At 38.1% G+C, this 72,089-nt stretch overlaps 1 protein-coding gene and 1 pseudogene across 1 annotated transcript; one reads left to right on the top strand and one right to left on the bottom strand.

Annotated features, from left to right (window-relative positions):
• Positions 1 to 5,272: 5,272 nt before the first annotated feature.
• On the bottom strand, positions 5,273 to 5,884 carry LOC113355790. Its single transcript, XM_026598742.1, has 2 exons — positions 5,788 to 5,884; positions 5,273 to 5,694 (listed from the first exon to the last, which is right to left on the bottom strand). The coding sequence occupies exons 1-2, from the start codon at positions 5,882 to 5,884 to the stop codon at positions 5,273 to 5,275; spliced, it is 519 nt and encodes a 172-aa protein (XP_026454527.1).
• Positions 5,885 to 42,172: 36,288 nt separating this feature from the next.
• On the top strand, positions 42,173 to 52,786 carry LOC113355766 (annotated as a pseudogene).
• The last annotated feature ends 19,303 nt before the right edge of the window (positions 52,787 to 72,089 follow it).

The raw sequence follows: 72,089 nt of genomic DNA, 5'->3' as shown, positions 1-72,089 counted from the left end.
TTGCATTGCAAAAAATTAATTTATTGCAATCAACTGAAGAGATGGCTTCTCTAAAAGAAGTAGGCTCATCTTCAATACTTGCAACATACATTAATATTCCCCCTTCAATCTCAAAGTGACGACGGGGTACTTTTCCACGCTCACTTCTGCGTGATTCAAAAACTCGTGTCTCTAGCTGTTCACTCCCACTAGGATGTAGACCGCTCCCACTATCTTCAACGATTATAGGTTGAGAAACTAATTCTCTACCTTCGCTCTAAGATGGTAAGATATCTTCACTCTCTTCTATTTCAAAGAGTTCCAAGTTTTTGTTAATGTCACTGATTCGAGGAAAATCATTTTCAATGAAAACAATATCTCTGGACTCTATCTCAGTAACCCCTCCACTTGGATGTTCACCATACATCACATATCCTTTTGAGCAATCAGAATATCTTATAAAGACAATCTTTCTTGATCTAGGACCTAGCTTTCCATACACATGAGAAACGTTGTGAACATAACCAGCTGAACCCCATGGGCGCAAATTACCTAAATTAGGTTTTTCGCCTTTCCAAAGTTCATATGGCATATAAGAAACCGATTGAGTTGGGATACGGTTCAAAATGTAGGCCGCAGTCATAATAGCATCCCCCAAGAAAGATATTGGGAGTTTGGCTTGCTCCATCATTGATCTAACCATATCTAATAATGTCTTATTCCTTCTCTCTGCAACACCATTTTGTTGCGGAGTATTTGGAATAGTAAGCTGTCTAGTTATTCCCTTAGTCTCAAAAAATTCCCTGAACATATCGGATAAATATTCGCGTCCACGATCAGTACGGAGAGTCTTCAAACTCTTCCCAGTTTGATTCTCAACTTCTGCAACAAAGCGCTTGAAACAATCCAAGGCTTCCTAGCGGTGAGAAATCAAATATACATAACCAAATCGCGTATAATCATCAATAAATGTGAGAAAATAAGAATAACCATGTCTAGCTTTAACATTCATAGGTCCAAAAATATCAGAATGTACTAGCTCAAGAGGTTGAGCAGCACGTTTGGCCTTACCAAAAGGTTTTCTACAAGCTTTTCCTTCTAGACAAGGTTCACACACGGGTAAGGAAACTTTAGCGAGTGAGCCTAGATGGCCTTCTCGAGCTAACCGAGTCATCCTATCTTTCCCGATATGTCCCAGTCTAGCATGCCAAGTCACACAGTCAATAACACTACTACTACTAGCATCAGACACTAAAGTCTCAGAAGAAATACAATTAAACAAGTCTAATTTAAAGAAATTATTACATAAATAACCATGTCCAAACAAAGTACCATAAAAGAAGATGTCCAACCTACCGTCTTCTATTTTAAAAGAGTACCCTAAACTAAGAAGACAAATAACTGAAAGTAGATTATGATGGATTCCTGGTACGTATAACACATCGTGAAGTGTTAAAATGCGTCCAGAGCGCATAGAGAGCTGATATGTGCCAATTCCCATAGAATCCTCACATGTGGCATTGCCCATATAAACTCTATATGTACCACGTGAAATACGTCGATAATCTACGAACCCCGCTCGATCTCGAGCTACATGTTTTATTGCTCTCGTATCTACAATCCATTCAGGGAGAGAGTGAGCAACCATTACATGTGAACACACAGATTTGTAAACAAAGTTAAATGAACAAAGTACCTTTTTCGGCCCAGTGCACTCACGGCCAAATTGTCCTTTGTTTCCACAGTTATAGCATTTCATCTTAGATTTGTCTCTTTTTCCAGCACGCTTTCCACGACGACGCTTAGCTGGTTTTTCTGCCTTTTCAGCATCCCTTTGGCTATTTTTCTTGCGCTTCCCTTGTGGTTTGCGCTCACCTTGAGCATACAAGGTAGCCACACGTGTCGCCTCTTGGCGCTCAGCTTCAAGCTCAACGTGTCGAGAGATGTCAGAGAAATTCTTGATGCTTTCATTATGAGTCAGAATTTGCTTCATATGCACCCAAGAATCAGGCAATGACCTTATCGCAGCTAAAACTTGTTGTTCATCACTTAGAACATTTCCAACATACTTCAACTCACGAATCATTGACGACATCCTTCTTAGATGTTCTGTCATTGAATGCTTGGGATCCTTTCGGTAGACTTCAAATTTCAGCACTAAGGTGCGAAGTCTAGTGGTGGACGTACCACCAAAGTCAAATTTTAGCTGGTCTCACATTTGCTTGGCAGTAGGAAAATCCCCATATTCTCCAATAAGATCATTGTGCATGCTACTCAACATAGTGTGGCGTGCACTACGATCTTTCTTAACCCAAGTTTCGTAGGCTTCAAGATCACGACGGTGTTGGGAAGTATGACCCTCTGCGAGTTGGACCATTTCATTTGTTAGGAGTTCCATTTTTCCTCCTTCATCCAACAAGTATCGGATTTTTCTATGCCACACATCATAGTTCTTCCCATCAAGTTTGTCACCCTTATTGAGATCAGCAATCACATTGTTGCTAGCCATTTCTACACGTTTGTTGCACAAAGTTGGACATTATTATTACGTGTACACTCACTATATTGTCTCAAAATCTAATTGATAAAATCATATCTACACACAAATTCGAGATTGAAAATTTCGCTAGGCTCATAATCATCAACCAAATATGCATTTTAATATAACCTCTATCAATTAATTTGGACTAATAAAAATTGGTAAAGCACATAACTTAAGCCAATAAAGCCACTTAGAATCAACCAACGTATGATGATGAGTTATCTATCAACGGAGATAAATAAGCTTCATATAAACAAAGTACACCATATGGAAAACAGACACGAAATCAGGAGTACCTTGCTCACGAATTATTTTCAACTAACGAAAATAAAGCAAAAATATACATTGTTTCGGGAACAATTATTATTGAAATTATTTTCAACTAATGAAAATAAAGCAAGTAAATTATTTTTCAACTAACGAAAAAAATAAATAAAAATATGCCCCGTTTCAGAAGAGAAAAAAAATCCACTTTTAGATTTTTCTAAAATTCTGAAAATACACAGAGTAATATATATTTTCGCAAACACATACACTAAGTATTTTTGTTGAGCAAGACACTAATGATATTAAATTAAACAACATGATTCAACAAATTAATCATATTTAAAAAAAAATTAATATCATGCATGTTGTATTTATACGAAATTAATTAAATCAACCACAAAGGTGATGATTCCACATAATTAATCTAAGGTCGTAGTCCTTTCGGGCAGAGGCCGTTTAGTCCATGATCCATTGGATGGTCGGTGTGAGGCCAGAAATTGGAACACACTGAACCACAAAGGTGATGGCTCCATATAATTAATTTTAGGTCATAATCCTTTCAGGGAATGGCCGTTTAGTCCATGGTTCAAAAAATAACGAAAACGCATGAAAGGCTCTGATGCCAATGTTAGTCATATATAACGAATATATATGTAAATTGAACAAATCAAATGCGGAAGCGGGTTATTAGTTCGTACCTTGTAATCGCTCCAAATGAGGATGATGTCTTCACTTGCGTTTCACGTTCTTGAACCTCCAAATTCGGCGGTGAGTAGGTGCCACAAAAATGAGCACAAACTATATTTCCACAAACTAAATACCGTATAGAACTTCTACTTCTTCTCCAAAGGACACAAAGGAATTTTAGTGATTCTACAACTAATGTTTGAATACTAGAAGACTTTGCTAGCTAACTTGAATGCTCACTAAGAACTATCTAGATAAATCTCCATACTTGGTTTATCTCTTGCTAAACTCACTACTACTTCTAATTGTTATTTCAATAAATGAAACTAGAAGCCTATTTATACTCAAACTTCAAGCATCCTCTCTTGGCAAGTGTCAAGGAAGAACCAAACACTTGGAGCAAGTACTAACACTTGTTAGCATGGAGATAAACACATGGAGTAAGTGATTAAACACTTGTTATCATCATGCAAACACATGGTGGCAAGAAACAAGACACATGTTTCACCATGGCTTGGTTAGTTGGAGAAGGATTTTTCCTTTTGGCAAAGTCAAGCACATGACTTTATATAACCACCCAAGGTGGACTTTGGGCATGCATAACACATGGGTGCCCATATTTCCAACAAGATTCAAAATGAAACATCTGGATCACTTAACACAAAACTCGAGGTTCTCAAAATTTAAACATGTCAGATGGCAGACAATAAATCCATTAAGCAAATAGTGTATGGTGTAATTCAAGCGATTGGTATAGAACTGAATCTACGGCCTAATACATCCCAATACTTTTTAGATCAAGTGAAATTCAACCGATATATACCTGATATGGGTGATGGCTTGTAACACAACAATGAGGGAAATTATATCCCACCAACCACTTTATTCGTGAACTTGTTGCAGCCAAGTAGTACCACACAGTGGAATCCTAACATCCAAGTTGCACTGGCTTTGATGATAATTCAATTGAATACCTGCAACCACTTTATTCGTCAACTTGTTGCAGGAAAATAGTACCAGACGGTGGAATCCTAGCATCCAAGTTGCACTGGCTTTGACGATATTTCGATTGAGTACCTGCACGTGACAATTGATTAACTATCTGTGATGAAAATAATTCATTTAGAGGTAGCAACATAAAGATATGCACATATCTAGATAGTTAGATATGTACTTGGTGAGTGAGATCCCATTTGGAATCCATTAGTTCAGAAATGGTATTTATATTATTGGGGATTAAAAGGTACGAGGCACCATGACCTGAGTGTACATGCAGGTTATCTTCATATTGGATGACTTATCCACACAATGAAAACATGGAAAGTTTTAAGAAAGATACTAAATTACTAATGTTGTAATTCATTTGTTGCATAGTCATGACAAATTACAATCGTGGTGTACATGCATGTTATCTTCACATTGGATGACTTAGTGAACCAATGAAAACAGAGTAAGTTTTTACAAAGAAACTAATACTGTAAAATTAGATGAAATAAAAAGGGCAATCATGGGTGCATAATGGACTCCTGATGTTTGAGAGTCATGATTTGTTATAAAATTTGTATTAGAGCTAGCATTTCATTTGTATTGAAAATGTTACTAATCAATGAAATACAAGAGTAAAGAATACAAGAGTAAAAATTAACCCACCACAAAGCATCCCACAACAGAAGGCCCAGAAAAGAAAATGGAAACAATAACCCAACAAAGCAGCCCACTAGAGCAGACCCAGAAAAAGAAATGGACAAATTGAACATTCAATTACATTATGAGATTTTGGAAAAGGAAAACTCCTCATCAGCAGAATCTGTAATATGCCATCTCTGGAAGTTCAATTCTAGTCAAGAATGAAGGTCTTTCCATGATGATCTGCCTTTCACCAGCTGCTAATGTGGATCCTCTTTTAGCAACAGAATCTGCAGAAAAATTAGTTTCTCTAAAACTGTGCATGTATATGATAGAAACAATTTTACTTGTTGCTTTCCTCCATATCATGTGAATAAACCAAGGAACTTTCCCTTGAGAAAAGTCCCCAATTACCGTTTTTGAATCTGAACATAACACAATGTTTTTCGTGCCCCATTCCACTGCTAATTCTGCTGCACAAACCACTCCATACACTTCTGCAATGTAATTTGTTCCAATGCCTATACCCCCAGATAAGACTCCAAGCACTTGACTTGTATGATCTCTCACAACAACTCCAAAACCAGTTGTACCTGGGTTACCAAAAGATGATCCATCACAACAGAACATGATATATCCAAGAGTAGGAGGATTCCATTAACAAGTTCTAATGCACTGGAATTTACTGTGTCTTGCACCAAGATTAAAAAAGTTAATTATTTGCAGATCATAATTCTGGTTCCATTTGTTGCTTTTCATCCTGTATCCACCCTCAAGAACCATCTTCTTTATTCTGGATTTGAACTACTTCTCATTTGGTTTTATGTCTTCAAAGAGTCTTTTATTTTTTTGAAACCACAACTCCTTAATAATTGAACAAGCTGCAGTTATCCAAGTCTCTCTAATTAGAGGACTACAATTCCTGGCCCTTGTCCAAATATCATCAAAAGTTTCAGGCAAACTGAAACCAAAAATAGAACAAATCCATATCCAAATTTTGACATTAAAACTACAGTGCCATAGAAGATGATTCATGTTGTCTTGCTCATTTTCACAGATACAACATCTTGATGCTAGACTGTAACCTCTATCAACCATAACTAAATCATCAATAAAGACTCCCTGTACTATTTTCCAAATGTTACTAGAGGTACTTGGATGCAAATAAGAATTCCATATTTTTGTGGAGCAATGCATTTTGGGTTCTTTATGTCTTATCATAGCAATGGCTGAAGAAGTAGAGAACTTACCATTCAAGGTGCCAGTCCAGAAGAGCTTATCTTGTCCCCCTCCTATTCAGGTAAGCTGAAATATTGAAATAATTGTTGCAGCTGTTGTGGAATGCTCCAGATGCCATCTTGTATAAGATCAGATACCTTCATGTGCATATTATTCCTCATATACTGAGTCATTTCTGGTTGATCACTTAGAGGAGTTTCATGAATCCAATTATCAAACCAAATATTTACATTTTGACCATTGCCAATACACCATTTGATGTTATCTTTTAACACACTCCAAGCCCACTTCAAACCTTGCCAAATAGAACATAGTTGCCAATTTTCATTCCATTGTCCATTTGAATTTTTGAATTTGGCTTTAATGAATAATGCCCATTCTTCTTCTGAATTAATGATTCTCCACATCATCTTCATTAGAAGAGTTCTATTAATGACTTCCAATCTCTGAATTCCAAGACCACCTTCACTAAGAGGGGTACACACTTTTTTCCATGCAAGAGTTTTATATTTTCTCACTTCTCCATTCCCAGACCAAAGAAAATTCCTTATGATCTTTTCACAAATTTTAATTGCAGAAGAAGGCCATTTATAAACACCCACATTATATATTGGAATGCTGCACAAAACAGACTTGACAAGCACCAGTCTATCTTGAAATGACAACAACTTCCCTTTCCAAAATGCTAACTTCTTCTGAAACATCTCAACCATAGGCCATATTGTAGATAATTTAACTTTTCCAGGAGAAAGAATTACTCCTAAGTATTTATCAAGGAACTCACTCAATTCCATTTGCATTAAATCTCTTATTTGAGTTTTTCTAAGTGCTGAAGTACCATCTATAAAGAGCTTGCTTTATTTTTGTTAATTATTTTCCCTCTCCAACAAATTTAGAAGATTTGTAACATTTTTCTTTGCTCCATTACAGAAAATGAGAACATCATCTGCAAAGAACAAGTGAGTAGGATGAATACCTCTTCTAAACACCATTGGAGCTAATGAGCCTTCCTCCACCATTTTGTGAATGCACCTACTAAGAACATCTTCCATTAAAACAAAGAGAGTTGGAGATAGAGGATCTCCTTGTCTGAGACCTCTACCTACAGAGAAAAAACCTTGTGGACCTCCATTGATCATCACTGATATTTTAGCAGATGCAAAAATAGTATGCAGCCATTGACACCATGAATTAGAAAAACCATATTTTTGAAGTACTTGAAAAAGAAAGCTCCAACTCACAGAATCATATGCTTGAGAAATGTCAAGCTTGAGAGCTACATTTCCTCCTCTTCTCTTCTTCTTCATCTTATTTACTAATTCTGATGCCAAAAGTATCTGTTCTTGTATGCTTCTACCCTTGATGTAAGACACTTGTTGAGGAGTTATAAGCTTATTCGTAAGGGAACACAATCTAGTATTGATGATTTTGGTAAATATCTTGAAACTTACATTGCTCAGGCCAATTGGTCTGAAGTGATTTGGAGTTTTTGCACCTTCAATCTTAGGAAGTAACACCAAAAAGTTTGAATTAAGGCCCTTAGGTATAAATCTTTTTTCCAGCAGAACTGCACAGCTTGTACTACATCCTGTTTTATAATGTGCCAACATGACCTGTAGAACCAACCTGAGAAGCCATCAGGACCAGGAGAGTTGTTTGGATCCATGTTAAAAATTGCACTTTTTATTTCTTCTTCATCAGGAATTGCATCAAGCATTTTTTGGTCTTCTTCATTTATCACTTTTGGAATAACTTCAAGAAGAGTATCATCTTTTTCTACATCTTTGAACTGAAACTTGTGTTGAAAATGTTGAATTAAGATATCTGCAATTTTAGTTTGATCTGTTGTAATATCACCATTATCATCTTGAAGCTCACTGATAAAGTTTCTTGATTGTCTGATCTTCAAGTTTGTATGAAAGAAACCTGTGTTTGCAGATCCTTCCTTGACCCATTTAACTCTTGCTTTCTGCTTGAGCATTGTACTTAGATGAACCTCTTTTGAATTGAAATTATTCTCAGCAGTAACTAATCTGTCTAGAGCTTCAGTGTCAAAAGGATTTGAATCAGATTCCAGCATTGCTTTCTGAACTTCTTCTTCAGCTTCTTTTAATTTCACATGCACATTACCAGAGACATTCCAGTTCCATTCTTTGAGAATAGTTTTTATTTATTGTTGGTAGATAAAAGCTGGATCACAAAGTATTACTTCACTCCAACTTTGAAAGACAACTTCCATGAAACTAGGATGAGATAGCCACATCTTTTGAAACTTCCAAGGAATATTTTTTGGCTTAGGAATTGCAACATTGCCTCCAAGTGATGGGGAATTATTTGAATCTATTCTCAAACCAACTTTATAACTCCAATCTTCATTTTTTTGGAACCACAATTGGTTGTATACAACTCTTTCAAGATTACACAGAATTCTTCTATTACCATGCTGACAATTAGACCATGAATGCTGCAAACCAGTTTTGGGAGCTTGTATCAATTCACAATTTGCTAAACAATTGTTAAATTCTTGCATTGCCTTCCTATTGACTGCTCTTCCACCAATTTTCTCTTCAGAAGAAGTAATGGAATTAAAATCACCAATTGGCATCCATGGCTGTTTTAAGTCACTATAAGCTCCATTTATGTCCATAGAAATCTCCTTTGAACAACACCTACATGAGCATGAACTCCAGAAACAAGAAAGACTGGTGATACGTTAATTGAGATAGCACCTCTGTCCATAGAGTCAGATCGCTACAAATACAGACTTGTGAGGTCTTGAACGTGTTTGCCTGCTCTGATACCAATTGAAAAAGTGGGGGTACAACAACCACACCCAATATTTCGCTTAGCAATCTGTATGGACAAACTCCAATATACTTTCGAGAGAATCAACTAGACAGTCAGACTCAATCTAGAAAAAAAGTATATCAAAGAGTTTATATCTCAATCTCTCGATTTGATATATACTCAAGCAAATATAAATCTGCGAGTCTTTATCAAATACTAGAGAGATAAATTGGATGGTACCAAAGACCAATATCCAAGTGTCAATCAATTTAAATCAACAACCAAAAGGTCGGATATTCTAATTGATTGAACAACTCACAACCTGTGATATTTCAATTATATAACAAAATATAATGCGGAAAAGAAATAACACAGACACCAGAATTTTGTTAACGAGGAAATCGCAAATGCGGAAAAACCCCCGGACCTAGTCCAGATTGAACACACACTGCATTAAGTCGCTACAAACACTAGCCTACTCCAAACTAACTTCGTCCTGGACTGTAGTTGAACCCCAATCAATCTCACACTGATCCAAGGTACAGTTATACTCCTACGTCTCTGATCCCAGCAGGATACTACGTACTTGATTCCTTTAGATGATCTCACCCACAACTAAGAGTTGCTACGATCCAAAGTCGAATACTTTAATAAACAAATATGTATCACACATAAAAGTCTACGGTAATAGATAAATACGTCTCCCACGAATATACCTACGAGTTTTGTTCCGTCTTTTGAAAAATCAAGGTGAACAGGAACCAATTAATGAACCGGACTTATATTCCCGAAGAACAACCTAGTATTATCAATCACCTCACAATAATCCTAATCGACGCAGCGAAAAAAGATATTGTGGAATCACAAACGATGAGACGAAGTGTTTGTGATTTCATTTATATCTTGCATATCGGAGATATCAATCTCAATCCAATTATTAAAATTGTACTCGTACGATAGAAACAACAAGATCAGATCACACAACTACAAGAAAAGTAGCATCGGTCTGGCTTCACAATCCCAATGAAGTCTTTAAGTCGTTAACCTGGTTTAGAAGAAGAAACCAAAGGTTAAAGGAGAATCGACTCTAGCTTAGCACAACTAGTATCACACACAAGGTGTGGGGATTAGGTTTCCCAGTTGCTAGAGTTCTCCCTTATATAGTCTTTCAAATCAGGGTTTGCAATCAATGTTAGCATGGTAACAAAGCATTCAATATTCACCATTAGATGAAAACCTGATTAGATTCAAGCTAATATTTCTCAGCCGTTGGATCGAAACATTAGCTTGTTACACACAAATGAAATGTCCAATTTTGGGTTTATGTAACCGTTCCCAAACATTAATATTTGTTGGTTCAACAATAGTTAACCAAATGGTTAGCCATATGATCACTTTCATATCCACCATATTCTTCTTCACCATAACTAGTCCAAATGACTCAAATGAACTAGTTAGAGAGTTGTTCAATTGCTTAGATCTAATGTAACTACACAAGATACAATCGAAGAAAAAACGTTTTGATTCACTCGAATCGGTTCATGAACTTTATAGCCACGGTTTGCAAAAGCATTCCTTAGTTTATATAAACATGAGTTCAAGAACAACCAATTTTAGATATAACCTACTCAAGTTCGCGGACTGGCTTCGCGGATTTAAGATCACGGAAGGATTTCACAAACTCCAGCAGAAATTCTCGGGTCGAGAACTTCCGCCAGTTCGCGGACTTGGCTCACGCCACATTCCGTTGCTCTTGATCAACAAAGTTCGCAAACTTTGGTTCAAGGAATAAGGACTTATACATATATGTGTTTCCACAACAATGCTTATATCCTACCAATGGTTATGTAATCTAAACTCTCATTTCAATCATTGAAACATTCTCAGAGGACGTTATATAGTCGTTATTCACATACCATTTTTCGTCAGAGCAATTTTCAAAGTGATTGAAACATAACATGACATTTGTCACTAGGTAAAGATGAATTTGGCTAAACTCGGCTCAAAATAGCAAATGTATATAACGAAAGTCTATATATCAAAACGACTTTTGTCTCAAGAATAGGAGATAGAGTAAATAGACTTTTGAGTGACAGATAAGTTCAAGTCTCCACATATCTTTTAATCGATGAAGTTCCACCATTTCCTTGAGTAGTCCTTCGTCTTGTATGATGATTTCCATGGAGTCTTGAGCTCAACTACACTTTCTATCCTAGTCCGAGACCTTTAGCTATATAGGCTAGAAATCAAGACTTATAGTTTTGATCACTAACATTGACAAACATGCTTGAGATAGCAAAGCATGTGAGTTCGACCGAGCAATGCTCTAACAGACTTTAAATCTGGGAATGTACCAAAAGATATGTTTTGTCCGATATTTGGTAGATCGGAATGTATGACGGAGGTCAATATCGAGCAGTGTGAACCTAAACATACATCGTCGCGTCTATGATTACTCATAATATCTATCTTGAGGCCCTGAATCTGGAATGTACGAAAAGATTTGTTTTGGCTCATATATGGTAGATCAGAACTGTGGTCAATACCTTGCAGTGTGAACCGAAGCATGCTTCGCCGCGTCTATGACTACTCACAATACCTATCACGGGACTCTAAATCTGGAAATCTAGGAAAAGAAACTAAACATGCATCAATCCATCACTGATTACTCATAATATCAACCTCGAGACTCTAAATCTGGGAATGCCAAAAGATATGTTTTGCTCAATATCTGGAAGATTGGAATGTATGTCAAATGTCAATACGGAGCAGTTTGAAACTGAACATGCATCTTTCCATCAATGATTACTCATAATATCTACCTCGAGACTCTAAATATAGCATTGCTCCTAAATATTTGCTTTGTTTCATATCTAGTATATCGCAATGTATGATGGAGGTCAATCCGAGCAGCGTGGACCGGAACATACCTCGTCTGGGAATGTACCAAAAGATTTAGGCTTTGTCCAAAATATGTAAACTTCAAAATATAGGATAGAGATCAATACCGAATATTGTGACCTAGACATGCTTCATCGCGTATATGATTACTCATAATATCTTCCAGATGACTCTAAATCTATTAACGTACCGAATGTCTGCTTTGTCCCATATCTGGTAGATCGGGATGTATGACGGAGTTTAATACCAAGCAGTATGAACCTAAACATGCATGGAAGTACTCACAATACATGTCTCGAGACTCTAATCTATCTAGAAATATAGGAAAAGATATGTTTTGTCCCATATATGGTAGAACAGAATGTATGACCGAGGTATCGGGCAGTGTGAACGTAAAAGTCAATAATATCGAGCAGTGTGAACCTAAACATGCATCATTCGGTATATGATTACTCATAATATCTACCTCGAGCCCCTAAATCTATGGAATGTACCAAAAGATATGTTTTGCTCAATTCTGGAAGATCAGAATGTATGTCGATACCGAGTAGTGTGAACTTAAACATGCATCGTTCGGTATATGATTACTCTTTATACCTTTCTCAATATTATATATTTAACAGGTCAAGAACAATCTGCTTTGGCCAACATCAAATAAAGACCGAGGAGTGTGAACCTGAAAATGCCTAGTTTGGTGTATGATTACTCATAATATCTATCAAGGGACTATATATTTAGCAATGTACCAAAAGATCTGCTTTGTGTCATGGGAAACTAAAACAAGATCGGATAACCATACATGATGATTTTTGCGATTGTACATATTTGGGTTACTAATATCGAGGTTGATTAATATTTTTGTGTTATATTTTTTCTTCTCTCCTACATTTTAATTTTTATGACAGATTTTATTATAAAAACATCCCACAAAATAGTATACAATCCCAAAAATTTAATAAAGACCCAGCAAACCTAAACAAATAGATTTTTTATTAATATGGGTCCCATAAAACATAATAAATATATTAGTTTATTAGAATTTGTCACTTTTACCATAGTGGGGAAACTAGTTTGCCATGCCACATGGAATGGAAAAACAACTTTTATACCACCCTCCACAGGGACAAACCTGATTGAAAGAAGTCGTATCGAATAATTTTGCCCAAGTATGCATATTTAGTTTTACTTTTATAAAGATGCCGAAATTTTACAATTATAACAAGGCGTAAGGAAAAAACAATCAACTTTTGATGCATTTTCTTAAGAATAAATGACTTTTTGTACAAGCATTATTGATTGGATAAAGGATTTTGGTTTATATATATATATTGTGGAAATTTCTAATGAACCCATGTATGGTTCCTCTCTCTTCTAGAAACTCGTCATTAAAATAATATATATCTGTAGCCCAAAAACATAAGATCTACGCTTAAGATTAATAGTTTAGATTGAATTTGAATTTTCACATTTTTTAACATGACTAAATTAACCTTATTTAATATATGAATATTGACAAAAATATTTTTAAAAGATTCTGTTGATAATTGATAAATTAAGCGTCTTTTTTGGGGGGCATTATCAGTGGTCAAAGATATCCACTGCTAAGTAGATACATTTTTCCCCTATATATATTTATATGAAATTTAGTGATTGTTCATTTATATTTTCATTGGGCCTTTAAAGTGTAAATTCCTTTTAATTCATTAATGCATTTAACGAAGTTATTCATTTAGCCCCTTTGCCCAATTATTTTGGTATTTAGCCCCTTTATCCAAGTACGAACAGAGAAAAATATTATTCATTTGACGAGGTTATTCATTTGTCGAACATTTGTTTATCGCGGTTAGACAATATCTCTTGTATGGAAATTTTATAAGAAAAAATCACTTATACGAAAATTTAATTAAGATAACGGTTAAATTGATGGACTTCATTGCAAGATTTTTTTTTTAAGGATTAACAGTTAAGGATTGCCGGAGATCCTTTTGTCATATGTGGATGAATCGTGCTAATAAGAGCCTGTACCTACAAAGAGGAAAACTTAACGTGCACGTCAATTATTACGAAAGTACGAAGTGATTAGCTAATATTGCATATGAAAATACAAAGTGACCGGCTTATTTTGCACATTAAACATCAAATACAAATGTAAAATTATAATGTAAGTGTGTATAGCATTTATATTTCTGCCCTTTCTTTTTTTAACCCTAAAATGATGAACGTGGATCTTCAACTCTACAAGTTCCAACTTCCCATCATCCCTTGCGGCATTTTAAGACAACGATGGAGGAGGCTTACATAATCATCTCTTATCAATGCAGATTGCAGAGGATAAGATGTTAAGGCCTTTGATTCTCTCTCTAAAAGTCCGTCAAATTCTAGACTTAGTAATTAGTTATTAGCCATGTCCCAGAATCAAATACTACCACCATTTACTGAGATTGACATCTCAGGGAACCACTCACTCGGAAGCTGCTCCTAGGAAGCTGAAATCGAAAAAAGCGAAATCACTTAAGGTAGACCAAAATTTCCAGTCCAAACGTAGGGAAGGACGTGGAATAAAGGGGTGGCGTTTTTATATTAAAAAAATATTAAAGCTGGAACCGACTTGGCGTTTTATCCTCGGACCGATTAATTGGTCACCTACTTACTCGACTAATTAAAGTTTTCATCAACTTATCTGGGGAAGTTATTATTAGTTGGAGAGAAGGATGAGGTCCCCCTGGATCTTAAACATGTATGTTCAAAATTGAATGTTGTGTTTTATTAAACATGTATGATCTTAAACATGTATGTTCAAAATTGAATGTTGTATTTTATTACGTCTACTTTTTAGCTGTCTAATTTTTTTTCTCCACTGCATAACTTGCTGGAGGTCAAAGTGCAAAGAAAATACACAACCAGAAGCATTCTGGTTCTGTTAGGGTAAGTTGTTGTTACTTTGACCGAAAAGCAAAGAAAAAGAATCAGCGAGAATACTTGGAGTTGGTTACATATTTTTTTTATTTTTTTATTTGCATTATTTTCTCTCTTTCCAGATAATTTTTTCTCTTTCTAGATAAAAAAGAAGATGCAAAAAATCTTCTCTAATCGGTAACAAAATTATTAGAAATTATTTTTCTCTCTCATAGCCACGTATCTGCCACATCAATCCCTACATTTGGACTACAATATTTGGTCTACCTCTAGTCGCTTCGGAAAAAAAGAGAGGGAGAAAAGCAAATGTCTTTTCTGATGATCATAGGGGGCAGACTACGACCTAGAAATCTAATAAGTACTATGCCTGGAAGGGTCATGTCGTGTCATCTAGAGAGAAGAGACCCCCAGTATAGACCGGGGGAAGAAGCAGACATCAATTTATGGGTCCAAATCCTTATCGTGTCATGATGGGTTTCTCACACCACATTGGTTGTTCTCGTTGTACATGATGGATCTTAACGTAATCAAAAGGGAGAATTTACGTTGAGGAAACCTAGAATTTACGGAAATTTCAATATAAAAAATCTATGTATCCGAACCAGCTCTTCTACTGTTCTACATGTACCGCCACTCTTGACAAGGTAAAAACTACCCTCTCACATGAGGGCCGGCCCCGCATCCTTGAGTTTAACAGAGGTCCCGCTTTTGGGGCCTACCATTTTTAGAATGCGAGAGGGGACGGTTTTTGAAGCGTTTTTAGGGCGGTATGTGAAGAATTTTTGTATTCGAAAGGCACTGTCTTATTTTTCCCGACCTTACTTGGATGTTGTTGAGGGTTCACCGTTTTTACTTGGATGTTGTTGAGGCATTGTTTTCAAAAACCCTTTCAAGCGGTAAAAGCCTAAAAGGGTTCACCGTTTGAAAGATGTAGGGATTAGATGTTGTTCAGCTGTGAGTAGAGTGGTGTTTTAGAGCTGTGAATATCACCACCGATATTTATATGTCACTTCTCAATTTACCTTGCCACCACCAAAAAAAACAATATGACTTCATTATAATGTCTTTTCGCCAAAATATGATTTCCCAACCACCTTATTTTTTTTATTTTTTTATTTTTTTTATCTTGAGTTATGAGGTGAAGAACTAATTAAAGAGCAATAAATTCATATTCATAATGGAAGGAGGTTACAAATGTCACATCCGTCGGATGTCTTTGGTTATGATGAGATTGGGTTGGTCGGATACAACGTTTGTATCTTAAAATGTTATCCGACCATCCAAAGCTCAAAAACCTCAAAAACCACTTCTGTTTTGTAATTTGTATTATAGATTTCTATGAGCAAATTGGGCATGCTTATTGTAGTTGCAGGAAATCCTACACTACACTCCTCATATGATTTCATTATTGATTAGCTCATTTTTAGGTTTACACTCTTAATTTTATTGATTAATTTCTGAATGTTCTTACAAGAAAGCTAAAGAAGTCAAGAATGATCTCTGCTCTGAACTTTCTCTCTCCTATTTACTTGTTTCTTGCTCAAAAAGATCCCCCTTTCTTTACAACTCGAATGACTATTTATAAGGAAATACATAATGGATGACATCTAATCTGTCCTTTATTTTCGGATATGATTTGCGACATTCTCGCAACCTTACAAATGTTAACTTCGCAAGCTCTCTAATTTTCGCAAGACTATCACATCTTTCTCATGTTCCTTGCTGACGTATTTTCTGAAATTATTCTGCGACGCTATTGTGTTGTACCATTGATAATTTCGCTGAGACATAATTGTTGCGAGATTCTGATCCTACATCTTTCCTCTTCTCATATATTCTCTGCAAAGTAGAGAATGATGTGAGAAATGCCGCAACTGCTTATATTCTCATATTCTGCATTTATCACACGTATTCTTTATTCCATTTATTTCTCGACACGTCTTTTGTAACCGTTACTTTTTAACCGCTTAAATCTTTCCGTATTAAACGTGTTTATTTTCTCGAGGAAAAATTCCCTCTATATATATTTCTTTTCACTCTCTTCTTCTTTCCTTTTATTCTCTCTGCAACTTCATCGTTCTTCTGTAAATTCCATTATTGCAACTTTTCTTCTTTCCTCTTCAATCTTTTTAAGTTCTTCTTCATCTTCAAACTAGATCTTCATAGTTCGTGATCTTCTTCGAGACAATCTCCCTGCTATCATTTTCCATGGATTCATCAAGGTTAGTCTTCTCTTTTCTTCCTTATGAGTTTTGCTGAAATTGATATATTTGAAATTAATCTTGTTTATTGACTTATTTGATGTTGTTTATGTGATTCCCATACTCTTGTTATTTCAGCAAAAGCGGCTCCAACACAAAATTTACAGTTCAGAACCCTAACAATCCCAAATCACAGCATAAGGTTGTCGCACATAAAAGAAAGTCTGCGAATGAGAAGGTAGTAAGAAACACTATCTTTTTCTAATAACAATATTGTTGCCTCTGTTTCTTATCTAGATTGTGATTCGCAGGGTGATAAAGATCTTCATAAACCTCACAAGAAATCTGGCCACCTCAAGACTGTTCCAACTTCTGTTCCCTTCCACCTACTCATTTCTTCCAAATCTCATGCGACATCTTCGCAAGATAAACCTTTATCTCCAATTCGTGAAGATGCTGCCTCTGATTTCATTTCTTCTAAATCTCCTGCGACATCTTCGCAAGATAAACCTTTATCTCCAACTCGCAAAAATGCTTCCTCTGATTTCATTTCTCTGGTTGATCTTTCTATGATTGAAATTCCCCTTGTGGATCCTTCTGCGAATGAAACCTCTTCTCTTCCCATTGAGAATGTTTCCCAACCTCCTATCTCTACTAGTTCTCTACCCAAGTTTCTTCCTCTGTTGAAAGAAACCGTGGAAGGGATAAATATTGCTTTCAAGGTTTTATCTGAGATTCTGGATGATGGCAAGAAGTCTTCTACTGATCCCATCAAGTCTAATGTTTGCGAAATTCTGAGCAAGCATTTGGGTTCTGACAAAGCTGCTTCGCGGACGGCTTTAGAAAAAGAATGTAATGCTCTTCGTCTTGAAAATCAGAAACTTCAGAATGTTTTGCTGGATCGTGACAATCTTCGCAAGAAGAATGATGAATTAAGAGGTATGATTTCCTTATCTATGTCTTTAATTTTCCTTTTCGATGGTTTTATCCTTCCCATGTTTAATTATCCTTTAAATCCCTCTTTCGCATGTTAAGCATTAAATCAGAAACGAATAATGGATAGATATCAATTTGAATCTGTTGTTGAAGAAGCCCGTGTTGATAAAGAAATCTTGATGGATCAATATAACCAATTAAATAACCTCTATTCATATTCACTTGATCAAATAAATAATCTTACCAATGAAAATACCCAATTAGTTCAAAGACAAGATCTATTAAGTAATGTAGTATCTCGTCTTTCTTATTATTTAACCAAAGCTAATTTAGGGATGGAAACTTTATCAGATGAGAATAAAACCTTATCTCAAGAGAAGCAAACTTATTTAAACAAGATGGCGATATCTTCGCAACAACTTAGTATTCTCCAAAAAGTATGTGCTGACCAAGAGAAATCTCTTCGCTCTTTGAGAAATAAACTTAAAGAAGTAACAAAATCATCTATCGTTGAAAGAGATACACTCATTCAAGGTAGAATAGCTTTAAGTGTGAAGGAAAATCAGCTTAAAGAACAATATTCCAAATTAGAAGAATCTTATTCTTCTCTTGTGAAGAAAAATGCCTTCCTTGTTTCTAAAGAGAAAAATCTTCAGTCTCGACTTTAAGGTTTAGTTGGAGATAAATTTGATGACGCAATGGACCATTGGGAGAATAGCTGTCTATCCTTGATTCAACACCTTATTTCGCAAAAGGAAGGTAGTCATAATAGTTTGACTGCCTTAATTATCTTTTCTTTTTCATATCTCTCTGAATTCCTTATCTTAACAAAATTTTGTATTCTATTTTTCGCAGAGTCTGATAAGAATCTTCATTCCTCTATTTCTGACTTGGAGGCTAAATATGCTAAAATTCGCAAAGAGAATTCCTTGCTCGTCTCTACCCTTACTGGTTCTCGCGATCGAGCAGAAAGAAGACTTGATTATCTTGCTTATTTTAAAGATATTCAAGATAGGAATCATCAAAGAGCACTTCTTCGCCAAGTTCATCTCCGGGCTGAAGTCCTTGTAAATGACATCTTACTGTCCAACTCTCTTCCTCCTACATCAATTGATCCTCTAGAAGTAGATGATGATGAAATTCCTCGTCCTGTTGATAGTGATTATCATTACGAAAGCGGTGTGGAGGATAATTTCCCGGAAGATGAAGAAGAGGTTCCTTCTAAAGAAGTATCTGCTGGTGTTAATCAGAATGAGAAAGAAATTTCTCCTGAAGAAGTAATTGCTGGCGATAATCAAAATGCTAGTCATAGCGAAGATCAAAGCCGAAATGAAGGAGAAGCTTGCGAGAATGTTGGCGAAGAATTTCTGTCATCTCCTGCTACTGATATTAATATTGAAGCTTGAGCTTCTTATCTAGCTTTGTTTTATTGAACTGACTTATTTTTATCACTTTTGAGAGTTACATTTTTCAATAACTTTGAAGTCAACTTTTCCTTTTAATATTTTGTTTATAAGAAAGATAATGCTTCTTGTATATCGATTCCCATACTTGCCTCTTATTATATTTCTTGTAAAAAATAATCTGTTATGAATGCTTATCATTAATTTGTTTTATCATATGGTCTTATTTTGCCTTCCTAATTAAAGGTCTTATTATGCCATCTCTTGTCATTGCGACAAAATCACAGGACGTCCTTGCACTTTCATACAAAAACCCATTGATCTTGTCTTAACCTTTTCTTTTGTATTATGGCCTCTTCAGGAATGTTGCGACAATATGACAGGCCTAAATATTCTTCCGAAAATAAAGCCCCATGACATTGTCGTCTTGCGACGAAATCGCAGGACGTCTTCGCACTTTCATGCGAAAACCCATTGATCTCGTCTTATCTTTTTCTTTTGTATTATTGCCTCTTCAGGATTGTTGCACAAATATGACAAGCCTTAACATCCTTGCGAATAAAAATCCTCATGACATTTGCGTCTTAAGACACTTATCAGCTCCCTAATGGAGGGTGCCGCCCTTATCTCCCCCCTGATTGCCCCTTCAAGGAGGCTTACTTCTACCATACAAGGTTAACTCCTCCAATCCAGTCTTAACAACAACCAGTTGTTTTCGCAGCCTCTTATCCCTTTTGCCTATAGGGCTTATGGTTACGAGACTGCACCCTAAGTGGGGTTTTCTTCAGGCCGAGTGCAGTATAAGCCAAGACTTGTCAAGAATGACAAGGACGCTTCAAACGCCCCCGGCACCCTTGACTCAACCGTGTACCTCGGCGCCTTGATCAGATTCTGCACTCCTTGAGAGAGTCATTTTTACCTTAGTCGCCCAATCTAAGTCATATGCTTAAGTTGATAATCCAAGGTGCCTCTCCCGGATGGGCTTTATTGACCCCAAATCTCCATGACTCAGGTTCCGGTGGCGGTGTAGCCTTTCCCTGATCCATGTAACAGGTACCCCCTAATATGACGTACTTTAGGTTACATTTGCCTCTTGCGAAATTTTATTCGCGACTAGGGTGTACGCCATAAAGGTTCGCCCATTTCTTTTATGTCATTGTTCTGTGGTTATCTCTGCGACAATTTCGCACATTAGGATCTTCTTTTGATATGAGTAATTCTGCAATTATTTTTTCAGAATTCATAACTTCTCAAAGCTTCTTACTGATAATATCTTTTCAATACAACCTGTTCCATGGTCTGTCTAATCTATGACCAACATCTCTCCTTCTGGATCCATTAATCTATAAGCTCCTGTTCCAACTATCTCCTTAATGATGTAAGGTCCATCCCATTTTTTCGCTAATTTTCCACCATTTTCTCGCTGATATATTGGTGTTTCTCGCAGAACTAAATCTCCTGGTTGAAATTCACGTATTTTGACACGTTTATTATATTCTCGAGCTAATCTTCGCTGATAATTCTCCATATGTTGTAAAGTTTTTTTCTTTTCTTCTAATTCATCAAGTTTGTTTAAAATTAAACCCGCACTAAGATTTTTCTCCCAAGCTTCTCTTTTGTTGTCGGAATAACAACTTCTGTTGGTAACACCGCTTCAACTCCGTATGTTAAAAAAAAGGTGACATTCCAGTAGCTTCTCTTCTAGTTGTATTATAAGCCCATACTGCATTATGTACTTGTTCGCACCATGATCTGTGATGTCCTTCCAATTTCTTCTTTAATATATCTGCAATTGTTTTATTTGTTGCTTCTACTTGCCCATTAGCTTGTGGATACAAAGGAGTGGACTTTCCACATTTTATCTTGAATGCATTAAGTAACATTTCTATATTCTGCCCCTCAAACTGTTTCCCATTATCAGATACCAACTGTGCAGGAATTCCAAATCTGCAAATGATATTTTCGAATATGAATGTAAAGATATCTTTGTCGCGAATATGTTGTACTGCCTTCACTTCTGTCCATTTTGTGAAATAATCTGTTGCGACTATTAAGTATCTTCTTTGTCCAGTTCCTGGTAAAAATGGCCCCACAATGTCTAAGCCCCATTTTCCAAAGGGCCATACACTGGTTGAAGATGACAATGGTGCTCCTGGTGCATGTATTTTCTTTCCATGTCGCTGACAATCTTCGCAACGTCTTGATATTTGTTTTGCATCTTCATGCATGTATGGCCATAATAACCTTGCATTTTTGCTCTATGTGCCAAAGATCTTCCTCCACTATGATTGCCAGCATCTCCACTATGTAACATTTTCAGCACCTTTTCTCCTTCCTCTCGTGTCAAACATCTGAGTGATGGTCCACTAAAGGATTTTCGGTATAGCAACCCATCTCTTAATTCATAATTCGTTGCTCGGTTTTTAACTTGTGTGTTTCCAATCTATTTCTTGGTGTTTCTCCTTTCGCCAAATATGCGTGAAGTTCCATTCTCCAGTCTGCGACATTGTTATTTGTTCTTCTTTTTCATTATCTCATATCACATCCACATCTTCCTCTTCTTTATTTATTGATGGTGACAGAAGTGTTTGTTTTTATGCATCTCGCAGTTGGATCTGTCATCATGCTTGAGATGAAAGCAAAAGCGTCTGCGAGTCTATTATCCTTTCTTGAAATGTGCCTCCATTTTATCTTTGGGATTTTCGCTGATAATTCTTCAACCAGCTTCTTGTATTTCTTCAAGGATGGTTCATTTGTAGTATACTCTCCTTTTATTTGGCGAATAACTAGCTGCGAATCACTAGTGATCCTGGCATTTTCTAGTTTCATTTCTATTGCGAATTTTAAGCATGTATCACAGCTTCATATTCTGTTTCATTATTAGTGGATGCAAATTCCAATCTGAATGAAAAAGCCATCTTTATTCCTTCTGGCGAAATTAAAACAATTCCAACTCCATTTCCTTCTCCATTTGATGATCCATCTACCAATATTTCCCATCTATTTGGTTCTGTTAATAAATCTTTTGGATCTCCATGTTCTTCTTCTACATCCATCATTTCTTCTACTGCTTCATCTTCTTCTAAAGGAAATTCTGCCAAGAAATCCGCAACAACTTGTGATTTTGGTGAAGACAAAATTTCATATTTAATATCAAAGTGGCCTACTTGTGCATTCCATCTCTTACCCTTCCTGATCTTTTAGAATTCTTCATCACTGATTCAATTGGTACTTTTGTTAATACCTTTATCTTGTGTGCTTGAAAGTATATGCGGAGCTTAAATGATGCATAACAATGCTAAGATTAACTTTTCAATCTTTGAGTAATTCTTCTCAGGTATTAAAAGTTTTGCTAATGTAATAAATGGGTTTCTCCACTCCTGCGTCTACTCGCAATAACACCACTTAATGCATGCGACGTTGTCGCAAGGTAAATCAATAATTCTTCTCCTGGTTCTGCCTTTTGTAAAATAGTTGTATTCATAAGATGTTCTTTGATTCCTTGAAAGCCTTTTCACATTCATCACTCCATTTAAATTTTGCACCCTTCTTGAGTATATCGAAAAAATATTTGCATTTGTCTGATGATCGCGAAATGAATCTCCCCAGCGAAGCTAGAAGCCCATTCAACTTCTGTACATCTTTTATTGTTGCTGGTGTTGGCATGTCACGAACTGCTTGCACTTTTTCTGGATCAACCTGTATTCCTTCCTTTGATACAATGTAGCCTAAAATTTTCCCGATGCAACTCCAATAGTACACTTCTCAGGATTCAATTTAATGTTATACTGCCGCATTTGTTCAAAAATCTCCCTCAAGTCTTGTACATGGTCTTTAGCTTCTTTACTCTTTACTAACATGTCGTCCACGTATACTTCTAATGTTTTATGTATCCATTTTGCGAACACCTTCTCTACCATTCTTTGATATGTCGCTCCCGCATTTCGCAAACCAAATGGCATTTTCGTGTAACAATATAAACCTCTAGGGGCAAAGAAAGCAGTATGTTCTTGATCTTCTTCAGCGAGAGGAATTTGGTTATACCCTTTGTACCCATCTAAAGATGATACCCTATCATTTCCCGCTAGATTCCACCATTTGAGGAATATCGGGTAACGGAAAACTATCTTTGGGGCAAGCTTTGTTCAAATCAGTGAAATCTATGCAAATCCTGATTCCCTTGTTTTTCTTTGGGACAATGACCATATTCGCTATCCATTCTGGGTATTTAGCTTCTCTTATAATTCCTGCCTCAAGCATTTTCTGTAATTCTTCTTCTATTTGGGAATGGTAAGTTGTTGCAATTTTTCTTATTCTCTGTTTAAATGGTCTCACATTTTGTTAATCTCCAATTTGTGGCAAGCAATTGATGGATCTATTCCTGGTATCTCATGTTTCCTGCGAAAATATCTTTATATTCTCGCAACAAGTTGACAGTTCTTTCTTCTTCTTCTATATCCATTTTGGTTCCAATTCTCAACATTAGAGGCTCCTCTACAGTCCCAACATTTATTTCTTTTGTTGGTTCTGCGGCAGTGTAACTGGGTTTAGGTTCTCCCATTGGTGTTGGTTCTTTTATTGCTTTTATGGGTCTTCCCCTTCTTCCGAAATTTCGCTGGGTATTCCTTTCCTTCTTTTGCCCTTATCATATATACTCTAAATTCTTCTTCCTTCTTTGCTTCCTTTGCCAATTTTCTGCGAAATTGTTTCTTTTTGCTTGTTCTTCATAATGTTTTACTTCAATTTGATGACATAATTTCGCATTGTCAACATCTCCTCTAATTTCACCTATTCCATTTGGAGTGGGGAATTTAATACATTGATGCAACGTTGATACCACACTTTTATCGCATGTATCCATGATCTTCCTAATAACATATTATATGGCGATTCCATATCCACCACGCACAATGTTACATATGTTTCGATTTCTCCAAGTGGAATTCACCACTATTTCTCCTTTAGGTTTTGTTGTGGATTTTCCAAAGCCGTGAACAAAATATGCTGAACTGGACATTTCTTCATCTTTAAATCCCATTCCCCGGAATGCATGATAAAATATTATATCAACTGAACTTCCTGTATCGATTAAAGTTCTGTTCAACATCCATTCTCCTGGATTTTATTGTTGTATCCTTCTCTTTTCGTGTAATAGGCACTGTGATGACCAACGGAGATGTATGGTTCAAATTTTCTTTTGGTATTTCTTCCGCCATGAATGCAATTTTTTGCTTTTCCCACTCTTTCAAGGGTGATTTTCTACCGCATAACTTTCTTTCCTTCAAAATTTCGTTTATGTATTCTTCCTTTGACGTTTTCATGAATTCATTGATCAAGCTTTTTGTTATCATATTACACTCCAATCTTTTGCCATTTTCATTAATTCTTCATCTTTTTTAACTGATTCACTGATTTATTTAATCACTTTCTTGATTTGAATATTCTCAATCAACAATCTTCAACTTTCGATCTTCAATTCCCTGTTTCTAGCGCCATTATGTAGTTGCAGGAAATCCTACACTACACCCCTCATATGATTTCATTGTTGATTAGCTCATTTTTAGGTTTACACTCTTAATTTTATTGATTAATTTCTGAATGTTCTTACAAGAAAGATAAAGAAGTCAAGAATGATCCCTGCTCTGAACTTTCTCTCTCCTATTTACTTGTTTCTTACTCAAAAAGATCCCCCTTTCTTTACAACTCGAATGACTATTTATAAGGAAATACATAATGGATGACAGCTAATCTGTCCTTTATTTTCGGATATGATTTGCGACATTCTCGCAACCTTACAAATGTTAACTTCGCAAGCTCTCTAATTTTCGCAAGACTATCACATCTTTCTCATGTTCCTTGCTGACGTCTTTTCTGAAATTATTCTGCGACGCTATTGTGTTGTACCATTGATAATTTCGCTGAAAAATAATTGTTGCGAGATTCTGATCCTACACTTATTATGATAAATAACGGGAAACTACATTTCTTGGGAGTGCCCTAAATTAATGTAAAGCAAAATCACCTATGACGATGAAGATTATTTTTTTTTTCTCACTAAAAGAGAGGTAAAAATGCCAAACCGGTTTACTACACCATAAATGAGGTTGTTTCAGATTATGTGTACAATAACCCAGTTCCAAATCTGGTGGCGAAATAAAGGTGCAAACCCAATATTTCACTCGACATACATACAAGAAAATAAATCTCCACTCCAAATGTTTTGCTAATTACTTGTGGGTTCATTACGGAAAAAGTGCTAGAGCAAACTTGATCTAGCAACACCGACCACAACCATCTATCCTTATATAATATATACTGGTTGATCAAAATAAAAGAGAACATAAAACTTGTTAGAGTATAGCTCGGTCAACCTCGCATGTGTTGTTATCTCAAGCATGTTTGTCAATGTTAGTGATCAAAACTATAAGTCTTGATTTCTAGCCTACATAGCTAAGTCTCGGACTAGGATAGAAAAGTGTAGTTGAGCTCAAGGACTTCATGGCGATTCATCATACAACGACGAAGATCTATACAAGGAACTGTGGAACTTCATCAACAAAAAAATATGTGGAGACTTGACTTATCTATCACTCAAAAGTCTATCTCTTCTATCTCCTACTTCTTATGAGACAAAATTCGTATGCTATATAGACTAGATCATACACATTTGACATTTCGAGCTGAGCATTCATTGCTTATCTTTTATCTCGAAACCGTGTGTTGGTAAAGCCTTTCGCTTTGATCAAGTTTATCTTCACCTAGTGACGAAAGTCATGAAAAGTTTCAATCACTTTGAGAATTGCTCTGACGTGAATCGTTCTGTGAATAACGGCTACATAGCGTCCTCTGAGAATGTCTCAATCATTGAAATGATAGTTTAGATTACATAACCATGTATTCCTTGAACCGCAGTTTTCGAACTTTGTTGATCAAGAGAAATCGGGAGATTTGTGGAATTGGCTTTCCAAGTCCACGAACCTAGTTCGCAGACTCAGTTCGCGAACTGTCAGAAGTTCTCGACCGAGAATTTCTGCTGGGATTTTCCAAATACTCGTTTGTGTGCTAAGTTCGCGAACTGGCGGAAGTTTTCTTTCCTAGAATTTCTGCTGAGTTTGGAAAACTCAACCGATTAACTTAAGTCCGCGAACTTGTTTGTGAACTTAAGAGGTTATGATCTAAAGATGTGCTCTGAACATGAAACATTAAATCACTAAGGAATGTTTTATGCAAACCGTGGCTATAATGTTCATGAGCCGATTCAATCGAATCGAATCATCTTTGCTTCAATTGTGTCTTGTGTAGTTACATAAGATCTCATGACAATTGAACATCTCTGTAACTAGTTTATTTGAGTCAATTGAACTAGTTATGGTTGTTGATGGTGAATTTTAGTTTAGGGCTAAAATTATAAAACCATATTTATGCGCTGACATCCTGCAAAGGATAAATCCACTGATAAGTGATGAATACTTCTTCGCTTTACTAGTTCACCTAGAGTAGAGCATGTGACAACAATCCCAGTATTCTGTGAATTAAATACACAAAATTCATCCAGGTTGGAGCATGTAGCAACAATCCCATATACCATGTGAATTTATAGCGTTATTAATTAATGCGCGATTAGCCTTGTATTTCCTGTGTTGTTCCCACAAAACTCTAATTATTGGTATGGCATGACGACTGACTGTTGCTCTCAGCAGAGTAACACGAATCTCCAAGTGTCAATAATGAGGAATGCACGAAATACCCGGCTACATCTCTCGGTGTGTTATACTAGCCCGATTGAGCATACATCTCTCGGTGTGTTATACTAGTCCGATTGAGCATATTCGAATCTGGACTGTCCATATCAGTCTCAGAAACAATCACGATCACGCAAATTGGCCACATGATTTAACCAGCCTAGACGATCCTCAGCAGGAGTAGTCTATCACCATAATGACCACCAGTGGGCCCGTTTATGCTCTGGTCGGTCAAACACATGATACTCCCAAAAGCCACCAAATACCAGCCTGGAAAAGGGTGGTCGAATTGGTATGGAGCAGCTTGGAAGACGCTCATACGAACAAGACCGCCAACGACAGTCTCAAAACCAGCCACCGCCGTCCAACTTCGCCGGCATGATTGGGCGGCGTGGATTATCCCATGACCGGTCAGACAAGATTGTCCAGCACATCGGAGGGCCCCCTCTCTACCTGCCTGGTCGACCATCTCCTGACCTAGCCATAGAGCAACGTGCGTTTTCCCAAAGTATGGACGGCGTGATGCTCAAAGGTCGCGGGAAATTCCACTAAGGTTTTAACTCGATCACGACCATCCAACTTCACCGGCATGTTTGGATGGCTTAGATCAGGCGTATAGTCGTCGAACAGGTATCACCATGTTCACCACCGACCCAACGTGGGCCCCACACGATCGGCCTCCCAAAGGAGGAGCATTGCATGCAAAACCGATTGGTTGAAGTTGCACGGGTGTGAACTGTGTAAAACCCTAATTAGGTTTTGCGGCATGTTACATGTGTCGCAAATTGATCACGAGCGTCCATCTTCGCAATCTTGGACGGAGAGTGTAGATGTAGATTTGAAAGGGCTCGAGCATGTCAACATGATCACAGTGGGCCCATCTACATGCATGACCGATCGTCCAAGACCGGCCATGGATGGACGCCTCGATTCGTGCACCCAAAGTGAGCATGACGCGCGGATTCTCATTCCTTTGCGGCCTGGGATTTCTGTTGCAAACCGATCTCGACCACTCAACTTTATCGGACAAATTGAGTGGCTTAGATTACATCTTCATGGGAAGTGAGGTACGGACGTGTGCATCAGCAAGCCGTCTACACGCATGCCCTGTCGGTCTTGTCAAAAAAGTCTCCCATGCTTGGATTCGACCAAGCTGAAGAGTGATGCTTGCGCACCTCTTCAAAACCCTAAAATTTCATCAACGATCGCAGATGAGCGTCATATATCATCTCGTCCGTCTAACTCTACCAGCTTGGTTAGGTAGCCAAGGCTAGGAGTTAAATGGCCAATAAAGTGTCGTGGTGATCACCATCCGTCACTCTACCACATCATGTGACCGGTCAAGGGAGGGCTTGCCTACGCATCCTCCAAATGATCACTTGAAGGTAGCTCTGCATGCAGCTGTTTTAAGACGCTTAATCCGCGGCTTACTCCGATAAGCTTTAAAACAGCGATGCTTCATGCATATTGAATATATTCGATGCTTCATGCATATTGAATATATTCGATGCATTACATGCATAGAATACACAAGATATTTCGTAAATATCGATTTCCCAAATAACTTAGTTATTTAACCTAGCACTGTATGCAACTTTCTGTGGGTCCCACAATCCACACAATCGAGACATCAAGCATGTCACAAACTGGGGGATACATAATGGGGTATGGGTCTGGTGGTTTACATCGTGCAGCGTGCAACGCCCCATCACAAGAACGTGTCAGGAAGACATGGACGGTTAGTGATGATGGGAGAAGTGGGAAAAGACTGATCGCGTGACACTAACATGACTCCACTACTCCATCACTCCACTTCCTCCACTTACCACGAGAGACGAGGGTTGTGCTTTATGACTTGTATAAATAGGTTCTCCTCTCTATTTCCACAAGAGACAAGAAAGAAATCAAGTGTTGATACCACGTAGTCAAACACCCAAAGCGGATTGCTAACATTATTGCAAGCCAGTTCGATATTCTGATACAAGTCATAAACAACCAACACCTCCACAATCTCAACACCTTCTTCGCTTCCCTCCCTAAGATCAACCCCATCTCCTTCACTTTGTGACCGAAGCAAGTCTGGAACAGCCATTTCTTGGTTTAGGCCAGAATTGTATAGATTGATCTCTCGAATCAGAAAGCACTCTCGTGCAGTGCATTTGTTTAGGGTTTATTTTCGTTTCTCATCCACACACCCAAATTTACCAAAAACCGCAGAAACAGTTTTCACCCATAAACAATTTGGCGACCACAATGGGAGATTAATATCTCGGTTGTGAAGTCAATTTCTTCAATACCAATTCAATTTTACTGATTTCGAAAATGGTGGATCTTAGGTATGGATCAGCAACAAATCCTGACGGGACTAGCGCTGACAACACTCTCGGTGTTGATATCCCAATCAGTGGTGTCACCGTGCAGCCAGTCAATACCATCAATGTATCTCGTGGAATTACTTCCTCTACTACCAGCACCAGCGGAGCAGGAGGAGATATTCCATTGGGCGTGACACCTCCTATCACCAGAGCCATAGTATCCGCAAACCCTGACATCTCTTCAAGTGTAACGCCTCCCACTCCTCCATCGGGACGAGGAGCTGGAGGAGCCGTAGGAGGACAACCCCCTATTACCATGGTGGATTTGATGGAGAGACAAGAAGTTCTCTCTAGGGCCCAAACGGACATGGCTACAACTCAGAAAGAGGTACTCACTTTTCTAAAGAAATTAACTGATCGATTTCCACAAGAGCCGCGGCAGCCCCTGGAGCCAACAAGGAACGCATTCAACGTACTCGGAGAAGGTACTTCAGCGGCGCGGGCCTACATGGACCTGATCAAAGAAGCGATAAACGACATACTCGATTTCCTCATCAAAATGACATCAGATATGAGCGGTCCTGTCATGGAGACTCCTACACTGGGGATTGATCCTCACAATGATCCTCCTCAAGTCAATAGTTTCACTATGAACCAGAGGCCGGTGGATCAGGAAGCGGCTTCAGTGGAAAGTTTATGCGAACTTTTACACTTCTCGAAGAATCAGCGGGCGGAGACGTTTGCTGCAATCAACTAGAGGAAGGTCACAACCGTGCCCTACATGTTACCGCACACATCAAGGATTCAAAGTTCAAGAGGGCCCTTATCGACACGGGAGCGTCTTCGAATGTGATTACTCTCAAAACTCTCAGGACAACCAAGGTTCACCCGGGCAAGATCGTACGAAAGTCTGCTACAATGACAAACTTCGAGGGAAACCAAACCAACATGTACGGGTATGTCAACCTGAATTTATCTGTAGGGCCCGTCCAGTCAAAGGTGAAATTCGAAGTCATATAAAAAGAGCCAGACTACCACATGATACTGGGGAGACCGTGGCTTCATGACAGTAGGATTGTCCCTTCGACATATCACCAGTGCCTGAAGACTATGCTGAATAAAGAAGTCGTTTGTATCCCTGCATCGCTGTCTCCATATGCACCAATATGTGGAGTGGAATTGTTTGAACCAAGAGAAGCTCCACAAGAAGGATCATACAAAGTTCATTGCATCCCACTCCCCACGTGGGCGTCAATTCAGGAGGAGGACCGAATCGCATCATTGAGGGCTAAGCCCCACGATGCATCTTTGCTGACAAGGCGTTCTTCTTCATCCGGTGAAGCCGCAACCCACGCTCAGGCTAAGAGGGAACGAACTTTTGTGGTAAGCCGTGACCAGAAAAGGAAAACCGTATATTGACGCCGCTTCTGTTAGCAATGAGCAGGAGAGACTGTTACCTAGTCTCCCCGCCCAACGGAATGCTACAACAACGACGATCCACGGGAAGAGGTGTTGGATGCTCCACCACAGCTGCAAGACGGCACCAACTCCACAACTGATGAGCTCGAAATCGTTAACATCGGGAATGAGGAATCTTCTAGGACTATCTCCACCATCTCAACCTAGTGTACGGATGAACGCACGAAGCTTGTACAACTTCTCAAAGAATACCAGGACATATTCGCTTGGACGTATGAAGAAATGCCCGGTCCAGATGAAAAATTGGTCACCCACCATCTACATGTCATACCTGGAGCCAAGCTGATCAAGCAATCTCCAAGGCAATTCAGACACGAGTCAGAAGAGCAAATCAAGACTGAGATTCAGAAGTTGCTTGCTGTTGGCTTAATTAAGCTCATCCATCATCCGACCTAGTTGGCTAATGTGGTCCCGGTGAAAAGAAAAACGGACAGATCGGGTGCTACGTGGATTTTGGAGACTTGAACAAATGCTACCCCAAAGACGATTTTCCTCTACCTACACTGCATGTTAGTAGACTGCATCAGCGGACACGACATGTTCTTCTTCATGGATGGATATAGCGGGTACAATCAGATAAGGATGTACGATCATGACGCAAGTAAGACAGCTTTTCGAACTCCTCTCGGAAATTTTTATTATACTGTAATGCCATTTGGTTTAAAGAATGCCGGTGCAACATATCGACGCTCTATGACGTCAATCTTCCACTGGAGCCGATACCTCAAGGGATCCGCCTCAAGAAGATAACGATGTTCGCGCGTCATGTCGAGAAAGATCCGGGAGAATCACTCTATCAGACGATGGTGCATGTCTATCGTGCTATGTTGGAGAATCTGCACTTTTGGCCATCCTCTGGACTTCGTGAAGCTGTTGAACGCTCATCTACAACAGCATCTACCCTGCTAGAAAGAACCAGTTTCGCTAAAGCGGTAAGAGGAAAGCCACCGAGATGCAACATCCTGCGCGTCCAAAATTGCCAACTTCAACTCTAGTACCACATGCAAGACTGCCACAATGATGAAACAACATCCAAGATATTCCATATCTGGATCGACGGTAACTACATCAATGAGAGACGCTTTCAGAATTTGTCTCCCGTGGAAGAAGTAGTTGCGTTACCAAAGGAGATTGCACCTGGGAATTAAGAGGTACATACAGATCCTCAATGTCAAGAGCTTCACCATATCAACGACCACTACGTACAAAAGACCCATCAGGCATACAAGATGGAGCCACGTAGACCACGCTTGGGGACTGAGGCTCAGCATGAAATTCCTTCGCAGTCAGTCAAGAACTTCTTCAACACACTCTCCATCAGAAGACGCTTCAACGCTCCCTCCACCAGAAGCTGCTTCAACGCTCTCCAGGACCTGCTCGCTCTAGAAGCTGCTTCAACGCTCTCCGGGACCTGCTCGCTCCAGAAGCTGCTTCAACGCTCTCCGGGACCTGCTCGCTCCAGAAACTGCTTCAACGCTCTCCAGGACCTGCTCGCTCCAGAAGCTTCTTCAACGCTCTTTACAGGACCCACATTCACATTTGAGCACACAAGGTTCATTCTTGAGCAAAGCAAGCACGCGGTGGGTCTCACGTTCGAGCGAAGCAGGCAGCAAGGCCGGTGTTTGGTCAAGGCAGCAAGGCCGGTGTTTGGTCAAGATAGCAGGGCCGGTGTTTGGTCGAAGTAGCAAGGATGACACTCGAGCAAGCAAATCAACCGTACGGGCAAAGCAGGCATAGGACAGGGCCAACGTTTGAAACATGTACACGGTGGACCTGTGTTTGATCGAAGCATGCACATATGCCCATGTTCGAAGCAAGCATGCTCAGGTCGGGTCCCACGTTCGACCGAAGCAGGCACGCAATGGACCCATGTTTAACCGAAGCAGGCACAACAAGCCCACGTTCGATCAAGCAGGCGCATGATGAGTCCCACGGTTGAGCGAAGTAGGCGGGCCCACATGCCTATCAAACATGTGCAACAGGGTGACGTTTGGTCGAAGCATATACATGGTGAGGTCCACATTCGTCCAGGGTTACATGCACGGTTTTCTATTGGAAGAGGAGCATACAAGTTCTATTCCCTTCTTGGCTCAAATACCCGAAGGAGGAAACCGGTCCCACCAAGGTCGTGGTCACACTTGGCGTACTCACACGGACGATTGCCAAACACGGCCGACCAGAGTCCCTCCAGGTAAACTTCCTTTGTCTTTTCTTTTTACGTTGTATACTTCACCATCTCATGCCTACCCCACAATGATGCAACCATTATGTGCTAGGCATGGGACTTAATGTTGATGGTGGATTTTAGTTTATGGCTAAAATTGTAAAACCAAATTTATGCGCTGACATCCTGCAAAGGATAAATCCACTGATAAGTGATGAATACTTCTTCCTTTACTAGTTCACCTAGAATGGAGCATGTGACAACAATCCCAGTATTCTGTGAATTAAATACACAAAATTCATCCAGGTTGGAGCATGTAGCAACAATCCCATATACCCTGTGAATTTATAGCGTTATTAATTAATGCATGATTAGCCTTGTATTTCCTGTGTTGTTCCCGCTGAACTCTCATTATTGGTGCGGCATGACGACTGAGTGTTGCTCTCAGCAGAGTAACACGAATCTCCAAGAGTAAATGAGGCATGCACGAAATATCCGGCTACATCTCTCGGTGTGTTATACTAGCCCGATTGAGCATACATCTCTCGGTGTGTTATACTAGCCCGATTGAAAATACATCTCTTGGTGTGTTATACTAGCCCGATTGAGCATATTCGAATCTGGACTGTTCATATCAGTTTCAGAAACAATCACGACCACGCAAATTGGCCGCATGATTTAACCAGCCTAGACGATCCTCAGCAGGAGCAGGCTATCACCACAATGACCACCAATGGGCCCGTTTATGCCCTGGTCGGTCGAACACATGCCATACTCCCAAAAGCCACCAAATACCATCCTGGAAAAGGGTGGTCAAATTGGTATGGAGCAGCTTGGAAGAATATCATACGAGCAAGACCGCCAACGACAGTCTCAAAACCAGCCACGACCGTCCAACTTCGCCGGCATGATTGGACGGCATGGATTATCCCATGACCGGTCAGACAAGCTTGTCCTGCACATCGGCGGGCCCCCTCTCTACCTGCCTGGTCGACCATCTCCTGACCTAGCCATAGAGCAACGTGCATTTTCCCAAAGTATGGCCGGCGTGATGCTCAAAGGTCGCGAGAAATTCCACTAAGGTCTTAAATCGATCACGACCATCCAACTTCACCGGCATGTTTGGATGGCTTAGATCAGGCCTATAGTCGTCGAACAGGTATCACCATGTTCACCACTGGCCCAACGTGGGCCCCACACGATCAGCCTCCCCAAAGGAGGAGCATTGCATGCAAAACCGATTGGTTTAAGTTGCACGGGTGTGAACTGTGTAAAACCCTAATTAGGGTTTGCGGCATGTTACATGCGTCCCAAATTGATCACGAGCGTCCATCTTCGCAAGCTTGGACGGAGGGTGTAGATGTAGATTTAAAAGGGCCCGAGCATGTCAACATGATCACCGTGGGTCCGTCTACATGCATGACCGATCGTCCAAGTGGGCATGACGCGCCGATTCCCATTCCTTTGCGTTATGGGATTTCTTTTGCAAACCGATCTCGACCACTCAACTTTATTGGACAAATTGAGTGGCTTAGATCATATCTTCATGGGAAGTGAGGTACGGACGTGTGCATCGGCAAGCCGTATACACGCATGTCCGGTCGGTCTTGTCAAAAACGTCTCACATGCTTGGATTCGACCAAGCTGAAGAGTGATGCTTGCGCACCTCTTCAAAACCCTAAAATTTCATCAACGGTCGCAGATGAGCGTCATATATCATCTCGTCCGTCTAACTCTACTAGCTTGGTTAGGTAACCCAGTATAGGAGTTAAATGGCCAATAAAGTGTCGTGGTGATCACCATACATCACTCTACCACATCATGTGATCGGTCAAGGGAGGGCTTGCCTACGCAGCCTCCAAACGACCACTTCAAGGTAGCTATGCATGCAGCTGTTTTAAGTCGCTTAATCCGCGGCTTACTCCGATAATCTTTAAAACAGCGATGCTTCATGCATATTGAATATATTCGATGCATTACATGCATAGAATACACACGATATTTCGTAAATATCGATTTCCCAAATAACTTAGTTATTTAACCTAGCGACGTATGCTACTTTCTGTGGGTCCCACGATCCACACAATCGAGACATCAAGCATGTCACAAACTGAGGGATACATACTGGGGTATTAGTCTATCGGTTTACAGCGTGCAGCGTGCAACGCGCCATCACAAGAACGTGTCAGGAAGACATGGACGGTTAGTGATGATGGGAGAAGTGGGCAAAGACTGATCGTGTGACACTAATATGACTCCACTACTCCATCACTCCACTTCCTACACTTCCCACGAGAGACGAGGGTTGTGCTTTATGACTTGTATAAATAGGTTCTCCTCCCTATTTCCACAAGAGACAAGACATAAATCAAGTGTTGATACCACGTATTCAAACACCCAGAGATGATTACTTACATTATTGCAAGCCAGATCGATATTCTGATACAAGTCATAAATAGCCAACACCTCCACAATCTCAACACCTTCTTCGCTTACCTCCCTAAGATCAACCCCATATCTTTCACTTTGTGACCGAAGCAAGTCTGGAACGACCATTTCTTGGTTTAGGCCAGAATTGTATAGATTTATCTCTCGAATCAGAAAGCACTCCCGTGCAGTGCATTTGTTTAGGGTTAAGATTCGTTTTTCATCCACACCCCCAAATTTACCAAAAACCGCAGAAACAATTTTCACCCATAAAAAATGGTGAAGAAGAACAAGGATAATATGAAATGCTCATATGGTTAACCTTTTGGGTTACTATGTTGAACCAACATACACGTACACGTTTGGGCATGGTTTTCACGAACCCAGTAAACGTCTACCCAAGTGTGTGTGACAAACTAAGTTTTCGATCTAACGGTTGAGAAATATTATCTTGAATCTAAATCAGGTTTTCATCTAACGGTGAATATGGATTGGTTTGTAACTAAGGAAAAACCCTGATTTGAAGGCTATATTATGGATACATCTAACATTGTGCAAAACTAATCCCCACACATCTGTGTGCTACTAGTGTGCCCGCTAGAGTCGATGTCCATTAACCTTTGATTTTCTTCTCTAAAATCAGGTTAACGACTTAAAGACTTCATTGGGATTGTGAGGCCAGACCGATACTACTTTATCGTAGTTGTGTGATATGATCTTGCATCTTCTATCGTACGATTACAATCGATTGATTGGCTTGAGATCGTGAGAGTTCTCCGATAGGCAAGATAAAGAAGTCACAAACATCTTTGTCTCACTTTTTGTGATTCCTCGACAATCCGCTTGTGTAGTCAGGAAGGATTGTAGAGAGGTGATTGATTAATCTAAACTGTTCTTCGGGAATATAAGACCGTATTATCAATTGGTTCATGTTACCTTGATTTTATATCTAAAGACGGAACAAAACCTAGGGTTTATCTGTGGGAGACAGAGTTATCCTTTTATAGACTTTTCTGTGTGAGACAGATCTGTTTATTATCAAGTCTGTGATTTTGGGTTACAACAACTCTTGGTTGTGGGTGAGATCAGCTAAGGGAATCAAGTGCGCAGTATCCTGTTGGGATCAAAGGCGTAGGAGTACAAATGTACCTTGTATCAGTGAGAGATTGATAGGGGTTCAACTATAGTCCAGTCCGAAGTTAGTTTGCAGTAGGCTAGTGTCTGTAACGGCTTAATACAGTGTGTATTCAATCTGGACTAGGTCCCGGGGTTTTTATGCATTTGGGGTTTCCTCGTTAACAAAACTTCTGGTGTCTGTGTTATTTCTTTTCCGCATTATATTTTATATAATTGAAATAATACAGGTTGTGCGTTCGTGATCATCAACTTCTCTAATCCAACCTTTCGTTGTAGATTGTAGTTGATTGATACTTGGACATTGGTCTTTGGTACCATCCAAGTTATCTCTCTTTGATAAAGACTCGCAGATTTGTATTTGCTTGAGTGAAGATCAAATCGAGAGATTGAGATAATAACTCATTGAGTACTTTCTATCTAGATTGAGTCTGACTGTCTAGTTGATTCTCTAGCAAAGTGTTTCGGAGTTAGTCCATACAGGTTGCTAATCGAAATATTGGGTGGTGTTGTTAGACTCCCGCTTTTTCAATTGGTATCAGAGCAGGCAAACACGTTTAAGACATCATAAGTCTGTGTTTGTAGCGATCTGACTCTATGGACAAGAGTATTATCTCTGATAATGCAACATCAGTTCAGAGTTATTCAGATAAGCTTCAGAGATCTGAAACCTTTGAGAAAAACTCCTCCTCGTCTCCTTCTGCCGAATATGCATTCAACTGGAAAAAATCCCTTGATAAACAGTTGGATGATCTTTCTGTATAACACACCGAGAGATGTATGCTCAATCGGGATAGTATACACACCGAGAGTTGTAGCCTGTACGGGTATTTCGTGCATGCCTCATTATTTACACTTGGAGATTCGTGTTACTCTGCTGAGAGCAACACTCAGTCGTCATGCCGCACCAATAATGAGAGTTCAGCGGGAACAACACAGGAAATACAAGGCTAATCATGCATTAATTAATAACGCTATAAATTCACAGGGTATATGGGATTGTTGCTACATGCTCCGTCCTGGATGAATTTGTATATTTAATTCACGGAATACTGGGATTGTTGCCACATGCTCCATTCTAGGTGAATTAGTAAAGTGAAGAAGTATTCATCACTTATCAGTGGCTTTATCCTTTGCAGGATGTCAGCGTATAAATTTGGTTTTAAAATTTTATCCCTGAACTAAAATCCACCATCAACATTAAGTCCTCTGCCTAGCGCATAATGGTTACACTATTGTGGGGTAGGCATGAGATGGTGACAAATTTTTATACTGAAATGACCAAGCTAAAGTAAATACATATTTACCGCATAGACATCGCCAGGTGTTGTCCTGGAGCTGGTCAAACCTGATTAGGGTTGCGGAGGAAGAAGGACTTGGTCAGGCGAGCCGCTCTGGTTCCCTTGGGTTTCCTCCATATATGTCTGGACAGAGCTTGGACCGTTTCTTGGACTGGGTGCGCTCCCTTCCATTATACGACGGCTTCTCTCAAATATATTCGATAAGCATTGTTGATTACTATCCCGAATTAACAGCTTTATAGGTGGCAAGTGAAGACTCCTTTTATCCCTGGGATTCTGTTAGCTCGTGAAATATAAAGAAAATTCTAAGGACGCCTCCTATAGAATACTCCTTTTCTTTTATATTCCAGGCACCGCTCCGCGCTTATCCGATCTTCTGATTGACTGATGATGATTATGATTTTTTTTTGTAACCATAACTTCTTCTCCTTCGCAGTTTATCATGGAAGCGGTTGGTGATGATCACTCTGTAACTTCTACAGAAAAACGTTTTGAAGTCAACAAGCCTGAGGAGGCTAGTGCACATGAGGAGGTAATGGCTAAGATCAATCTCCCACTCCGCGAAGTCGGTCGTGCTATACAGAGGATGTCCATTTTGCACCTGCGTATTTCCAGGGGACGTATCTGTGCCCTTTCAGCTGCGATCAACATGGAGGAGCAATGGAGGCGCGATGAAGCGTTGCGAGTACCAGCGAGCGCAAGAGCTGAGAGGTTTGCAGCACGGTTAAAGAGGCGGAGGGTTGAACACAAAATGCCTCTTGGTGAAGATAAGTGTGATTATCCAATCCACGATGGCGTGATAATCCTCGATTCTGACACAAACGAACCTGAGCGTCTGAAAGTGATCAACACAACTCCCAATGCTGTCGTGGCTTTTGAGGAAGATGTGGAAGCTGTTTCTGCTGATGATGTTGAGGCGGATAGCGTTGCTGTAGAAATATCCGAAGTGGAAGCTGAGGCAGATCCAGAGGAAGAAGCAGTAGCGGCTCACGATGGTGATGGTGTTGAGGCAGGCTCCAGTGGTGGTGGAGACACAACCAATCTTCTTGACGACTAAATCTTCCTGTTCTTTCTCTTTCCTTCTTTTCTGAGCTTTTTTCTCGTAATTTGTGAACATTTTCCTTGCACTCAGTGGCGGCTGAGTTTAAGGTCCTTTTTGCTTGCTTGATTGAATAAGAGTTTCACACTATTTTTTTATGTAAATCTTCCATATATCGGATGTGATCATATGATGTTCTTGCAATGAAAAAAATAATGCCATAATGAAACACTACAGACCTGTCTATGCTCCTGACTCGATATCTCCCTGGTCTTGCTGGGGTAAATGGACTGAAACATCTTCCTTCTTCCGCACATATTCTCTTTCCCAATATCTTCCAGGAAATACAAAAATGTTTGTTTAGGGTTTCCTTCCAGGCCTGCTCTAGTGGGTAATAATGATTTAGGTTGACTCAGGACTTTGTTTCTTTCTTTAGGGGTAAAGAAACTCCTAGATGGAAAATATTTCGATTAATTTGAAAATTGAAAATTGAAACCCTAATTATGAATGCTAGTATTGCAATCATTTTCTGGAGGAATTACAAATGCGGCATGAAAAGGAAATTGTGGAAGAAACGCTAAGGGGAACGCTGGAACAAATAGCACAGTCGTTTCAAGTATGGAGGACGCTGGAACGTGGTAGCACAACGTCTTAAGTACGGTAGGGTTTGAGCCATCGCGAGTGAACTGTTACGGCTTCCAGTTTTTCAGTGTTGATGAGCTTGCATTAGCCACCTAGGATAACATCTGCTACTAGGTATGGTTTACCCTCCCTTTCGGTGGGTGAGTCAGGTGGAGTGGTCACTTTTACCATCATGCTACCGACGTTGAATGCAGTCGTCTTCGTCACCAAATCTCCAATTTCAAATGGGTTTGGGTGTTGCACAGATACCTGGTCCTTGGCCTTGTCGTCTTTGATCGAGACAGCTTCTAAGATCCTGATAAAACGCTTGAAGGGACCGGCCTCCCATTCACATCTCCTAGCGGGGTTGGGTTGTTGGTTGGAGCGAGTCCCCAGGACTTATCATGGTGAGGAGTGATTGGTTGCAAAAAGAGTTGCGTGATGAGACTTACTTGAGCTCGGAACCTTTTAATGTACGCTGATGGGCTCTCTCCAGGAAGTTGTGTCACATTGGCAGGCTGAAGATGCGGTAACAGACAGTCTTCAGGTCCAGACGGTTTGTTGTAGATCCTTTTGGGTATCGTAACCGGTGGAGGACAAACTCCCAGTGTTGCCTTGTTGTCGTGTATCCAAGAGCATCCTAGGACCATGTCATAATTGGGATGTTCTTTGACTATGTAGAACTTTGCTTGCGTCAGGAAATCACCCAATTTAACTTCAAGATCGATGTATCCATAGGCATCTCCAAGCTCTCCTTCTGGATTCTTAATCACGGTTGGGCTGCGAGTAGCTTCCTGTTTCGAAACCCTTGTCGCCTTCAAGGTTTTGACAGTGATGATGTTGAATTCGGAGGCTGTATCAATCAATGTGTTGTCGAACTCGACATCCTTCAAACGAGTGACGGTTAAGAGTCCCCAGTTTCCCTTGTTCGCATCTTCCAGGAAAGATTGAGGTTTCGAGACTGCTTCCTTTTCTGGATACAAACGCCTGCCTGATACAATGCGGTTGAGGGCTGAAAATATTTCTTGACGCTGTGCCTTGGAGAAATATAAATTTCACACAAATGATCCATCATAGATTGTACAGTCTTGCGAACAGAGTCTCCGGAAATCATGCAGTTCCTGATAGGAAGAGGATCTCTATGAACACCTTCATTCCCCAACTGGAGCTCTCCTGCCTCTATCTTTTCTCTGAAGATTTGTTTCATCCTGTTGCAGTCCTTGGTCAGATGATGGACAAACCTATGGTAGCGGCAGTACTTGGGGTATGCCATGTCTTTCTCAGTCGGCGGGCGTCTGATAGGAGGCAGCTTGATAGCATCGTCTTGAATCCATGCTTCCAGGAGTTCCATTACTTCATTCATGGGGAATGGGAAGCATGTATCTTCAGCGTCTTGTGCAAGAGTCTTGCTCGTTCCCTTTCGAGATAAAGTCGTGTGTGTCGGAGCCGCACGCTTGGGTTGTTGTTCCGTTGCTGAAGTTTTCCTTTTTCCTCCTTCGCCCACCACGCTTACAGAAGGACCAGTGTTGTATTGCTTGTTGATGAGACGCATGCTTCCTCGACTCTCACGTGAATCTTCGTTTCGAACAACCCTGGTTCTTTCCAGCAACGCTGGGGCGGTTGTGGCTGAACGCTTGGCAACTTCATGGAGTTCGGAAAACGTATGGAAGCCAGATTCTCTAATAAAGCGCGGTATATGGGTACCATCCCGTTAATTCACAGCTCCACCAACTGACGTTCAGTGACGTTCGGATCATGACAATCTAGTGCTTGAGTTTTGAACCTCTTAACGAAGTCGTTCGGATGCTCGTTGTTCCACTGAGAGACTCTCCCTAGATCTGAAAAGGTGATCTGCTCGGATACGAAAAAATACTTTCTATAGAAAGCACTGACCATCTCGTCCCAATTGGATATGATGTTAGGTGCGATGTTTTTGTACCAGGTGTACGCCCTTCCCTAAGTGACTTCGAGAACTCTTTCAGGCGGAGAACATGATTGTATTCATGCTCCCCCAAGGATTCCAAAAATCGAGAGATGTGTTCACGAGCGTTACCAGTACCATCGTAGAGGGAGAACTGAGGAGAGATGTATCCTCTTGGAAGAGGAATCCGTTGCACATCTTGAGGGTACGGCGGCTGATGCTGGTGCACGTCCATCAGATTTCCTTTGCCTCGTTTTTGGAGGAGTCGTTCCAGGTCTTCACACGTGATGAAGTTGGATGGCTGGTCCCTTTCCATTGGGCGTTCAGGAGCAACACGAGTTTCTTCATTCATGTGGGCCCGAGTGGAAACGCCTATTCTGGGTGTATCGAAGGCATCCCTTGTTGGCTCCATGGGTTGCCGTGGATCTTGTGGTAATCGTTCAGTTAAATTTTTGAGGAAAGTGAGTACCTCTTTCTGAGTTGCTGCCATATCCGTTTGAGTCTTATCAAGAACTTCCTACCTCTACATCAAATCTGTGATGGTAATGGGAGATGGTCCTCCTCTTGCTCCTCGTCCTGATGAAGGAGTGGAAGTTGTTGCTTTGGTGACCACCAGAGGCATCGTACTTGAGGATATGCCGTGATTCGCGGCTGCTTTGGCTCTGGTGATAGGAGGCGTTACACTTACTGGAATATCTCCTGCTCTGCTGACGTTGGTGGTAGAAGAGACGACTCCACGGGATGTATTGATCACAGTAGCTCCACTGACAGGTACAACAATACCGAGAGTGTTATCCATACTAGGTCCCTCAGAATTGATTGCTGATCCAGACCTAAGTTCTACCATCTTGAAATGGATTGATGATTGAATTGGACCTTAGATCTATCCTTTTTGAAATTGACAAAATTGAATCAGATTTTGAAGCAATTGACTTCACAACTGAGAGATTAATCTCCCACTGTGGTCGCCAATTGTTTATGGGTGAAAACTATTTCTGCCGGTTTTGGTAATTTGGGGTGTGTGGATGAGAAATGAATCTAAACCCTTAACAAATGCACTGCACGGGAGTGCTTTTGATTCGAGAAATCAATATGTACAATTCTGGCCTAAACCAAGAAATGGCAGTTCCAGACTTGTTTCGGTCACAAAGTGAAGGAGATGGGGTTGATCTTAGGGAGGGAAGCGAATAAGGTGTTGAGATTGTGAAGGTGTTGGCTATGTATGACTTGTATCAGAAAGCTGAAATGGCTTGCAGAATGTAAGCTATCATTTCTGGTGTTGGAATACGTTGTATCCACACTTGATTTCTGTTTCGTCTCTTGTCTTGTGGAAATAGGGAGGAGAACCTATTTATACAAGTCATTGAGCCTAACCCTCGTCTCTCGTGGGAAGTGGAGGAAGTGGAGTGATGGAGTAGTGGAGTCGTGCGTTAATGCCACACGACCAGTCTTTCCCACTTCTCCCATCATCACTAACCGTCCATGTCTTCCTGACACGTTCTTGTGATGGCGCGTTGCACGCTGCACGCTGTAAACCGCCAGAAAAATACCCCAGTATGTATCCCCCATTTTGTGACATGCTTGATGTATCGAATGTGCGGATCGTGGGACCCACAGAAAGTAGCATGTGATGCTAGATTAAATAACTAAGTTATTCAGGAAGTCGATATTTATGAAATATCGTGTGTATTCTATGCATGTAATGTATCGAATATATTCAGCATGTACAAAGCATCGCTGTTTTAAGCTTAACAGAGTAAGTCGCGGATTAAGCGTCTTGAAATAGCATCACGTCCAGCCATCTTCGAGTGATCGTTTGGAGGTTGCATGGGCAAGCTATTTTGACCGGTCACTCTATATGGAAGAGTGGCGGACGGTGATCATGGTGATGCTTCATTGGTCGCCTAACTCTTGTCTTAGGCTGTCCGTCCAAGCTGGCGAAGTTGGACGTACGAGATGACTTGCGACCCACATCTGCGACCGTCGGATTAGGGTTTAGGAGGTGCAAGCACCTACTTTCAGCTTGGTCGAATCCATGCATGGGAGATGTTTTTGGCAAGACTGACCGGGCATGCGTGTAGACGGCTTTCCGGTGTACACGTTCGTACCTCACTGTCCTATAGAGATGTGATCTAAGCCACTCAATTTGTCCGATAAAGTTGAGTGGTCGAGATCGGTTTGCAATCGGAAACCGCGTGACCATGCCTACTTTGGGCGCACGAATCGAGGCGTCTAGCCATGGTCGGCCTTGGCCGATTGGTCACGCAGTAGACGGGCCCACGGTGATTGTATTGACATGCTTGGGACCCTTTGAATCTACATCTACACCCTCCATCTATGCCTGCGAAGATGGATGGTCGTGACTGATTTGCGACACATGTGATATGCCACAAACCCTAATTAGGGTTTCTTGTGCACGCTATTGTGGCTGGAAGAATTTGCAAGCTATGCTCCTTGTATAGGGTGGCCGACCATGTGGGGCCCACATTGGGCCGGTGGTGAACATGCCAATACCTGTCTGATGGCTATGGGTCTGATCTAAGCCATCCAAACATGCCGGTGAAGTTAGATGGCCGTGATCGATTTAAGACCCTTAGTGGAATTTCCTGTGACCTTTAAAGCATCACGCCGACCGAACTTTGAGAAAGCGTTCGCTCCTCCCTGGCTAGGTCGTGAGAAAGTCGGTCAGGTAAGGAAAGAGTGGGCCCCCTGGTGTGCAGGACAACGCTTGTCCAACCGGTCATGGGTTGATCCACGCCGTCCAAACATGCCGGTGAAGTTGGACGGTCGTGACTATTTTGAGATCGATATTGGCGGCCTTTGTTCGTGCGAACCTTCTCCAAAACGGTTTCACCAGCTCGACCATCCTTTTCCAGGCTGGCGTTTGGTGACTGTTTTGGAGGCATGACATGCGTTCGACCGACCAGAGCATAAACGGGCCCGCTGGTGGTCATTAAGGTGGTATCCTGCTCCTGCTGAGGATCGTCTAGACTGGATAAATCATGCGGCCAACTTGCGTGGTCGTGATTATGTCTGAGACTGGCATGGATAGTCCAGATGCTCGATCGGGCTAGTATAGCACACCGAGAGATGTATGCTCAATCGGGCTAGTATAACACACTGAGAGTTGTAGCATGTACGCGTATTTCGTGCATGCTTCATTATTGACACTTGGAGATTCGTGTTACTCTGCTGAGAGCAACACTCAGTCGTCATGTTGCACCAATAATGAGAGTTCAGCGGGAACAACACAGGAAATACAAGGCTAATCATGCATTAATAAATTATGCTATAAATTCACGGGGTATATGGGATTGTTGCTACATGCTCCATACTGGATGAATTTGTATATTTAATTCACAGAATACTGGGATTGTTGCCACATGCTCCATTCTAGGTGAATTAGTAAAGTGAAGAAGTATTCATCACTTATCAGTGGCTTTATCCTTTGCAGGATGTCAGCATATAAATTTGGTTTTACAATTTTATCCCTGAACTAAATCCACCATCAACAATTCTTTAATTTATATTATTGTTGCATTTCTTAAACTAACTAGGTCATCTAATTTTGGACGGAGGGAGTATGGATTAAAGCAACCAGTCATAAGATACTCGTCAGATTCTTCTTGTATACAAGTGTTTTTATGGGAGATTCTTCACATAATTGATCAGTGTTTCAACTTTAAGTCAAAGTTTAAGACTCCTTTTACGCAGACTGCAAGTGTCTTTCACCTCTACGGCTCTACCCAGAGCCTAGTTAGCAATTCATGGTACGAGGAGTAGTTCGGGTGGCGTACATACGGGAATTATACGGATCCGGATAGGTTAAATTCAGTTAGAAAGTCGGTTGATGGTTCTTTGTTCGGAACTGATACATATGTATAATTCGTTTTAGAAATGTGAGTTCGGTACTCAAAATTCGCCTTTATTAAATAATAAAATTTTAGAATTTTAGGGTGGGGTAATGTAGTTTGTGCTAGGTCCCAGGGTTTTTTTGCATTTGTGGTTTTCCCGTTAATAAAAGTTCTGCATTATATTTGTTTATACAATAGAAATATCACACGTTGTGCATAGTTCAATCAATTAGATAATCTAGAGTCCAGAGAGAGTTGGGTGAAGAACTCGAGTGAAACTTCTTTTATGCGAAAAGAAACTTCTCTCTCGCATGTATTTTGAGTGAAACATCTTGTTGTCCCCTTCACTTTTGACTGAAATATATACCCAAGAAGCAGAAACAATTTTATTTTATGAGTGATTTTACTTTTACCAAAGAATAAAACATCTTCTATTTCAACGTAAAAATGCAAAATCAGTCCGAGAAATAGCATTTAGCATGCAATTTACATATAAATTTGATATGTATGAAAATTATTTTTTATTTTCTAATCGAGTTATTATTTTATATAGTTGTTGGGACATAATAATGTGTAAGATAAATTTTTGGAATATATTATTTTATAATATTAATATTACGGAATTTATTATTTAAGCACTAAGGACCCGAGTCGGGAGTCGGAAGCAGAAAATTCTATTATTTTAACGAGAGCATTATATTAAAATAGAAAATTCTGGTCCGACACTCCAACTTATATGGGCGGAGAAGGAAAGTATCTTATTAAGAAAATACCTCTTTTCCTATGTTACCCCCTTACTTATTGAGAAAAACTACTGTATAAATTTTAATGAAAAAAACTACTGTATAAATTTTAATAATTATCTAAACCTGTGGATTAATATGAAAATGTTGTGCTAACTAGGTGTTGGACTTGCGAATTTCATTCATACCCGGTGCAAACAAGATATTGCATCAACACAGACAGTGCAAAAAGTGCATTTCACCATAAAGGAGAAAATAATCACTAGTATATGTACCCACTATGGGTATGCCAAACTTCCAAACTCATGGGTGCAGATCCTCTGTATCCAAAAACCCATGTACCCTCTGTACCCACTAATCAGCTCTTGACACTTGTATAAGCATAACTAATCATATTCTTACCTTATTCATCTCCCTTAATTACAGAAAGAGATTTTTGGGAATTGGATTTAATGAGGAAAGTAAATGATTTATTATTCTCTCTTAAAATGTATCTGCATTTCATTTGCTTGAGTTTCTATGGGAACCGTTTGATTGATTCGGTGATGATATTTTATTGATCAGCTGATTCGTGGTGATGAAGATAAACCCCATTAAATTTGTTATCGAGTTTATCGTGATGATTAAATTAAATCCTCATTAAATTTGATATCAAGTTTATTAAAACTTTTTAGGTATATAATTTCTTTTAGATGATTTAACAATTTGTTAGGAGTATTTCCTATTGTTTATCAACAATACTCACTGCGTATTAGTAAGTTAGATGTATACCAGTTATATACTGTCATCTTATATGATATGGTGTTTGCTTTTGATCATGCATGATTTAAAGACGAAGTATAACTAGTTTATCTTATTTTTGTTTTTAATTTTTCTCCATAAATAGTAAAGATGGAGACATAAAGATGAAAACGCGACATATATGGAAGGAATATATGAATTTCGTTTTGGTAAAATAGGTAAAAAAACGTGTCATTATTTGAATGGCCGGCACAAAGGGCACAGGGGTTTTTGGGTACAGAGGATCTGTATCCCAAATTCATATGCCTATATGTCAGAAATAACAGATAGGCATATGTGATGAAGTGTTTATCTAGTGATAGAGATTCCATCGCTCGATGGTCTTTCCATCCAGCGATGGTCAGACCATCTCCAACAATGGTCAGACTATCTCCGAGTAATTATATATATATATATCTCCTTTTCTCCTACTTTTTCACTTTTCTAATACTATATTTTTACACATTTTTATGGAACTTGCTAGACACACCAAAGTATTGTACTTCGTTTTGTCCCGAAGGGAATCACACGGACCTACCCTTGCATGCTTAGCATAGAGATTTGGAAAGGGTAGCTGTGGGCCCCATCATCCTCTCACACGGTACAGACGCTCGGTACTTTGTTTCGGTGTGTGTCAATCATTTCCGTATTTTTATACCTAAAGGGTCCAACTTAATATATTATAATACTCCACACAAATACAAATATATATTCGAGACTAGAGAGTAAAAACTTTTATTAGCGAAGAAGTAGAAACACTTTTATTATCACATAACACAGGTCGAAATTCGAGACTAGACAGTAAAAACTAGGAGAAGGCAAACATCTTTTCTTAATTATGGACCAGTATAAGCATGTGGTAGAGTGAGACAGGATGGAAAAGTATATGTCTCGTTTGGTCTTGTCCCGTTATCGTCTTGTCTAGAGAGTATAGAGTTTATAGACCAGCTAAACTCTAGATACCTAACGAGAGGTAATGAGACGTAACCACTAAACTCAGCAGCTACGACTGAAATCACTGACCCTACTAGGTTACTATTTATTACAAAAGAAGTTAGCTCTTCGGGAAATGTTTTCCTTTTATTTTACTCTCTCCGTCTCTCGTTACTATCTAACCTACTTTAGCTCCATGCCTACGGCCACACTCACTAGCAATTATTATTTCTTTCTCGGTCATTACTAGCCAGTTTAAATTATTAGTATTATTAAAAATTATTTCAGAGTTGGTGTAAACTCTAGATTTTCTGAAACTCTATAGGACATAGAGGTTCAATTTTCCACAGCATGTGAGCAACAAAGTAAAACCCCATCTGAACTCTACTCCTGAAGTAGATAGGTTTGAGACTCGAGATTAGTTATTAAAAAAGGTATAAGTGATAAGAAAACATCTTTCCAGATGGATTTGTAAGCAGGAGTGGAGGGAGACTGGAAAGAAAAGCAGAAGTCTCTTCTTGTCTCGATAGTATACACCATACACCAACTAAAGTCTAGAGTTAGAATGAGTTAATGAGATGTAACTAGCGCCAGGCGGACATCAGATATTTACGATCTACGATTATACATTTTTCCTGTCTAATTCTATAGGTCTGATTCCCAGTCCAGCCAGTGTTTTACCTAAAATACATGTGAGAAATAGAATTCTTCCCTCGCTAGAAGTGCAAGATACAAGCTAAGAGTGATGAAAGTGAAAGATAGGTGAAAACGCAAATTTTTGAGTGAGCACTGACGTGAAAAGAATAACTTCCACTTATCCCAAGTGTATTTTCCCATCACATAATATAATATAAGGTATGATAATAATAATAAAAATCTCAGCCCGGAGCCCCCCCATCCACTTCTGCTCCCTTGGCTAGGTTACCCATGAGCCTCGCTGGTAGGCTAGCACAACAACCTGTTCAATTAATGTAGTGGTATGTCGTTGGAGAGCTTAGATTGTTAGGCTTCCAACTAGTTAATGTAATACTCTTTATCCAATAATTATAAAAATATATAATAATAATAATAATGATAAATTAATAAAACAGTTATTATACTTCCCTGGGTATCATCGAAAGTAGTTTAATTAATTAATTAATGTAGCTTATTACTGGGAGTAGGTTAAGGCCCTTAAGGGTAATTAGTGGAGGTGAAAACATAACGTTTCACTCCAAATACATGTTAGAAAAGTAACTCTACACTCAAAATTTATTCAATATAAAGTTGGTGAAAATATAGTTTTGCAACTGAAACACCGGTGTGTGTGATAGAAACCATGCATAGGGCACATGGCAAAAGCTTAAAAGGGGTTGTTTCCCTCGTGGTACATATATATAGTACACAATGTCTAAAACTGGCGTGCCAAACAGACCCTTACAGTTTGCATCATGCAAAAAAGGTGTTTTCCAAAAAATTGAGGAGGAAGGTGGAGAAAAAGGAAAAACCTATAATATGTTTGTTATTATATTTTGTTTCAAGCTTCTTCTCAACTTTCATTCTCGTTATTGTTGCGATATTGGATGTTATCATACTCGGGTTTCTTTGCCTTCTTCCTTTTAGTAGCGGCAATGATATACTAGGATTTTTTTCTTAACCTTGTTTTGTCATTTGCTCCTAAGTCCTACCTTTATAAGAATAAAAAAAGAAGAGAGAGAATGGGAAAAAGAGGTAGAGTACAGCTGAAGAGGATAGCTCACGAGGAGATTTTATTAATAAAAAGGCAAAGAAAACAGAAATAGTGGGGGCAAGGCCAAACCTCAGGAGAAGGAGAGAAAGAGAAAAAGAACAAAAGATAACATGTTACAGATTATTTGAAACGATAAGAAGACAGACTCGGTCTGTCACTAGCCAAAGATGCTCGTATAAAATATGGTGGCTCATTCCACCATTGAGACCCTGTAGTAGCTCCGCGTTTAGTCAACAAATCAACCATTGTGTTACCTTCTCTATAAATATGAGAATATCTGAATTTTATCGATGATAAAATCTCAAACAATTTTCCCAAAAGAAGAACAATGAAGGAAGATATTCTCCAACAAAAGTTTAGTTGTTAAAAAAAATACTACTATTTTGGTTTACTAAAAGAATCACCTCTATTTCTTGATTAATAGACATTTTTTTTGGGCTGTTTTTGATAAGAGTTGTTGTAGTTGTACCTCATGCAATAAACCTGATGTGTTACAGTGGGTTCAACATACTATCGCTTCAGTTTAGTCTTTAGTGTAACCCCAAAGAGGTAGCCAATGTCACTGGAGCTCGAATAGGTTATTTCTATATATTTATTATGTTAATTCCAAAATTACTATCGGCAAGTTATATTATAGTATTAGTTTAGCATTCATAAAACTTGGCACCGTGTGGGTGCATGCACTGATGCATCACTTACATAGCAAATATTGAACTTTATGAGATACATACCTATAAATTTATAATGAAATTGAAATTTAGAATCGTATCAATGTCTTCAACTAAATGGCATGTTTTGGTTAATCTTGTAATTTCTCATATGTAAACTTCATTAAGGCCATGAAAGCATCGAAAGGTTTAGCGAACATTAATTACTATCATGACTATTATTATTTTTAGTGAGAAAATGATTTATTTTCATAAAAAATGCACAGTAAAATTTATGATGTTTAGTAGGGAGCGCCAGAGCGAAACTAACAGAAATTGTTTTTCCTTGTTTATAACCGGATTAGTTATAACAAACTTTTAACAAAATTGTGGTACATATTCATGTAAACTAAGGTTCAATATTATTTCGCTCCACCATCTAAGCTTCAGTGTTCATGTACGACTGTTTCTTTTCTTTTAACCTCTTAAATTTTGGTGCACTAACGCAGCATGGACGCCATCCTTGAACGATATGAAAGACAATGTTGTGTTGCGGAAGAGCTTGTTGCAACTGATCAAGAATTACTGGTACGTGAGTACTGCATATATACACATTGATAACCTCTAGTTTGAAGCTCATGACAAGATATGTCCACATACACATAGTTATAGATGAAGCTCAGTTCAAGCTAAGATCAATAAGCCATTCCTTCAAAAGAAAAAGATCTAATCGATAATCCTTATTAGAGGCCTACTGATCAGCTTGAACTGATTAGCTCGGCATATCTCAATTTTGTATAAGGTAAAAATAAATTCACCCATATACATTGGTACCCACAACATGTCAGGAAAAATCACCTAGAATAAATGATGCGGAAGGAAGGAGAAGTTCAAGTTAGTTAAACATCTTTGATTGAGTTGGAAATTCCCTGATTTCATATATATTTTTCCTCTCATTTGTATGTTTTAGTATACGAGTTTTTTAAGAAAAAATAACAACAACATGGAAAATTATTTCTTTGATAGCCTTAATGGTGGATTAATACGAAATTATCATACCGGATGCATGTCTAACTATTTTAAGCATGTCCTCCATGCATCTCTTTTGATCCTTTATAATCTAATTTTCTTTAGCGGTGATCCATCACTGTGACTCCATAGTAAGGATTCCTCATATGCCTTAAGGTCTAACATGCATAGTGAAATTAGTTAATTCAGTGATAAATAATTCAGAGCACTAGATATAGCTTGTAACTTGATTGGTGCTTCTTATTATAGCGCAACTGGTCCTCAGAATATACCTCAGTTAAGGACAAAGTTTAAGTTCTGCAAAGAAACCAAAGGTACGTATTTATTTATTAGGTATGTATATTAATATGTAAGATGAAACACTATACTTACCATGTGGCAGCCGAATCATCTGCATATCATCTAAAATGTCTACGTTCAGTAGAGATGCATGTATCTCTTTGTATACAAATCTCAATTTTAGCGCCTTTGAATGGAATAAACACAGACATTTTGTAATTAGATTGCAATTTAAGTTTGAAACTCGATAAAAATAAAAAACGAAAAATTCTGACACTCAAATAACGAAGGGTTTACTTTTTCTTTTGGGGAGGTGGGGGTGAGGGTGAGGGTGGGGGGAAACAGATTACAAACTTGTATGAAAGTACTATAAAGGGGTCATTAATATAATAACGTGAGAATCCAACAGGCATATGATGGGAGAAGATTTGGAATCCTTCAGTGTGAAAGAGCTACAAAATTTGGAGCACCAACTTGATACTTCCCTGAAGAACATCAAATCAAGAAAGGTATATACAAATAAATATTACTTGGTAACTAATTTGTATCTCTGTTTTGAGTTATTTATATGACTTTTTTCATATTTATTTTAGACAGAACCAGATGTTGTATGAATCCATTTCTGATCTTCAGAGAAAGGTTTATCCTCTCCATTCCTCTCACATACAGAAAAACATGCTTTATATACGTTTGACTAATCAAAGGTGACAAATTTCTCATGCATATACATTGTTGTTGTTATAAATGACAGGAAAAATCTTTAAAAGAGCAGAATATCGTTCTAGGGGACAAGGTAATTTACTATCTCTAATAAAATAAAGGGGTAGCATTAGTTGGATTCAAATTAGATTCAAATATAGGGTGGATGCTTGGTCTAGGGTGTTCGAATCCACCTTAAAAGTAATTGTATGTCAACTTTAATATCTTTCATTTTCTAGCTAGAAACGTTCTTGATCATGAAGTTATTCCTTGTTGTATATAGATCAAGGAGAAAGAACAAGAACTGGGGACATTGGGTCAGCAGCAGTGCAACCAAGCTCAAGCTCAAAATACATGACCCAAAGTTCAGAACTCACCGACCATCATTTTCTCGCAGGAACTTCCTTATGAGTCTCCTGCAAGAGCCATAGTTATTCCATGGTGGATGCTTGGTCTCAAACAATAGAAGGATATTCACTTCCATGGCGGGTGCTTGGTCTCAACTCTCAATCAATAGAAAGATATTGTGCTAACTAGGTGTAGCCCTTGCGAATTTCATTCATAGCAGGTGCAAACAAGATATTGCATCTACATAGACAGTGCAAAAAGTGTATTTCACCATAAAGGCGAAAATATTCACCAGTGTAAGAGCAACTCCAATGGGGTGCAAACAAGCCATTTTACACCCACAGTAGGACGGACAAACACGTAAAATGGATGTAGAAACCCTCAAATAAAAGGGTTTGTCCATCGCCTCCTAAGATGAACCGAGCGTTTCAACTTAGGACGACCATCCCAAGTTGAGATGAGCCCTTCAATTGAAAATATTAAGTTTTATTAAGTACTTGTATCAGTGAGGTTCCGTTGAAGAGTTGTAGGGTCTCCAACTTCTATGGATCTCCTGCTATTCTTAGATAGGTTACAAAGTTTTTCTTTACCCACCGAAAATATATTAAGCACCGAGTGGGCACCGAGAGGTATCACACGGACCCAATACATCATAGAGAAGGGAAGAAGTGGTCCCCATCACCCTCTCACACGATGCACTCTACGATCCGTCTTCTTCGGTGGATGGACAACTTTGCTACACACACCGTAGAAGAGTACTGTGAATTGCACATCGGGGAAATCTGACGGTCTAGGAATGGCTCTAAACATCGGGATAGGGAGGGGGGAAGGAATGGGTCCCACCATCCTCTCACACGGTGCACACACCGCTCGGTGTATAAATCATTTCCGGTGGATAAATCATTCTCGTTACATACTAGGCTACCCTTCTCCTAGGGCATGGACTAGCGAAAATCGAAAAAGAAAAAGAGAGATAAAAGCAAATGTCTTTTCTGAAGATCTGGGGGCAGACTACGACTTCGATATCTAATAAGTATTATGCTTGGAAGGGTCTTGTCGTGTCATCTAAAGAGAAGAAACCCTAGCATAGACCAGGGGTAAGCAGTCAAGCAGACATCAATCTTATTAGGAATACAGGGTTCAGTCAAGTCAAGTCGTACTGACTTGACCTGCCCAAGTCTGTCTAAGTCTGTCATTATAAATATATCTCCCCTGTATCTGTAAGCTGTACTGAACAATATATCAATTCTAAAGATTTTACAAATCTATGGGTCCAAATCCTTACCGTGTCATGATGGATTTCTCACACCACATTAGTTGTTCTGGTTGTACATGATGGATCAACATAACTAAAGGCAGAATTTACGTTGAGGAGTCCCAGAATTTATGGAAATTTCAATCTATGTATCGGAAAGGCATTGTCTTATTTTATAATTTATTTTTATGAGCAAATATTATTAGTATGCGTATAAATCCATATCGCTGATTGTGTACATCAGGACTTATTTGATAATAATAATAATGGAAATTCGCATAGCACGGGCACAAATATTGTCGTCTTAGAAAGTCGTTAACAATTTTCAAATTCACTCAAAAAATCCATAGAAAAACTATCTTTTTCTCGAAATAGAGTGATAGAAAGCTGAGAGTATCCGAAAATTGGTGAAAATGGAGATTTGCACTTGAAACACTGATGCGAAAAAAAACACTCATTTCCCTCGGAATACACATAATATTAAAGTAGAGACTACACACCAAGTGATCCTTACAAGCCTGGGGAACGCTCTCCCCACAACATCACCAAACAAAATATTGTTCAAAAAAAGGAAGTAACAACCACCCATGCATCAGTTAGACCACCACCCATGCATCAGTTAGGCAGACAAAATAAGCTGCTTTTCCAGACATAATGATCAACTGTGATGTTTCCATCCTTGTAGTGATGCTCAAGCATAAGCTGATGAAAACAATAAAACATAGATTTTAGATCTTCTAACGGACACCTACATAACCAGTAACACACATAAATATTGTAGACATTCACAGCAAGGTCAATTCTAAATCTTAAATGTACCTTCGACGTAGATATCCTTCGTTATATTTAGCTCATCAAGTTGAGACACCAAGTTCTTGAGAATGCGGCTGGTCTTCCAGACCATGACCTGACCATTTACCAAGGCATCATTTTTCTTCTTGATCAAATCATTTAACTGCCACACTTTCTGATTCTTTAATATCCTCAATAGTTTTTAAAGCACTACCATTGTTCCTTAAGTTTTTCCCTACAAGACATTCAGAATAGTAATCGTCCTCCTTAGCGACCCATGCATACAGACCTTTCTTTACCAAACCACCAAGGTTATCCAAAGCATAATGTTTTTCCCCAAATTGGTTGTCATTATACTTACTGTCCAAAGACATTGCATGAGTAAAGCCCAACCAATCTTCCGTAAAATCCACAATCTCCTGACCAGTAGGGGTATTCTCAGGACCCCATATAGTACGTACCTTCACAGGCTTAAACCCAGCCAACTGCTCTTTAATCGCCTTATTACTAATATCTATGACCTTACTCACAACAACAACTTTCCATGGGTATACAAATTTCTTCTCACCCACCACAGTAGATGATGAACCAACATCCCTGGAAAACTCCTTAGAAGATTTGTTCTCCAAATAGCGAGCTAGAGCCCTATGATTGGATTTACCTCGAAATTTAAGGGAAGATCTCATCTTACCAGAATCCTTAGCATGTTGAACTAAATGATCATATGCATAAGTTTATGTTTTTTTACCTACACAATAAGGACATTTATACATAGAATTACTTTCTGATACAATGACTAAACCATTTTGTAGCTTTTGATATGCTTTTTCTTCATAACGTGGCATTTCACTCTCACTTTCGCTCTCACATGTGTTTTCTTATGATGAATAAATCTCATCAATTTTTATTTTTGGAGTAGGAGAAGAAAAATCCATTCTTGAACAACTCTCTGATTTTTGTATTAACTATATCTCCTAATGTCTCGTTTTAATGGCTTCTATGAACTCTCAATTCTTCTAATATGATTCCAGATGAATTCTTAATATAATGTGAAAACCTAGGGTACTTAATTTCGAGATACATATCCTCTACTTGATACCCCTATATTGGTTGTCAGTCTCTTGTCACATTTCAGTCGTTTACGTGTGGTACACAGGGTATGTATGTCTCTTGTCTTTTCAGGGGCACACGTATAATCTTAGTAAATCTTAATACGCCCCTATGGGGACAAAAAAGCAGACGTCTTATCTTCCCCATGACAATTTCAGTCGACCCACATTTCGAAACAAGGGAAATGATTAATTTACCGGAAGAAAATCCAATAAGTATCTTGCTTGGGATTCGTCTCGTCTAGTCCAATCGGTCAGAGAGTAGTACAGTTGAGCGTAGATAACCTAAACTCTAGACTCTTAGAGTTCTAGAATCAGTAAGTTTGTAACCAGGAGGAGGAGAAGCAGACATCAGATATTAGCTGTCTAGGATAGGTAGTGGACTGGGTTTGGAAACGGGTTAATAAATTTTAGCGATCCAACTTTAGATGTAGGGTCTGGATTGATTTTCCCAAATTTATCCCACTTCCATTTGTCCTGCTTGTAACCTTTTCCAGAACGGAAAATGTCATTCTATAGGTCCAATTTTCACTAATCTGTTTGCAGATTTAAATAATGTCATTTATGCGCACGCGTAAGCCCACACATGTGGGGAATTAGTCATTTAACGGTTAGTTTCTGTATCCGGGAAATATCCAGTTTATAAAAAAAAAAAAATAGATAAGTGAAAACGGGACATATTCACCATTTTCTCTGGGAACAAGCATGTGAGAATAATAATTCTTCACGGCAATAAAAGTGCAAAAACCAAGTTACTATTAAAAATCCAAAAATTATGTTTTGCATTTGAACACTGATGTGAAAAACCAACTTCCACTCATCACAAGTGAAAATTGGAATATTCCCTCAAATAATAGTAATAAAACAGTACAGTTAATGCAGGTAAAAAAACAATATTTCTCGCCGAATACGTGAGACAAAAATAATTCTTCGCTCGATTTTAAATAGAAGCGCAAGACACAAGTTACAATTATATACTCCCTCCACTTTAGGTGAGGTTTTGGAGTTTTCACGTATATTAAGAAATGGAGAGAGATATGAAGATTTTCCATCTATACCCTTAAGAAAAGTCTTCAAACATTAATTGTTATTAGTGCATTTAATAAAAACTTATAGTTCCAAGAAAAAAGTTAGGGTGCTATTAGTAGTTTTGTGGAAAAATATGAAAACTTTCAAGTATTGTGGAACAAAAAAATAACTAAAATGGAACGGAGGGGAATATTCCATTTTTCACATAGGAGTTTAGCACTTGGGAACTGATGTGAATAAAACAGCTTCCACTCATCACAAGTAAAAAGGGGAATATTCCCTCACATAATATAGTTAGTATAAGACAACGCAATTAACGCAGGTAAAAAACCACAATGTTTCACTCCAAATAAATGTGAGAAAAATTATTCTTCGCTCGTGTCCATATAAAAGTGCAACTGTGCAAGACACAAGCTACAATTATGTAGTGCAGTCATCCGTTTCTAAAAAATAGGCAATGATCCCATTTTTGGGTATTTCAAAATAATAAGCTGGTTTCCTTATAAGTAAACTCATAGGTTGTTGTTTTACTATTTTTCCCATCCATTTTTTTCCACGCGTGGTCGCATAAAAACTAAAGCTATCATTTCTCTTAAATTTTTGAAACATCAGTCCAATATATTTTGCCACGTATTGAATTTTCACGTGTTAAACTTTTGTTTGTCGCCTCCCCACACCATTTCTCATATCTCCACCACCGTCACCACCATCTTCCTCTTTCTTGTCCCATCAGAGTTCATAACTTCTGATGATTTTTCAATGATTAACGTGTATAATCCCCACTGATATTAGTTGAATAATCAATTTTTATTTACAAATTCATCGAATTCGATTGAGAAGAACCGATTGAATCGGCATCATACGAATCACCACCACCATATTCTTGATTTTAAGTATCTCGATTACTCCTCATGCGATAAACAATTGATCACAAGATATTCAGTATAAAAGACGTAACACAAGTGCGGTTACAATGTGAAACAATTGATACAAAAAAAAATGGTGCAGAAACAATTGATCACGTCAAATATGGTGCAAAATACAATTTTCCCCATATATGATTTTCTGTATAGTAACTTAAATTAACATGAATAATAATACAGATTTACATGATCCATATACTAAGCAGAATCACGATGATGTAATCATGAACCTCATACTTTGCGGATATATTTTTTTAAAGCGAAATGATGCATTGGTTTCACAGTCTAACCGCACCTTATTCCCTCAATGGTCCACTAAATATTTGGTGAGGGCATACGTCATCATCATTTTCTTGCCTCCTCCTTCGCGACATGATTAGATTTAGAATTAAGCAATCTAGGATATTGCTTGTGTTTCACTTTCGCTAGTTAGTTAATTCTTATTGATGGTGTTTGAATATAACCATTGAGGCCTTCGGCACAAAAAGGTTTCAAAGATATTATGTGGTGTTTACATAATCGCACATAAATATCTCCTTCGTCGCACTTAAAATTTAAAATATGGTGCACAAACAATTCATCACGTGAAGTGTGGTGCAAACTACAATTTTCACTTTAAACAAATGATATTCAGACCTCTTTGCAAATACAAAATTATCTTAGCAGTTAGCATCCTTTGTAAACGTTTATATATATATTCTGAATATAATTAGGGAACTATGCATGCAGAACAAGCTGGACATGTTCTTTTTATTTTATTCACAAAGTATATATATCTATACACACATCTTATAATGTTGATGTTATCCTAAGCACCACAATTACCAATTAAAGCTCGTTTTCATCATCTTTTGTAAGAAAGTTACTAAATTCTATTCATACAACAAACACCACACATTTGGTAACGTTCCTTTTGATCTTAGTAAATGGAGTGGAATTCTGTAAACATCCGTTCCAAGATGATCAATACAAATGTACTAGGAGTTTTCCTAGTTGGTTGATTCCGATCTAGGTTAATCGCAAAGATCACTGACCTCATTGCGGAATAAGGTCAAGTGGGAAGATTTCGTGTTTTCCTCTTTGGATGTTTTTGTTTTTAGTTAACCAAAGAATGACAGAGATGCAACTGTTTTTCTTTTAAATACATTTATTCAGCAATATTTATGATGATAATGGAATAAGGACGATGATGAAACAAACTCAGTAAACCGTATAGAATTTTGTGTATAGTAACTTAAATCAACATGAATAATAACAGAGATTCACCTCTTTTTTTTGATCAAAAGAGAAGTTGTATTAAGAAGTAAAAGAATGTACAGAGTTTCTACCATAGGTAGAACATAACAAAGCAATAGATTTCATGAAAATAGAGTCCCAGGTATTTAGCACAGAACTTGAGAAATTCAAGTGAACATGGTATCCTGCTGCAGCTGTCCAAGCTAGGACTGAATATTTAGCTTCGAGAACCAAGTTATCATCTGTTTTATAAATATTTACCTGATTCCCTTTCTAAGCAGAAGCACGATTACATAAACCTCATACTTTGTGGATATATTTTTGTAAGGCGAAATGATGCATTGGTATCGCAGTATAATCGGACCTCGTACTCCCGACTGTAGCACAATAATCTGGTGAGGGCACATGTCATCATCATTTTATACTTTGAAATATGTGCACAAACAATTGATCCCGTGAAATGTGGTGCAAAATACAATTTTCATTGTATATAATTTTGTGCATAGTAACTTAAATTAACATAAATAATACATAGATTTACCTGATTCATATACTAAGCAGAAGTGTGATGATGTAATCATGAACCTCATACTTTGTGGATATATATTTTTTAAAGCGAAATGAAGCATCGGTTTTGTAGTGTCACCGCAGATTATTCTCTCAAACGTCGTACAATAATCTGGTGAGGGCACACGTCATCATCATTTTGTAGTCTTCTTCTCCGTGGAGTTTTGTCAACCAACAGCTCTGGAAAAGACACATCTTAATTGGTACATACATTCTAGAGTGACGTAAACCACTCATGTAAGTGGATGTTTAAATCCTTAGTATATACCAGTCATGCCATATTCATCTATAGATGCATAAATAAGTAGGTGATTTATGTTGGTGATGTATCTTAAAAGAAATTAGCCCAGATAGTATGAAAATGAGGGGAAACGATTAGTAGAATATAGCAAGGTCTAGAATGAGACTCGAGACTAGATAGTAGTAAAAAGATTTCGGTTTTTTCTTACTTCTAGCAAACTTCTTCAATATAATTTTTACTTCTAGTATAGAGATAGTTATTAGTAAACAGGGGGACAAAATAATTTAAAAGGACCCTCAACGACGCTTCCGCTAGTCTTTCGAGAAACGAAATAATTTAAAAGGACTCATAATCTATAAAAGAAACAAAAATAATTTAAAAGGAACGAGGCTTCCTCTAGTTCCCCATTGGCTTGCCTTCAAATTTGTGATTTAAAACTTAAAAGGAACGAGGCTTCCTCTAGTTCCCCATTGGCTTGCCTTCAAATTTGTGATTTAAAACTTTTCTACATGAATAATATATATTTTTCATTGGCATAACCATAACCACATAACCACTCTTCATCCCGACTCCCGACACCACCTCCACCTTGAGAACAGGTGTGGGGTTGTGGTTTTAAGGCCTCGGTGCTATGTAGGGAGATTGTCTTGCTTATATATCACCATATGGAACTTGTCTTCCTCCATGTGGGACTATGTTTAGCTACCCCATGTGTGACTCACATGTGTGTATTGATCCACACAACTCCAACAGTTTCTAATTATTTTGGAAACATAATTTCTCATCTAAAACAACAATACAAGGAACTAAGAGGGCTTGTGATCATCAATGGTTCCCATCCTCATTGCAACATTCTTCTCTTTTTCAAACACAAATGGAAAGCTTCTAGTCTTCTCCATCTTGATACTCTTCATTACTTGTCTCTTGTCTTTGTGTTTCTTGTCGTAAATGGTGCAATATCCATCTTCAAAATGGACCGCGTACCCAAGCTCCACAAGTTTCCCAACACAAATCAAATTTTGTGCCAAGTCCGGAACATATAACCATCTCTAATGTATTTAGCTCCATTCATAGTTTTCACACATATTGTACATGTTCCATTAGCTTGAACCATGTTTCCGCCACCCATCTTCACAAGAGAATTTATGGATGTATCCATATGGACAAACAAGCTTTTTTCACCGGACATATGAGTTGTGCAACCATATCCACAAACCAAAATTCACTTTTGGAAGTTACCATAGCACTTTGACAAGCATAGAACAAATTTTGTTCATCTTCTTTTTCTTCGGCTCAACCGGCTTGTTCTTCATCTTCTTTGTATCTACAATCTTTCTCCTCTTTGTATCTATAATATTTCTCCAAATTCCATATTTCCTACAATGTTTATTCCATTGGTTTTGCTTTGTAACCGCACCCTATTCTCTCAACGGTCACACAATTTTCCGGTGAGGGCTTACGCCATCATTCTGGAAAAGACACTTCTTGATTGGTATATAATATACATTTTAGAGTGACATAAACTACTTAAAGTGAGTGAATGTTTCAAAAGAAACTAATTACACCCCTCGTTGGTTGTGGATATAATCTTTATCATAGTGATTATGTAATCGTAAACCTAATACTTCGTGGATATATTTTTGTAAGGAGAAATTATGCATTGGTTTCGCAGTGTAACCAGATCTCGTACTCCCAACTGTCGCACAATAATCTGGTGAGGGCACGTCATCATCATTTTGTCTCCTTCGTCACACTTGTGTTACGTCATTTGTACTTTAAAATATGGTGCACAAACAATTGATCACGTGAAATGTGGTGCAAAATATAATTTTCACCATATATAATTTTGTGTATAGTAACTTAAATTAACATGAATAATAATAACCTGATTCATATACTAAGTAGAAGCGCGATGATGTAATCATGAACCTTGTGGATATATTTTTTAAAGCGAAATGATGCATTGGTATCGCAATGTAACCGCACCTTATTCTCTCGACGGTTGCATAAATATTTGGTGAGGGCATACATCATCATCATTTTCTTGCCTCCTCTTTTGCGGCATGATTAGAAATTAACCAATCTAGAATATTGCTTGTGTTTCACTTTCGCTAGTTAGTTAATTCTTATTGATAGTGTCCGAATATATATAGCCATTGAGGCCTTCAGCACAAAAGGTTTCAGATATATGATGTGGTGATAAAAAACCACAATCGCACATAAATATCTCCTTCGTCTCACTTGTATTACGTCTTTTATACTTTAAAATATGGTGCACAAACAATTGATCACGTGAAATGTGGTGCAAACTACAATTTTCACTTTATTCACTTAAAAAACTATGATATTTAGACCACTTAGCAAATACAAATTATCTTTGCATCCTTTGTGAACGTTTCTGTATATATATTCTGAATATAATTAGGGAACTGTGAAAACAAGCTGGATATGTTCTTTCTATTTTACTCACAAAGTATATATACACCCAGCTTATAATGTTGATGTTATCCTAAGCACCACAATTACTAATGAAAGCTCGTTTTCATCATCTTTTGAAAGAAAGTTACTAAATTCTATTCATACAACAAACACCACATCTTTTGACAAGCACAAAACAAATTTTGTTCATCTTCTTTTTCTTCGGCTCTACCGGCTTGTTCTTCATCTTCTTTATATCTACAATCTTTCTCCTCTTTGTATCTACAATCTTTCTCCAAATGTCCATATTTCTTACAATGTTTATTCCATCGTTTTTTGCTTTGTAATTACACCCGATTCTCTCAACGGTCGTACAATTATCTGGTGTGGGCACACGTCATCATCATTTTGTAGCCTTCTTCTCGGTGGACTTTTGGGAACCAACAACTCTGGGAAAGACACTGCTTGTAAACCACTTAAGTGAGTGGGTGTTTGAAAAGAAAATAATTATACTCCTCATTGTCTGTGGATTGCTCATAGCGATTATATAATCATAAACCTCAAACTTTGAGGACATATTTTTTTAAACCCAAATGATGCATTGGCTTCGCCAAGTTACCGAACCTAGGTCTCTTAGCTGTCGCACAATAATCTGGTTAGGGCACACGTCACCATCATTTTGAATCTCTGTGGACTTTTGTTAACGAACATCTCTGGAAAAGACACATCTTGATTGGTACATACATTTTAGAGTGACGTAAACCACTCATGTGAGTGGATGTTTAAATCCTAGTATAAAGTCATGCCATATTCATCTATGGATGCACAAATAAGAAGGTGATTTATGTAGATGATGTATCTTAAAAGAAATTATCCCAGATGGTATTAAAAAGAGGGAAAACGATTATTAGAATATAGTAAGGTCTAGAATGAGACTCGAGACTAGATAGTAGTAAAAAGATTTCATTTTTTGCTTACTTCTAGCAAGCTTCTTCAATATAATTTTTACTTCTAGTAAATAGAGATAGTATTAGTAAACAGAGGGACAATAATTTAAAAGAACCCTCAACGACGCTTCTTCTAGTCTTTCTAGACGGACTCATAATCTATAAAAGAAACGAAAATAATTTAAAAGGACCCTCAACGATGCTTCTTCTAGTTCCCCATTGGCTTGATGGATGTCGAAGGATAGAAAGCTTTAAGACTGCCTTCAAATTTATGATTTACAACTTTTCTACATGATGCCTTTTCTTCATTCGCATACCACTATATTCACTTTCCTTTTAACCTATGCATCAATGATGCATTTTCTCATGATGCCTTTTCTTCATTCGCATACCACTATATCCACTTTCCTTTTAACCTATGTGTCAATGCATAAGAAAACATAGTATTAGATCGATGTTCCAGGGTTTCTAATTGTTTTGTTAACATAAATTCTCATCTAAAACAACTGTTAGAAGTGTGTGGCAATGAGTGGAGTGGCTCCGCACCTTGTTAACATAATTTCTCATCTAAAACAACGGTTATAAGTGTGTGGCAATAAGTGGAGTGGCTCCACATCTTATATATGAAGTGTGTGGGCTTCAACTCAAAACCAATTGGCAATGAGTGGAGTGGCTCCACACCTTATATATTAATATCTAGGTTAAGGAGTTAGCTATGTGGGACCATTTTATAGTTTCTCCAACATGCTCCCCATACTCCCCCTCCACGTGTAGGGCGAGATTAAGCCACTACAAAACGTGGACCTCTGTACGGGTGGACGGGCAGCCCTTTGGGTCTACTTCTCATTCCACTCTCATTCGGGCCTAGCTCTGATACCATGTTAGAAGTGTGTGGGCTTCCAACTCAAAACCAATTGGAAATGAGTGTAGTGTATCCACACCTTATATATTAAGATCTAGGCTAAGGAGTTAGCTATGTGGGACTATTTTATAGTTTCTCCAACAACAACAATACAAGGAACTAAGAGGGCTTGTGATCATTGTGTTGTTTTTCAAACAAAACAACCTATAACCTTTTGATTGGAGGCTATATCCAAGAAATTAAATTTCACTTGATTCATCAAGATTTGTTCTCTTCACATTTGGAATTTGAGAATTGTAGATGTAGAAAATCCTACTACTACATTAAAAGAATCATAAACATACACACATTGAAGTAAACAAGCAAGAGATGCACAAGAACACAAGATATACGTGGTTCGGTATGATTACCTACGTCCACGGGGGTAAAGGGATGATCTTATTACTTGATTCAAGGTTACAAAGGATGTATCTCACTAGCAAGTGATAGGCTTATTTTGCACATTAGACACCAAATACACATGTAAAATTGTAATGTAAGTGTGTATAACATTTCTCTTTCTGCCCTTTCTTTTTTTAACCCCGAAATGATGAACGTGGAAGGTAGTAAATGATAGATTAAATTAGTGATAACCAAGTACACATAGTGCCAATCCAGGCCTTTGATTCTCTCTCTAATCTAAAAGTACGTCAAATCCTAGACCTAGTAGTTATTAGCCATGTCCCAGAACCAAATACTACCATCATCTACTGAGGTTGACATCTCAGGGGCCCCACTCACTCTGAAGCTGGTCAAAAAGAGAGGGAGTAAAGCAAATGTCTTTTCTGATGATCATAAGGGGCAGACTACTACCTCGAAACCTAAGTACTATGCCTTGAAGGGTCTTGTCGTGTCATCTAAAGAGAAGAGACCCTAGTATAGATCGGGGGGAACTGGAAAGCAGACATCAATCTATGGGTCCAAATCCTTACCTTGTCATGATGGATTTCTCACAACACATTGGTTCTTCTGGTTGTACATGATAGATCTTAACGTAATCAAAGGCAGAATTTACGTTGAGGAAACCCAGAATTTATGGAAATTTCAACTTGAAAAATCCATGTATCGAAAAGGAATTGCCTTATATAATTTATTTGTATGAGAAAATTGGCGCATGCGCGCATGCTTATATTATGAAAAAATAAGGGGAAACTACATTTCTTTGGAGTGCCCTAAATTAATGTAAAGCAAAATCACCCATGATGATGAAGATTTTTTTTCTCACTAGTAAAGAGAGGTAAAAACGTCAAACCGGTTGTCTATATAATTCCCTCCATTATCTAGAAAAAATTGTACCAACTGAAATCATACCAACACAAAACACACAAAAAATTATTTTCTCACGAACTAAAATGTAGAACAACATATCAAGGTTTCATTATCAAGCTTTACTTGTGATGGGGGATTCATCATCAATCTCAAATTACAAAGTAAGTTGATCCACCATTAGAGTAACTCAAAATACTATATATTAACAGTAAGGATATAACACTAAAAAGATCTTCTGTTTCAGAGTCATCATTGCAGTTGTCAAATTTGCAAGTCATCGTCTCATTTAGCCGTGCACTGTTCATACCTATATTCAAAGTGCAGAAAATATGATAGGACACGCAGGTTTTGGGTATCAAAAAATGATGATGCAGACGATGGAAGAAGGTTTCTAAGGTGCTTAAATCACCCAAAATGCGATGAGTTTCAATGGTTAGACGAAGTTGTTTTAGAATCAGAAATAAGAGACAAACAACACTACCAATGCAAGGCTATTGATGGGTGTGATGGGTGTTCTATGAAGGGAAATAAAACTAATGAAACCATAGATGAACCAATGAAGATGATCCTTGATACAGAGATTTCAGACTCTCTCTTCGCAGAAATATGTGAAAGGTTCAAAGGGGTTGCAATTGTAGAAAAGACAAAAAAAAGGATCATGCCTTTGTTCATGCATCTTGCACTTTTGATTAGCGTTCAAAGCCTTTTTTCTTAGTTAGGACTCAGGATCCTGAGACAATGTGTTAAGATGTAGACAACCATATCTAATTATATTAAATTATAAGATAGAACGAATTTATAAAAGATGTAAATTCATGAATAATGACAAGTAATAAATTTTCCTTGATATATATAATACATGTATACATACGGAAAAAAAACCCATCATTATATAGTATATTATAAGCGTATAAAAACACAGACTCCAATAGTCAAAACAGACGCCAACCAACTCAAAACCAACATATTATATTCAATAATGATTAACCTACCGTGATTTTGTACCGCAGGGTGCACCGTGTGAGAGAGGGATGGGGCCCTCTTCAGACCCACTCCCTATCCCAATGTTTAGAGTCACTCTCGGGATCGTAGGATTCCCCCGAAGTACACTCTGCGGTGCAATTCTTCGGTGAGTGTATAATCGTTGTGTTATATTACCAAAAAGCTAGATACACTAAAGAAAAGGTACTGATTTGGGTACTGTGTGAGTGGATGGGTGGGACCCACTTCTTCCCACCCTTATCCCAATGAGAAAGTGGCATTTTTGCCGTCGGATCCCCTCTTGGTGTAAACTTCGAAGTGTATGTAGCAAAGTTGTTATATTACTTAGAGCATCTCTCTCCAATGCTAGGGTAAAGGTCTTAAATTGATGTCACGCATAGAATTAAAGACTTTTTGTACCAACTTTTCATCTCCAACACCAGTGCTTCTCTACAGACCGAGAGAACAAACCATGCTAAAACCGCCTCTCACGGTTTCCTTTTTTTTTGGTCCCAATGGGCCCGCGCAGTAAAGACCCTCGAGCTCGTCAACGCTATTAGACCAGTCAAGAGACGTTTTAGCCGATAATAACTCGATTAGTTTAACACGAACGTTAATTAATAGAAATTAATCAATCAACGATTTAGATACGAAACTAGTATCGTTGGTTAGATCTCAAAAAGTTACGTAGAATGGATTACTCTAACGTGTCAATCGGATATTAGACGAAGAAGTAAGTATCATATGAGTATGAAGGGAAAATTAGTAATTCCCATTAGGACGACCTGGTTGCCCTTATCTTTTGGTCGGGTGCCTTTAACAATTCTGGCCGTCCTTATCTCTGTCGGTGTTGAGCAGATAACTCATATCTTTTCTTCTCTTCTTCTTTCATTTTCTTTTTTCTTCTTCATTCTTCTTCTACTCTTCTCTTCTTTTCTTCTCCGGCGATTCTGAGAGTTTCGTGGGTATGTGAGATCGATTATCGTAGGAGTTATGCTGAGGATTGATGGCTGGTGGTGGTGATTATTGTTTACTGTTTCGAGAAAAGAAGGAGTTGTTACTGTGATAATCAGAAATTAGGGTTTTTAGATTAAGACTCGAATTGGTAAGAAGTTGTTAAGTAATTGAGTTGCTAATGGTTAAATAACGAGGGGTTTGACGTTCGATTGAAGTGGTGAGGTTGTTTTGAAGTGGAATTGAGGAGTTAGGGTTTCGTTAGATGAACCAAAGAAGGATTGGAAGATGAAATTGAGGTTTTAGAAGATTAATTGGAGATGGGTTTTGTTTAATTAAAGAATTAGGATGTTGTTTTGTGTTCGAATCAGAGAAGCTTTGATTTGGGAATTATTTTAGGGTTCTTCTGAGAATAAATGATGGGGATGAAGATTGTGAGTTGACATCTAGGGCTCGATTCTGTTAGTAAGAAGATGTTGTAGCTATTATTGGTGTTGACTCAAGACCCGGGAGAAAAGGGTAAGTTGAATTTAAGATTTCAGAATTCATTTGTACTTATATTTTGTATATTTGAGTTTGAGAATTGAAGTTCTTGGTTGGGTTTGATGTGTATGTTTAGTTTGGTCTCTTATTGAATTGATGAGATGAGTTAGCTGTAGTGGTGATGATGTTGATGTTACAGGGGAGGATTTGGTGATTTAGGAATGGAAATTACAGTTTGTAAGGAGGGTGTTGAATTGATTTGGCAGATTTGTTACATGGGTGTGTTGGTTGTTGCAGAACTGGAGTTGCAGTTGCAGAGTTGTGTTGCTGCTGAGTTGTAGATGTATGAATCAGTTATGAGGTGAATGGGTAATGGAATTGAGTAACTGTGGTGTTTTGGAGTGAATGGAATTAGAACTGCTTAGTGTTCAAGAGTTATAGTAGTATGGTTGAAGTTGCAGGGAATATGAGTGATCTACTGAAGTTGTGGAGTGCAGCTTGTGGTTGTAATGGATCTGAGTTGGGTTGCCTGAAGTAATAGTGACGTTGTTCATGGTGTAATAGTTATGTGTTGAGGATTTGTAGATGAAACTGAAATGTTGAGTTATGATGTGTGAGTTGCAGTTAAGGTTTAGATGAGCGGATTGAATTGGTGTTAGTTGCTGTTAGTGTTGCTGTAAAAGCTTGGAACTGCAATTACAGGTAGGCTTAAATTACAATTGTATTAAATTATAGAATTCTGTTTGAATAGATTGAAATTGAATTATAGTTAAGAGCTCAAATGTTTGTTCATTATAGTCCTTTGGCCTGAGCAATGGCTCTAGCCTGTGAAGAAGATTTGACCTATTAGTCATCCTAGTCAGTTTAGCTGACTCAATTGTTTATCTGATTACCTGTCTTGACCCGAGTTGGACTATTGACCGATTCTAGTTTGACTCATTTGACCGAGTTAACCCTTTGACCCTGACTTGACTATTGACGTTGACTGTTAGTTAACCTTGTTAGACTGGACGTTGACCGTTAGAGACTGTTCGTTGACTCAGGTGGACTGGACCTTAGTTTATCGGGCCGGTTTGTTGGTCTTGGGCTTATAGACAGTTTTCCTAATGAGTATGTATTGGATCTTTGTGGTCTAAATTAGCATTTGGTTCCTTCTATAAAGTTGTAGATATTCATAAGACTTAGCTAATAGACTATAGAACCAACCAAAATGAATTAGTAAACTATAGACATACTAAAGTAAGGGAACGAAGAGGTGTAGAAACATAATGGGCTTAGAACCATTAGATAGTTCACTAAACTTATAACTAGAGAACTGTATGAGATTATGTTATGAGCCTTGTATGAGCCTTTTTGGCTAAACTCTTAGACTTCTTGTATGATTAACAGTTGGTTTGTATTAACAATGATCGATTCAAAGGACGAACCAGTGGATCGTGGATCTCGAGGTAGGCGTGGCTTGTCATCAAAAGAAGTGGGAATACATTTAACTCTTTTGTGACCATTGATGTTTTCTTTTACAAAGATTTATGTTTATCAAACTTATGAATTGTCTAGTTGTGTGCTTTGTTTAAATTGTATTACGATTGTTTTGTTGATTATTTGAATCTTTCCACAATTTGGAAAAGACTTGTAATCTTTTGTTTGTCATTATGAATTGTTATGGGAAATGAGAATTTCCACTTGTGGTATACATGATACGCTCCTTCATATTTATATCTACATGAATTCAGATTTTATGCACATGGCTAGGGCGATACACCACAATATTATTATGCGCTGTGGAATAAAATGACATCAATATTATACATTGTTTGAGGAAGGAGTTTGTCCATATACATGTTTGTTTATTTGAGTGACTTGGTCATTTTTTATTGTTTGGGAAAACATGTATTGTTTTCCAACTCTTGCTTATGATTACTTTAAAGTTAAATGTTATTCCTACTGGGAACCCCTGTTAAGGATGATGTGCTCACCCATTCCCACTTTCAGTTTCAGTGACAGATCAGAGTTGTGCAGCGAAAGCTTCGAGGAGTAGAGTATGTTAGTTGGTTAACTTCTGATATGTTTATTATGTTGTATATTATATTTGTAAACCAAATGACTATTGTAAATATGTATATATATATATATATATATCATTTTAGAGGACTTCTTGTATATATATATATATATATATATTTTTGAGCGGGGTTAGTTTTTGGGTTAAGATTTGTTGCATATTTCTTAATTGAATGCGTAAGTTTATGATTTAGATTCGTTAGTGCCTCTTTATTTAGATAATATCTTGGATTAGTCAGCTGCTAGCTTTGAGGGTGCTACAGTGTTGGTATCAGAGCTCACTATTGAATCTTACATGGGAAGAGATAGAAATAGCCAGTGCCAGTTAGTGAACTTGATTAGTTTAAAACTGGGTTGGGTTTGTGAGATAAATCTTAATCACTAAAATTTATCAATAATTAAAAGAGGTATTTGATTGTTTGATTTGTTTGGTTGTTTGTGTATGTAATGAAGTTAAAATTGTAGGGTACACCAATAACTCTATCTAATAAAGATTTAGAGAATAATAAGTCTAAAAAGTATGAATACGTAGACAAACTAATACTAAAAATAAATAATTGTGAGATTAGGATTATTGATAGATCTTGAAAGTCACATAGAAGCTTATCGAATACCTTGACTTATACGTAGATTCAACAATTTATAATTACATAAATGTTAATAATAGTTTTGTACTCAATAATATTTGCAAGAGCAGTTAGAATAATAGTTCGACCATCAACATTAATAATAAATACTATAATTGTAATTATAAATGAAAATAATAGTAATGTTAGCATTTTTCAGTTAGTATCATATTAAATTTGACTAACTAAAATTTCAATAAGAATATATACTGGTATAAATAATGATTATGATTAAATAGCTATGGAAACTTATTAACGTTTATGTACGGTTAAATTTTGTGAAATTAAACTAGTGAAAAATTAGAAATATATATTTTGCGTTTAAACTAAATAGTTAATATAATACTTATTAGGTGTTAGACGTAAAAAGGTGAGGATATAATGTATTAAATAAAATACTCAACTTGTTAATAATTTTGTATCGAAATTATTTTAGTCTAGTAGATGATCCAGTAAATTTTTAAAATGAAACAAAATATATATGACATAGTAATTATGGTATTCAGATGTTTAGTGTAATATTAGAACTAAAAGAAAATTAATTCGTACATTAATAGGATACTTCATATTAATAGCAAAATGTAAAGACTATTAAGACACGTTAAAATTTTACGCAGACTCAAATTTTAATCATATTAAATTACCACGTCAATATTTAACAAGATATAGTATACGGGTTCAACATGAATAAATAAAATTTATTATATCAATTTTTGCGTGAACGTAGAGTTATATTTAGAAGATTAAGGCTTAGTGTACCAACTGGACTATTAACTTAAGAGTAATGAAAATGATAATATAATTAAGACAATAATTTTTGGATAAGTTAAACAAGTAGTAATACTATGTAATACTAATTATTATAAGATTTAGAGTTATTGTAAATATCATTTGGATAATAATTATAGGATAGTAATAGCAAAATGTAATTTTTATTAATAGTACAACTTAAGGATTACTTAGTAATAATATAAAATTTAAGGAAACCAAGTTAGATCAAATCAAATCTAGTATTAATAATAAAATTAAACTTGGCATTATGATTGATTATGATTAACTTTTATCAGTCTAAGAAATAAGAAATAAATGTTATAATAATAATAAAATATTATTACTTAGTTAATCCCCAGTATTGAATAGTGAGGTTGGTAATTTCGATGTGTTCAAGTGATACTTGTTACGTAGGTAGGCATTGTCGGGCGTCGCGAACCTAGACAGGACAACTGCATTCTTGTATCACTAGGCATAGAAGGGAAACTTGCTTCTGATAGTGAACTAATAGATCCTGAGTTTTATTTAGAAGCTTATAGAATATTTTCTCTCGTAATTAGAAACAGTGACTTATTGAAATAGAAACTAGTCTATTGAACCTAGAGCCAAAAAATTTAGTTATAGAAAGCCATATAGGTTTGTGTTTTGTTTCTTGTTGTTTGCGCTTAGACAAGAGATAGAATTATTCTATAAGGTGGGGAGTCGTTGAAGACCAGAAGGATGATTTGATTTTCGAGGACGAAAATGTATAAGGTGGGGAGAATGTAAAGACCCTCGAGCTCGTCAACGCTATTAGACCAGTCAATAGACGTTTTAGCCGATAATAACTCGATTAGTTTAACACGAATGTTAATTAAT

The sequence above is a fragment of the Papaver somniferum genome, chromosome 1, assembly GCF_003573695.1.
Source record: "Papaver somniferum cultivar HN1 chromosome 1, ASM357369v1, whole genome shotgun sequence".
Classification (NCBI taxonomy): Eukaryota; Viridiplantae; Streptophyta; class Magnoliopsida; order Ranunculales; family Papaveraceae; genus Papaver; species Papaver somniferum.
Note: the sequence above shows the minus strand (reverse complement) of the source record. Positions and strands in the feature narration are given on the sequence as shown.

Coding starts and splice junctions, on each gene's coding strand:
- LOC113355790 (XM_026598742.1), bottom strand. CDS start 5,884: ATGGTTCTTGAGGGTGGATACAGGATGAAAAGCAACAAATGGAACCAG. Junction 5,695..5,787: donor TAATCTTGGTGCAAGACACA/GTAAATTCCAGT, acceptor TTGGTAACCCAG/GTACAACTGGTTTTGGAGTT.